Source organism: Dipodomys spectabilis, unplaced genomic scaffold (genome assembly GCF_019054845.1).
Source record: "Dipodomys spectabilis isolate Male_0828 unplaced genomic scaffold, ASM1905484v1 ptg000079l, whole genome shotgun sequence".
In the NCBI taxonomy this organism is placed as follows: domain Eukaryota; kingdom Metazoa; phylum Chordata; class Mammalia; order Rodentia; family Heteromyidae; genus Dipodomys; species Dipodomys spectabilis.
The window spans coordinates 190310-256909 of record NW_024870756.1 but is presented as its reverse complement, the minus strand read 5'-3'; the positions used below and the strand labels follow the sequence as shown (position 1 = coordinate 256909).

Here is a 66600-nt window from a genome sequence, read left to right as displayed (position 1 = left end):
TCCGTTTCTCATCATTGAGATGGCCTGGGTTTGACTGACTTGACTGAGTGTTGGCTGCACTTGGTTCACCCTTGAAAACTCCTGAAAGATCTCATGTAGGTTTAAAATGAATTTTATTTGCTGTCTTTATCCAGGAATGTGAATTTTTGTTTAGAGATTGGGGTTTCGTGTGGTGTGGTGTGTGTGTGTGTGATACTGAACTCAGGACTTTATGCTTTTGCTCTACCACTAGAGCACCAGGGTCAGCCATGAAACCTGGTTTGGGACTCAGCCCTGTCACCAGCAGGGTGGGGGTTCTGGTGTGAAGTGGGAAAAGGTCCTGAGGAAGAAGGATGGGCCATTGCAACACCAGCTGGAATGGTACTGGGAAGGAATGGAGGAGGGAAGCTGGAAGGATCCTGGGAGGGAACAAGGCGGGTGGTCATGCCTGTCTAGTTCTCATCAGGAGCAAGAGTGGTACATTTGCTGAACGAGGCTCATGAATCTATGGAAGGCTACAATCTTACACTTGTTCATTAGCAAATGTGGATTTGGGGGCTAAGCAGAACATAACTTAGAAGAGTAGTCCCTGAATTGTGCAGTTGATATTCATCATTGTAATAAAATTGTCTAGCTGAAAAGATCTATGTTGATAAACTAACAGAAAATGCCTTGATTTCATGGTAATTTCAAATTAACAAGTCTGCATTTTTTATTGTGCAGAACAGCTACATTTTTTCATCATGTTGGGCCTTTTTTCTAAGAAGGATGAGGTTTCATTATGGAAAACTCTGGACACTGAAAGAAGGACTTCTGCAAGTACAGGATAGTTTTGTGCATGCTAAAGCCAGTTGGTGTGTTTTGTGCTGGTGTATATGTGTGTGTGTGTGTGTGTGTGTGTGTGTGTGTGTGTGTGTGTGTGTGTGTGTGCATCCATTGTCTATGGGTATAGATTGATTCTCTTAGGTTATCTGAGCCAATGATGGAAATGTAAGGTTTTTTTCTATTAATCCTGTGGACTAAGATCACCATTTGGGAAAGGATGGGGATTTTCAGTACAAGGTCACATGTCTGGCTGAACTATTCTAAGACTTATTTGGAATGGGCATGGGCAATGGGCTCACAGCAAGCACTCAGCAAGAATCGGTTATAACTAAGTGGTTGAGGGGAGCACTGTGTCACTTAGGAGCTGCATTCAGCTGCATGAAGCAAAGTCCTAGAAACAGCAGTGCTATCAGCTCATGTAATAGAGACAATGATGTGCATGGCCTGTCATTATGGGGTAGCTCTCCACAATTCAGCCTCTTCATGCCTTCTCTACTTCTGCAAGTTCCCTTCTTAGGTCAAGGTAGCTGCTGGAACACTGGCCACTGAGTCACTCAGCAGGGTGGAAGAGGTGTGCAGGAAAAGGGCAGAGAGCTGCATGCCTTCCACACAGTAGTATTTCAGGGTGTCCCCCCACATTTCTACTCACAGTTCAGTGAAGTGTCCATACTTAGTTCAAAACAAGGGCATGAAATATCACCGGCGAGGTATAGCATCAGTCTGAAACAATATAAGGATTCTCCTACCAACCAACTTGGGAGAATGGATGGTATGTGGTCATTAGAAGTCTCTGTCTGGGGGCTGGGAAGGTGGCTCAGCGGTAGAGCGCTTGCCTTGCATGCGTGAGGCCCTGGATTCGATTCCTCAGCACCATATAAGCAAAAAGAAAAAAGCTGGAAGTGGCACTGTGGCTCAAGTGGTAGAGCGCTTGCCGTGAGCTGAAGAGCTGAGGGACAGTTCCCAGGCCCAGAGTTCAGGCCCCATGACTGGACCCCCCCGCCCCCCCAAAAATAAGTCTCTGTCTGCACATTGTAACTCTTTGAGGAGAGACAAGATGGAAACTTCCATCAAAATGTTAAATGTTCAGTGGTCCATGTCTATAACTCCATTTATTAAGAGGCAGAGGCTGAGAGGCTCTCATTTCAAAGTCAGTCTGGGAAAAAAAGTTAACAAAACCTCATCTGAACAAAAGCAATCAGCTACGATAGTGTGTATCTTTTAATCCCAGTTACATGGGATGGCTAGCTAGAAGGATTGCAGTCTGAAAATAGACTTGGGCAGGGGAGATTCTATTTGAAAAATAAACTGAAAGAAAATAAGGCCAGGAGCATGATTCAAGTGGTAGAGCACTTGCCTACCAAGAACATGGCCCTGATTCAAATATATGTATGTTTATTAAAGCACATCATTGTTTATAGTATAAAAATCAGAAACAACCTGTCTACCAAATTGTTTTCAATAAACTATGCTACCACAAAACACTATTTTGCCATGAAAGAAGAACAAGTCACTGTAGATTTTTGAAAGGCAGTATGATGGATTATTGAAAACGTTGCAAAATAGTATATATACTATGATCCCATTATTAGAATTTTACTATACATACCTCTGGTTTTTGCATCCAAATTTTTGCAGATAGAAGAATGAGCCCATTACCTTTGAAAGAGCTCCAAGGAAGCCTGAAAAAAAATTCATAGCTAATGACTATGAACCAAATCCCTGGTCCAAATAATTGAAGTGAATCTGTGGTCAGAGAAAGTGGTAGCATTCTGGTTTTTAGGAGAGTTCTATCTCTAACCAAGTTTGCACCAAAGTGTTAGATGGGCCAATCATATGTAAGGGTCTTTAGAACGTCTAATAGCAACATTGGGGTGGAAAGGGATTTAGTTCTGTGCCTGGCCAAAAGTGAGGAATATACTTGGAAGTAATACTCCATTAGAATGGCATCAAATCCAGATTATAACATGTGTTTCCACTCACTGAGCTCTGAAAAGAAACAAAGGAAACTTTCCAATGATGACTAAAAAAATAAAAATATAAACCTGCATAGTGAGCTACAGCTAGAACCAAGCAAAGTAAATGAACTACAGAGCTTGGAGAACAAATGTGTAGCCTGTCCACTACAAATGCAGGGACTGGAAGGTAAACTCAGCCTGCTGTAGGTTCTGGGCTCTCATTAAGGAGACTGAAGCTATCTTCAGGCACATGGTAGCTCATGTGCCTTCAAGAATAAATGCATAAATCCCTTTGGAAGATGTAATTAATTTAGGCTTTTTTTACAAGAGGACTGCAGATTGGATAAAATCAAGTGAAAGATCATAAATTTGAAAAATTAGCAAGCTGGGCGTCAGTGGCTCACGGCTATAATCCTAACTACTCAGGAGGCTGAGATCTGAGGATCGTGGTTCAAAGCCAGCGTGGGCAGGAAAGCCCGTGAGACTCTTATCTCCAATAAATCACCAGAAAACTGGAAGTGGCGCTCTAGTGGCAGAGCACTAGCCTTGAGCTGAAGAGCTGAGGGACAGTGCCCAGGCCCAGAGTTCAGGCCCCACCACCGACCCCCCCCCCCCAAAAAAAATATTATCAAACATATGTCAAGTGCTGGTAGCTCATGCCTATAATCTTAGCTACTCAGCAGACTCAAATATCTGAAGATCACGTTCAAAGCCAGCCAAGACAGGAAAGTCTGTAAGACTTGTATCTCCAATAAATGATAAAAAAAAAAAAAAAGCCAGGAGTTCAGCTGTAGCTCAAGTGGTAGAGCACTAGCCTTACACACAAAGGCTAGCTTAGGGACAGCATACAGGCCCTGAAAACAAGGCCCAGGACTGGACAATAAAACAAAAAAGGTATGGAGAAATTGTTGCTATGGTTACTTTTACTTTTGGATTTTCCCACTGTGGTCACTGTGGGTACTTGAGGTTGTTGATTATTACCTGTCAGGGTGTAATACACTCCCCGGTGCCCCTCATTCCCTTTCATCCTTATCTTTTCCCCTCCACTCTCTTATAAGCAGCCTCACAAATATAACCATGCTACTATCTAGTACACTTAAAAGCACACATAGAGACATTAGAAGTGATCCTAGGCACGAAAGGGCAGAATCTTCCTTGCTTTGGGGCCTAGAATGTTTGGATGATTCCCTTTGATCCTCCACAAAATTCAGCAAAGTGGCTGTGCTCTGTCCTTAGGGCTCCAGTCAGGATGCTTAACTTCGATGAGGTAAAACCATGACCTCTCTCGAAGGAGGACTGGGATGTTGATGGAGTCTGAATGGATTGTGAAAATGCCCTCTCTGAGGCTGGGCTTCCAGAGGAGCAGTGAACACATTGCTGCCCAGGGGCTGCTGATAACTCTGCACGATTCCTAGCAGCAGGAGTCTTGAGCTGAAAGTGTCTGTTTTCATTGCCTCCTTGAGACAGAAGAAAAATAAGTACCAAGTCAATTCTTTCCCACTTCCTTTTTAAAACTCTGATACAGTGCAGGCTGAGAGGCCGTGTCAGGCTCCAGAACAATGTGTTTTGCAACATGTGTTGGATTGCTTCCTTGTGTTCTCTGAAACTGTGATTGATTTCCTTGACTGGAAACAGGAATGGAAGAAAAGGCTCATATGTAGCTGCTTTTACTCTCTCCAGCTCCTAGTAAATACAACCAGTTGTGTACTGTCTCATGTGGGGGCTTTCGGCCTTCGACCATTCCTCGGGCTTTTGTCTCGCCTGGCTTCTGTCATTGGATCATGTAATGACTTATTTGCGCCCACATAAAAAGATATATTGAAGTTCTAACCCACTGAACATATTGTGACATATTTGCAAATATAATTATTACAGAGGGAAAAAAGTTAAAATTAGGCCATTAGGCTGAGCCCTAATTCAATAGGACTAGTGTTTTTATACAAAGAGGGAATGTGGACAGAGAGAAGGACATGCACTTGGGAGCATAATATGAAATCAGGGAGAAGGAAGACGTGTGAAGATGGAGGACTGGGGTGCTGTGTGTACAGCCAAGGAATGTCTGAGGCTCCCTCTTGGGAGACTGGAGACAGGCACCAGCAACTCCCCTGGTAACAGTCTCACTCAATACTTTGATTTTTGGACTTTGAGCTTCTAGTGCCATGAGACAATAAAGGTCTATGAAGCCATACGGTCTGTGGTATTTGTGATGGAAACTCTAACAAATGGTCTCCTATTGGCAGATATTTAGACCTTCTGCACATCTTGGCTATGTTGTAAACAAGTGGGTAAGTTGGACCTGATGTGGTAATTCAGTCATCACAATGACAACAGAGATAATGATGATAAAACAACTAATGAACACTTCCTGAGCACTTGCAAATACTACTGTGCTAAGGGATTTTGCATTAACTATCTCTTACTCAGGATTCCCTAGAGAAACAGAACCAATAGAATCAATCTTCTCTACATATTCTACATTAGAATCCAAGGTGTCTGTATATAAATGCTTAGGTTTATCATGAGCTAAACACAATGTAGTCAGCATCTTAGATTGAATCTAAATGTGAGGTGAAAGATTGGAGTCCCTAGAAATAGAGCCTGAGACAAAGATTTGAGTACATACTGTTTATTTAGGGAATATTCTCTAGAAAAGAAAATAAAAAGTCTAATGAGAGGCAGGGATGTGGGACCAGGAAGGGGAAAGAGCGAGCAAGGATGCTGGTTTAATTCAAGCTTAGCCTTGGTTTGTCCATAGCTGGTCAATCCTAAAGCAGTGCTGTTGGATGGAGCTTCCTGCCATGGCGGAACTGTTCTATATAATTAATTCTGCTCACTAGAGCTGCTGCCAACTACCTATGGTCACGGAGCACTTGAACTATGGCTAGAGTGACTGAGGGACTGAAAGTTTTTGAAATGGTGTTTCCTGTGTTACCCAGGTTATTCTTGAACCTCTCAGCTCAAGAGATGCTCCTGCCTTAGACTCTGGACTATAGAAGTGCAAGACCTTGCTTGTCTCAGGCACTAGATTTTTGATTTCAGTATACTTACACTTATACTTATTTGTTGTTGTTGGTCATGGGGCTTGAACTTAGGGCCTGGGCACAGTCCTTGAGTTTTTTTTTTGTTTTTTTGTTTTTTGTTTTACACAAGGCTCGTGCTGTACCACTTTGAGCTACAGCTCTACTTCTGGTTTTCTGGTGGTTAACTGGAGAAAAGAGTCTCACACGGACTTTCCTGTGCTGGCTGGCTTTAAACTGGGATCCTTAGATCTCAACCTCCTGAGTAACTAGGATTATAGGCGTGAGACCCCCAGTGCCCAGCTTATAGTTAAATTTAAATGGCAACTTATGAATAATGACTACCATATGGGCAGTGTAATTCTGGTTTTGTTTTTTTTTTTTGGTCGGTTGTGGGACTTGAACTCTGGGCTTGGGCACTGTCCCTGCGCTCTTCAGCTCAAGGCGAGCACTCTACCACTTGAGCCACAGTGCCTGGGCAGTGTAATTCTGGACTCTAACTTTCAAGACAGAATTGAGTTAAGGAGCCTGTATTTTTTGTGTTCTCTTTGGCTGTGGGCTGCCTACCCTTGGTGAGACTGTGAAGAGGGATGTGATTTCCCAGACAAGGAGAACGGAATCAGCCTTCACACACCTGGACTGGGGAATAGGGATGGTTTGCAACACAGATCCCACATCTTGAATATCCTCCTGATATCTACCAGCCCTACCTCATAGATATTGCAAGAACTAATTATACTCTAGAATGACAGGATGGCAACAGCTGGCTGTGCACTTCAAATGCCAGAAGAACCCTCCTAACCCCAGAGTTGTTCTCTCCTCCCCCATCCCATTCTCATAGCAATTTCTCCATGGATTTTCTGGTTCCAAGAGGAGAGTTGGGATGCTTTACATAAGCATGAATAGGGATGCAGAGGGATTTTTTCTAGTGGGCTTCTTATTATTAGGTTTCTGGCTGCAGAGAAGAAATCCATTTGAGTCTGTAATATGTATTCCCAACTTTGAGATGGTAAGCCCCATAGCTCTGAAAGAATTCAATAAACAAAAACACTTTTGCCCCATTTATGTTGAAGCATGATAGATTTGGAGCTATAAATGAGGAAACCTGAGTTCATGTTTTATTTATAGCTATTACACTTGATTTACAGGGTTGAGAAACACATTTGGCCTAATTTATGCAGAAATTAGCTTTGGTAAAGATTACTTTTGAATTTATCACCCCTTCCTAAAGTATATCATCTCTACTCACAATCTCAGCTTGCGTGCAGAGACAATAGTGATTTAAAAAATAAAACAGAAAAGAAAATATTCCAATGGGAAATACTTAAAATGAGGATAACATGATGCTTTTTAAAATTAGTATAGCATTGGAGTTCACTGGTATAGCCAGATTTTAAAATTATCTATTAGTGCTTCTCATCGAGTTTGAACACTTGAAAGAGAGTTCTATGTGAAAATATGCAAAACAAGAAAATTATACAAAAGGGGTCAGATACAGTGACTCACAACTATAATCCCAACATTCAGCAGGCTGAGACAGGAGAAGGAGGCCATTCTGGGATATACATTGAGACTTTGTCTCAAAAGACAACAGCAAGAAAAATCCCAAATAAACAAAAGCCAACACACAAATGAGAAAATCAAAGCCAAAAAAAAACCCATGAAGAAACTTGACCTTGAAATGTCAGATTATTTAGTCAGTGTTACATTACTGTTATGGTTTAGGTATGAGGTGTTTCCACCTAGAAAGGTTTATGTGTTGAAGGATTCATCCACAGCTCGTGGATACATAGGTGATTGGATGATGAGGAAGATGAGTTAATCAATGAATTATTCCACTGATTGATCCATAATGTGATGGAATTATTGAGAAATGATAGAAACTTTTGGAGGTGAGGCCTAGTGGAGAAACTAGATTGAGGAAATAGTTCTTGAGAACTATATCTTGTTGCAGGCCTCTTTCTGTCTCTCTCTGCACTTTAGCCGCGATAAAGCAAATAGCCTCTGTCACGTGTTCCCACAGTCACGGTGTTTGAGCCTTGTCTCAGTCCCAAAGCCATAGAGTAGGCCAAACATGGCCAAACTAAATATTTCCTTCTTGTCAGTTTTTTTTCCTCAAGCATTTGTCACAGTGACATGAAACTAACACAGTTAGCCAAATCACACCTTAATAAAAAATAAAACGTGTGTGTGTGTGTGTGTGTGTGTGTGTGTGTGTGTGTGTGTGTGTGTTTATTGAGAAAGGAAAAGTGTAGGACAGAGAAACAGCTGTGTTTATAAAATAAATCCAAAGACTGTCCATGCACCGGTGGCTCTGGCTGGTCTACTCAGAAGATCTGAAGATCACAGTTGGAAGCCAGCCCAGGCAGGAAAATCCATGAGACTCTTACTGCCAATTGACCACCAAAAAGCTGGAAGTAGAACTATGGCTCAAGTGGTAGAGTGGTAGAGTGTCAGACTTGAATGTAAAGTTCTTAGTTCAGTACAGGAGCCTGCGCGCGCATGCACACGCACCCCCCCACACACTCACACACACCCACACACACTGACACATACACACACATCCAAAGACTCGGCATGGTGGCTCACTCTTATAATCCTGGCTTCATAAAGAGGTTGTGACCAGAAGGACTCAGATTGGCTCAGGAGATTCCATCTCAACAGAAAAGGCTGGGTATGGTGGCACACAACTGTCATCCCACCTATGAAGGAAGCATTAATAGGAAAACTTTAATCTAGCCTGACCTGTGCAAAAAAGCAAGATTCTATCTCAAAAATAACCAGAGAAAACTGGGTGCTGATGGCTTATGCTTATAATCTTTTCTATCCAGGAGGCTGAGATGTAGAAGATAGACTGGTTTAAAGTCAAACCAGTCAGAAAAACTATCTCCAAAATAATCAGCAAAAAGCCATGCTGAACTGGGTGCCAGTGAATCAAGTAACTGATTACTCAGGAGATCTGAGGATCATGTTTTGAAGACAACGCTGGCAGAAAAGTTCATGAGACGCTTATCTTCAATTAGCCACAAAAAAAACTGGGAGTAAAACTGTGGCAGAAGTGGTAGAGCATTAGCCTTGAGCAAAACTCCCCCAGGGATAGACCCCAGGCCCTGAGTACAAGCCCCAGACCAAGATGCACACACAAAAAGCCAGACTGGAGGCATGACTCAAGTGATAGAGCACCTGCTTAGCAAGCTGCAAGTACAGTTCAAAATAGCAGTACTAGTAAAATAATAATCAAAAATTGTATGATGAAAACTGACTTAATCAATGAGTTCTTCCACTGATAGATCCATAATTTGATGGAGTTACTGGGAGGTGATCGGAACTTTCAGAGGGACTAGTCGAGGAAGCATTTTTTTGGAGGAAGTATTAAAGAGCAAAAAGTGCTAAAGGCATGGCTCAAATGGTAGAATGACTACCTGCCTAGCAAGCAAGGGACACGGAGTCCCACTCCTAGTAGCTTCGAAGCAAGAACAACAACAAACACAAAAGGGAAGAAATATAGTTCTAAGCCTCTTGACAACCTAGGAAAAGGGGGAATAATAGATCTCATGCCCAATACAAGAAAGTGTATGTCATCTTGCCAAGAGAGGCTAGTTTCGTGTAGCTTATATTCTTTATTTTTTTAAATTAAATTTAATTTTTTTGCCAGTTGTGGGGCTTGAACTCTGGGCTTAGTTGCTGTCCCTGCACTCTTCAGCTCAAGGCGAACGCTCTACTGCTTAAGCCATAGTGCCACTTCCAGTTTTCTAGTGGTTTATTGGAGATCAGTCTCATGGACTTTTCTGACTGGGCTGGCTTTGAACCATGTTCCTCAGATCTCAACTTCCTGAGTAGCTAGGATTATAGGCGTGAGCCACCAGGTCCCGGCTTATTCTTTACTTTTTTTTTTTTTTTTCCAAAAGCAAACTTTCTTCATTAAAAATAAAATAGCCTAGTAGATGATGTGTTTTCCCTTTTTCTTTTTTTTTTTTTTTGCTGGTTATGGAGCTTGAACTCTGGGCCTGGGCACTGTCCCTCAGCTCTTCAGCTCAAGGCTACCTACTACTCTATCACTTGAGCCATAGCGCCACTTCCAGCTTTTTGTGCTTATGTGGTGCTGAGGAATGGAACCCAGGTCCTCATGCATGCAAGGCAAGCGCTCTGCCCCTGAGCCACCCTCCCAGCCCCTCCCTTTTTGTTCTTAACCCTCAGTTTTCCTTTGCCTCACACACAGTCCCTTTCACTCCTTGGAATCACCTATGTGGCCCTGGCTGACACTATGTGAGCTCTTGTCCTGGTTGTTCTGCCTGCCTCGGTAAGGCCTGGGTCATATGCCTATGGCAGGTGACACTCTCGTTATACTAAGGGCTCCGTGGTTGTCTTTTCCTGGCACCTATCTCTGTGCTCACCCAGGAGTCAACTGTCAACCGGAATGTCGGGCTTCTCTGGTATGAGATATGTATGTCTTGGGAAGGAAGCTATTTGGGGAAAGGGCATGTGGGATTCAGATGGTATTAGGACTGTAATGTGTGTGTGTGTGTGTGTGTGTGTGTGTGTGTGTGTGTGTGTGTGTGTGTGTGTGTGTGTTAGCTCTGGGGCTTAAACTCAGGGCCTGGGTGTTGTCACTTAAGTTTTCCTTCCTTCCTTCCTTCCTTCCTTCCTTCCTTTCCTTCTTTCTTTTTTTGCACAAGATTAGCACTTTATATACCACTTGAGCCATAGTTCCATATCTGGCTTTTTGCTAGTTAATTGGAGATAAGAGACTCACAAACTTTCCTGCCCAGGCTGGCTTTGAACTGTGATCCTCACATTTCAGACTCTTGAGTAACTAGGATAACAGGCATGAGCCACCAGAGTTTGGCTTGTCAGTTTTTAAAGGAGAGAATTGCAGGGGCATTCTTCCTGGTAAGTGTTTTCCTGAGAATATGCAAGACCTTTCAGGTTAAGTGGTTATTCTGTGGATTTTCTGGCCCAATGAGAGGCTCTGGTTTGTTTCTAGGTCAGGTGCCCAACAGTAGCATGATTTAGTTCTGAAAGGGAGAACAAATCCTGCTCTTCACCAGCATTCCTCAAAGAGCAATGTGGCCAGTTAGGCAAGTGTACAAACCTCTACTGGGAACTTTTTTTTGTATATTTTTTATTGTAAAAATACTGTACAGAGAAGTTACAGTTACACGAGCAAGGTAATGAGTACATTTCCTATGGGGTATTGTTGCCTCCTCCTTTGTTTTTCCCCTACCATCCCTTCCCTCCCACCTCCACAACTACTCTCCCCACTCCCACCCCCCCACCACTGAAGTTGTAAAGTTTGTTTTCAACATAGTGTCTTGTACATCTTATTGTTACAATGGGTCAACCTGTATTCCTATTTAAGCATTTTGCTTTTTCCCTTCCCCTCCCTAAATTAGAGAAGTGTATATACAAGATGCAGGGTACCAACACCAAATAGAGTGAAAACGGGTTATACCATAGGGGAGGAACATACAAAGAAACAACAACAACAACAAAAATCCACATGGTACATTATAAATACATTAGAAACAATAGCAAGAAAGAAAAAGATATTTGTGTCTCTATCTTGTGGTTCATTTCGTTTAACATCATCTTATTGGTCATAGCTTTTGACCTTTTCTGCTTGTCCTACACATGTACTAGTTATTGCAAATAAGGGAAACCATGGGACCTATGTTTCTTTGGGCCTGGCTTACTTCACTTAATATAATCTACTGGGAACTTTTCTGCCACTGAGAAGGGAATTACCAGCCCTTGAAAGCTATTGCAGATAAATAAGAAGAGTATAAAGTTATTGGACATGGAGTTTTGAAGGATCCTGCTAAAAAATATGTGGCAAATGTAGTTTTTGAGGCACCATTTCTGGAGATTAAGATTTGAAATTGTGTTGCTTTATCTCATGCTGTCTTTTCATGGGCTTTTTCTCTGGCCTGGCTCTGCTTCTTTTTTCCTTCCTTTCTTCCTCAAGTGTGTATATGAAGATTTGCAATGCTTCATGTTTGAAGCCTTGAGATGAACTGAGTGAATTCAATATGACCCACAGAGTCACTGGCTTCCCATGCACTTATCTTGCTGTGAAGAGAAAAGCATGTGTGGGAAAAAAAAATCTATTGCTCCTGAAGGAACAAATCTGTCTCAAATATAACTGCTCATTTTAATGTGTCCTTGTGTCTTACCAGAGTATATGGCTGAAGAAGTTGGTCATACAGTGTGGGGGTCACAGCCACCAGGACATCCCAGCCACTGAGACAACTGCTCTGGCGATGCCAACTCCCTAGGTCTCTGTTCTAAGATTCTTTGAGCTGCCCACAAGGCTTGAGTTCCTAGAACCTTAGCAGCTTAAACAAACCCAGAAAGAACTCCACTCATCTTATTTTCTGTTGGGTGCATGATGGAGCCGTGTGGATCCTATTCCTGTGTCTTCCAGTATGTGAGACCAGAGGGAAAGGTAGATTTCCTTCCCAGCTCAAAGCTATTTGTATTGCCAGAGAAGAAGCAGGAAGGCTGCTGCCAGCCTCGATCTTTCTAGAGAAGTTCTGCTTTTGCGATTCTTATGGTCTATGAGAAGTCTCTTGTCAGTATTAGGGATCTTGTTCAAAAGGTGGCAAGAGCAGGATGGGGCTAGGGAAGAGGTTGGAAAAGAGAAAGAAAGGGAGGTAGGAAAATAGTCTTTGCTGCTTCTGGTCTCCATGGTTTCTATTGCAGAATAGGTTACTGAGAAGAACTGCCACCTGGAATCACAGTGGAGATTGTTTATTTCTGTTTAGTCCACCTTCAGTCCTAGGCAGGGATGAATTGGAGCAGGAAGGAGAATGGCAGGGTATGTAGTTAGGAGCATGACCCAGAGCCTCAAGCTTGTGGCAACAACCTTGTATTGGTTGAGGTACAGCCAGAGGATTTCAGATGGAAGCAGGTTTAAGAAGGGAAAAGTAGATTCAACCAAAGGAAGGACTAGGGCAAACTTTGTCTGTTCCACTGTTTTGCTTAGGTCAGTCTTGAATCCTGGGAAGGAACTCTTAAAAAATGAATTAAATATCTGACCAAAGTGAAGGAACAAAAATGTTGATGCCTTAGGTCAATTCTTAGCAAAATTTCAGGCAGTTTAAGCAAGTAAAGAGACCACCACTCAGGTCAACCTGCAAGGATTGTGACAGTTACATCCAATTCTATCCTACTTTGCTTTCCCAGTTTGTTTTTTGTCACTCACTCAATAATACCATGATTCTGTCCTCTTCTCAAGACTCCATGTCTCTATGCCCTTGTGCTGAAGATATTCTCATGGTTAAGCAAAAGTCTTTTTCTCCCCACTGTCTAGAAAATTCTACCCATTCTAATCTTCTGTGTCAATTGCCTTTGTAATGATTTTTCTTAGTCTCCAGATGGAATTAATCTTTGTCTTCTCTGAACTTTTTTTTTTTTTTCCAGTCATGAGGCTTGAACTCTGTGCCTGGGTGCTGTCCCTCAGCTTTTCAGCTCAAGGCTAGTGCTCTACCACTTTAGCCACAGCGCCACTTCTGGTTTTCTGGTGGTTTACTGGAGATAAGAGTCTCATGGACTTTCCTGCCCAGGCTGGCCTTGAACTACAACCCTCAGATCTCAGCTTCCTTAGTAGCTAGGATTACAGGCATGGGCCACCGGCACCTGGCTTCTCTGAACTTTTTTTAATGGACTTTAAGAAAGAAACTGCTAAATATTTTTCCTATTCATTATAGGCAAAATGGTTTTCCCAGATTCTAGGATTTAAAAAATTAAGATCACAGAGGAAGTTGAACAGCTGAATTATTTAATAGAACCTATAAGAGCCTTAACTTCTGAGATGGAAGAAAATATAGAGGATACTGATAAGTTTTGAGATAAAGTTCATTTGAGAAAATGAAGTTAGAGGGTAACTAATGCAATGAAAACTTCGTGTTTACAGTTTGAGAAGGGGGTAATAGTTATAAGGCATCTCTGAATTGTGAAGGCTACTGCTATAAATAGCCAAGCAGTCTATTGTGACAGCAGATATTAGGCAGGAATAAACCTTACAGAGGCCAGGGGTTTGATCTTAGCAAGTCTAGACATGTTAATGTGATTGCCATTACTCTAATCAGATGACCAAGAAAACACTCTACAAAGCAAAGAATCTCATGGAGCTGTTATTTAAAAGATGATAAAAAGCTGCTTCCCATCTCTGTTGAGAACATCATGATGAGAAATGTGGGTAGTTGGGTAGATGAGAGATGTTGGCTGGGCCAGTGGCTCTCATCCAGGAATGGTTTGGCAATGTCCAGGCCACTATGGTAACCATAAACTCTGGATATACTCATGGCATCTAGTAGATAGATGTTAAACATCCTACAATCTACAAATCAGCCCCTACAACCATCACAAAGAACTATCTGGCCCCAAATGCCAGTAGAGCTGAGACCAAGAAAGTTTGGGTTAGATGCAAGGAAAATATTTCTGAATCAGGTATAAGTTAAATACAACACTCACTAATCAGTATAAATAATAGTGAAAACCTCAAAGTTGATGCAAAAACAATCCACAATGAAGGATTTATCAAACACTTTCAAGAGGTTGCAGCGGCTCAAGCCTATCATCACTACTTGGAAGGAAGAGATCATAGAACTGTGGTTTGAGGCCAGCATGGACACAAACGTTTGAAAGACTCCATCTCACTCAATGGCTGTGTGTACCAGGTGCCTCTTATCCCTACCGGCAATAGTAAGAACAGCTGTATATGTCAGTCCAATCTAGATCAGAAATAAAGCAAAACCCTACCTTGAAAATAATCAACATACAAAAAATACTGGAGGCATGGCTCAAATGGTAGAGGACTTGTCTTACAAACATGAGGCATAGTTCAGTCCCCAGTACTATAAAAGTTTCAATGAAGACATGATTCAACAAAAATAGGAACACAATAAGAGATGTCCAAATATTACTTACATGGATTACTGAAGTTTTACATGCCACCTTCAAATTCTGTAGCCAAAACAGATGCCTAAGCCATCTTGTTCCAGTTCCATCCATTGAATCATCAAGGGTCTAGAACCATTTTAGTTGAAATGTGATTTGACTTTATTATTACTACACTAGAGGGAGTCAAGTCTGCTGAGGATACATTAGAAAGTCTAGCTCTAGAATTTTAGATTTTAGTGACTACATTAAAAGCAACCCTCTTGAAATCTGCACAGAAGTTCCCTGATGTAGGGTTTTAATCACTGTGACTTACAGCTGGGCCTTTTATCCAAGATCATCTTCCTTATGAAAGGTGTGAGTTACACCCCCAGGTAATGTGCAGCATTAACTCTGGTCTTTAGCAACACTCTTCTACTGCAACTTTACCCTTCCAGAAAAAATAATCATGGTATGACTTTTCCATTTTATTGAGCAAGGAAACCACTATGCCCTCCCATCTTGTCTCTTTCTAATTCCAAGTCAGTTTTAAAAACTGATTTAGCATTCTTTTCTAGGATCCAGTGATGCTGAGAATATTTTATGTTACTTTTCCCGTTTTCCCCCACAATGCTATACATAGAATTGGTGTGTGTGTGTGTGTGTGTGTGTGTGTGTGTGTGTGTGTAAATATTTTTTCTAATGGTTTGGGGAAATACTATGTTCATATGAAATTACTAAGTTTTGGACACGTGTTATGGAGAATTTATAATGCTGGCTCTTTTAGAAATGCCAGGTTAAAATTTCAAGGATAGCCTGGGAAGGACAAGACAAAACAACAACAACTCAGTAGTATTACTAATCAGAAGAAGTGTGATCATGGATTCCTATCAGAATACTTACTCTGATTTTTAAAAATTCTGATTTAAGCCATCTAGATGGCCTTCCATTAGTTTCCCTGGCTTCTGCCCCCGGGTGGCTAGCCTGTTGTAGTACTTGCATTTAGCAAGGGTGCTTGTGTGTAAAGTAACTGGATATAGGACACTCCACTTCCCATACCCTGTCATTTAATCTAACTGACATATGTGCAATTTCTTTTGATCTATGCTATCTTGATCTCAGTGCAAATCTCAACTTCCTATCTGTTATGTTAAAAAAATGCTTTAATCACAGAGGGGTGACATGGTGGGTTGAATTATAGGGTTGAATGATTGGATTTAGTAATTTTTCTTCTACGTTGTTAAAAACAAAGAAACAACAAACTTAGACTTCTTCTAAGCCACTTAAGTCACTGATAGTTTGATGAGACATTTTGTGTATCTGTATCTGGAAAGGAAATAAAAAGCAAAGAAATAGGAATTTAGGGGACTAAGTAGTAGATGGGTAGATTAAGAATAATTCTAATTTAATTTAAATTAATAAAGCTAGACATATCCAAACATTCTTTCATCTTCTATTTTTTGGTATAGAGGTGAGTGAAAGTTCATATAAGCCTATTTATTGCTTAAACAAAAATTAGGACTTTCTGAGCTACCTGTACAAGGCCACCATTACTTTGTGGCCAAAAATCCAAGTCCACCAGAAGAGGGCAGTGTAGAACACTGAGAGGAAAGGGTCGTGCCCTGGTAGAGAAGCCCTGCATCTTAAATATTATGCACTGGACAAAGGATATACCATAGACTTTGTTAACTATCTGTGGCTATGTTTTCCTTTTCACTTTTCTAATGGTGATGAAAATGCTCAAAAGTTTAAAAGGTCTCTTGAAACATACTTTATATGTGAATATTAGGCTGTGGGTTACCTCCTCTCCCTCCTTTCCCCTCCTCCTCCCCTTCTCTCACTCCCACCCAAGAAAACAAACTATATCCCCTAGAGAACTTCAATCAGGTCTTCAGAAAGATGCAATGGAGAATTTGAGATAAATGTTGTGGATCCCCTAAACACAACACATGCTATATACCTCTTTTGTAAAATCTTATAGTATGTATGTTGAAAGTTTTTTGTTTTTTTTTTTTTGGGGGGGGGGTCCGGTCATGGGGCCTGAACTCTGGGCCTGGGCGCTGTCCCTCAGCTCTTCGGCTCAAGGCTAGCGCTCTATCACTTGAGCCAAAGCGCCACTTCTGGCTTTTTTCTTTTTGCTTATGTGGTGCTGAGGAATTGAACCCAGGGCCTCAGGCATGCAAGGCAAGCGCTCTACCACTGAGCCACTTCCCAGCCCTGGTTGAAAGTTTTGTGAAGAAGTAGTTATGTATCTATGACAGATCACAGGATCACAGGATCACCTACTCTGAGAGGACACCGTATCCCGGGGGTACTTGGATTGGTCCTTCTGGGTGTAGACACAATCTGTGTAGTTAGTTATTCAATTACTCTGGGTTTCACACAAATGCCATCTCCTTTGGTAAGGAGAGAAGAATCTTCACCAGGGGACCTCATGTCTCAGCATCCACAAGTGGTAAATTTATTAGGGTGATGGACTTAGAACTGAGAATCCTGCATGCCATTAAGGGACTAAAACACCTCTGAATTCTTACAGATGTTGTTTTTGATTTTTGAGACAGGACCTTAGTATGGAACCCAGCCTAGACCCAAATGTGTAGTCTTCCTTCCTGCCTATGCCTCTCACAAACCATTTTTTGAATTTTTATTTGAAAATGCTAAAAACAGAAGGGGTTATGATTACGTAAGTCAGGACAAGAGTACATTTCCTTTTGAACAATGTCACCCTGTCCCTCACTCTCTCATGGTTTTTCCCACCCGCAAGTTGTATAGTTCATGTTCCACACAGTGTCCAGTGAGTATCACTGCTGCATTTATTCACCCTTTGTCCCTCCATTTCTGTGCCTCCCCTTATCCTCCCAAAGACATATAGGCAAACAAGACAAAAGCAAAAGAAAACAAAAAAAACCTCTTGTTTCCATTTCTTGGAGTTCACAAATAATTTTTTCCTAGCACTAGGGATTGAACACAGGACCTCATGCATCCTTGGCAAGCACTGTACCTGAGCCACACCTCCATCACTGAATCATTTATTTTTAATGAGCACACTCTCTGCTTGGAGTAACTGTGTGGCACAGAACAAAAATGTAAAAGTTCTGTATCATGTCATCATTCTTGCACGATGGAATATTAAAAGGTTATTTAATTTTTATTTTTTTGTACCAAGACCTGAACTCAGAGCCTCTTGAGGGGTTCTACCATTTGAGCTATGCCTCTACTCTTGCTTTTACTATTTTATTTCAAATAAGGTCTCATGTTTTTGCCTTGTAGGCCTTTAATCATGATTCTCCTACTTCCATCTCCCTATTAGCTGGGATTACAGTATGATCTAGATTATTTTTTGTTTGTTTGTTTTCTTTTGCTACTCAAGAGGCTGATACCTGAGGATTTTAGTTTGAAGCCAGCCAAGGCAAGGAAGTGGATGCTACTCTTACCTCCAATTAGTCCACAGGACAGGTCTGCCCTGTCAGTAAAATGGCTACAGAGCCTTCAAAGGGCAGTGGCGTGTGCCTTTAAAACTATCCCTGCTTGGAGGTATTGGGGTCAAGCCCACATACTACAGCCAAAGGTTTCCATATATTCTTTAACTTGGTAGGATGAGCAAGAGGAATGAGGGAACAAGTTTGGAAAAAGATTTTCCAATTCCTTTGGCCTCACCAAGCCTGCTCAGGGGAAAATCCCCAAACAAAACAAATCATTAAACACTCATGACTAGAACAAGAAGAACTTCTCCTTTTGAGGCCTGTTTTATGGATCCATTAACACCTAGAGAGGCAAGTACTTCCTGTCATCCTCCCAGCTCATTGTCTGGGCAAGCTAGAAACATGTCATAATGACCTCAGAAAATACACCCAATTAGTCTCTTATTCCTTAATTAACATCTTGTAAAGTTAACAATATGATAATGATTCAATCAATCTAGAAAGGAATTGGTTCTTTTGGGAGCAGGGAGTGGAGCTTCTTCTAGAGGATTGAGAAATAATTTAGCTAGAAACTCTTCTGGGCAGCATCTTTAATCTTCTGAAAGGAGAAAACTTGGGCTTCTAATCTCTGCAACTAAGAGGGGAATGTTCTGTTGTTTAAAGCCTTCCAATCTATGGTATTCTGTTATAGCACTCTGAGCAGACTAATGCAATAATATTTAGATGGTCTACTTATAGGGGTTTGGCTTACAGCTTTTTGACTTTATATTAGTTTTCTCTGGACATAACCCCCTAAGTCAAGTAACATCCATACATTCACTTCTTAGGAGCCTGACGTGTTCAGCTAAGTAGGTCACCTGCTGATGGTGACTTGGACCTTGAGAGCTTGTTTGGAGGTTCTAGTAGGGAAGCGCAGCTACTCAGATACCCTTGACCGAAGACCAGTCCTCCTCTATCAGGGATGGTCATCCTCTTTGACCCAGCGTGCAGGTTCAAGAGGGACACACATGGAGCAGTGAGGGAAGAAGGAGACACCCGCCCAGCCAGCCATATCAGCCAAATCAACCCTGGTGATCAATGGGGTGACAGATGTTGCAGCCAGATTGCCCTCACATCCCTGATGGTGACTTGAATCACTCACAGATCTAGACCGGGAACATGGCTCCTTTCAGTATTCCTCTCATTCTCATCCTCAGTCTGGGACAATAGGCTAGCCCTGCCTATCTTTCTCATGGAGAAGGCAGTGCACCACACAGCAAATCCAGATTTTTAAAGATTCTTATATCATATTCCATTGTTAGCCATTGGCCATGGCAATTTAAATAACCAAAGTTATGCATGATGTGGTAAAGGCAGTAAGAAGCCAGTTGCCAGTGGGAGGCTGAGATCTGAGGATCAAGGTTCAAAACAAGCCTGGGCAAGAAAGTTTGTGAGACTCTTTTCTTCAATTAACCAGCAAAAAGCTGTGGCTCAAATGGTAGAGACCTAGCCTTGAGCAAAAAAAGCTCAGGGACAGAATTCAGACCCCAGGACAGGTACACCCCCCCCCCACACACACAAGGCAGTTAGAGAGAAATGAAAACTTTTGCTGAACTATCTATTTGTTTGAAATATTTAGTTTCTTATATTACGAACAGTGATGAAAATTCATTAGGACTTAGCCTAATAAGGAATATGTAAGAAAATATTTTCAAATCCTCAAATTCACAAAATCACCTAGTTACAGAATAAAATTTAGGGAAATATTACTGAGACAAGCAATCCTAAATTCTAGCCTTTTAATGTCTTATAAACATAAACAGTATAAAAGCCATACTGGTGGGAGTTGAGAAAAGGTTAATCTGTGGTGTGAAAATCTGCACAAGAAACATACAACTTTCTCGAAAGAATTAAAGACTAACTCTGAACATGACCATTTGGTTGTAAAATCACCATAAGCAGTAAACAATTTTTGTACTGTCTAGAATTATCAGAAGATTTTTTTTCCTGGTATATGTAAACCGTGTCTTTTATCTAAATCAACCTGGAATTATAAATTACATTGTTAAATTTATCCAGAAATTCTGCTTGCTTGCTAAGACTTACAACTTAATTAACTATAACATTTGATTTCTCCGTTTTCACTGCTACTAGATTTCTTTTGGGACTCGGTTCATTCATAAAACCCTTAAGTTTATATGTTATCAGGTTATAAAACACCTGTGCTGTTTAGAGAACAGAAACCCAGTATGAAAGAATGCTAGTTAGTCAGCCAGGCACACTTACCAACTAAGTGGTTTTGAAAATTAGTTTAGCTATTGTATCTTAGCAACATTACATATCAATATAGCACAGGACATTTGTTTGCAATAATTAATAACTCAAAATTATATTCCACTATATCAAGGACTTCCTGAATATTTCCAACCTGGTGAGGTTAGAATAAAAACGTCATCTGTGAGCTCCTAGCAACATGCAGTAGCTAAAGATCAGCTAATTGTGTCAAAACACATGACATTCTTACTATACTTACAGTTTTCAGTAGCCTCCCACATTCCTTTTCTCATTTTTCTTTAAAATAATTCTCCTGAAAAGAAACAATAGTTTCTCATTTTCCTCATAATTAGTAGGTCCGGACTCTTGATTTTTTTACAGATTTAGGATAATTGTACTTACTCACACCCACTCACAGACTGCTCAGTTGAAGAGATATAATCTCTCATTCTCTGAATCTAAGTTCTTTCTATTTTTGTGCTCTAGAGCTTCTGTCCAGAAAACTCAAGATAATCTTGATGTGAGAATGGCAGACTTGGAATCATAGTATAGAACTTCATGCAATTCATAGGAAGTGGTCATTCTCAGTAATAAATGATGGGTAATTGTATTATGTCTATAAACACTGATTTTTGATGCATACAATTACTCTTTGAAATAACTGATTTTAGGTAGATTTTCAAATGCTGTCTTTATTCAATATTTGATGTTAGTCATTTGGGACAATAAAGTACACTGCAATAAAGGTGAGGGAAGAAATGTAACTGTAGAGTTTTTAGAATGATTTCTGAGCTGGAAATCTACCTTAAAAGAGTTCTATGCCACAAAAAAAGTACAAAAACGAACAGGCTCATTTATGGGAATAATTTACACAAGCAACAGAAATGGCAACTGTATCCATTGTTTCTCCTAACCTTTAGGGTTTAAAATAGACAAATCTTACCATTAAGCATTCTTCCATAGGATGTTATAGAATATTAGTTATCTCCTTTGAACTTGTTTGCTGCTAAACTATCATTTTTTGGAACTCTGGAGAAAACAAATGAGGTGGAGTGGATAGCTGATTATTTTCTGAACAAGCAAGTCATGACCCTCATGCAATTTCTATCCCTCAATTCCTGCCTTCCTGAGAGAAGCTGGTTCTACGCTGTCCCTCTCTTTCAAGGCTGGAAGTTAGGCAAGGACTAAACAGCTTTCACTTGTTTATTTACTCTTAATGTCCAATCAGAGAATTCAGGGTAGAGATGATTCAGCCACTTTAGTCTCAGCAATTAAGAAATAAAATTAATTAATGAGAAAAAGCTTCCAACTGGGTCACATAGACCAGTTTAGACTTATCTTTGAATTCATGTTATATTTAGATGAAAGTTGTCATTAGTTTTTTTTTTTTTCTGCTGGTCATGGGGCTTGAACTCAGGGCCTGGGCACTGTTCCTGAGCTCCCTTTGCTCAAGACTAATGCTCTACCATTTTGAGCCACAGCACTACTTCTGGTTTTCTGGTTGTTAATTGGAGAGTCTCATGGACTTTTCTGCCTCAGCTGGCTTTGAACTGCAATTCTCAGATCTCAGTCTCCTGAGAAAGTAGAAATACAGGTACAAGCCACCAGTGCTTGGCTGCTTAGGATTCTTAATGTTAGTGTGGTTTTCTTTTTTTAATCAAAACTGCAGGAGGATATTAGTGGTGGCAGTGGGAAAGTCATATTTTGAATACATAGATTCTAACTACAGTAAAAGTTTCATCCCAAGGCAGGCGCTTGTGGCTCACACTTGTAATTTTAGCTACTGAGGAGACTGAGATCTGAGGATCACGGTTCAAAGCCAGACTGGGGAGTAAAGTCTGTGAGACTCTTATCTCCAATAAACCACCAGAAAACTGGAAGTGGTGCTGTGGCCCAAGTGAGCTGAAGAGCTGAGGGACAGTACCTACGCCCAGAGTTGAAGCCCCATGAAAAAAAAAAAAAGTTTTGCCCCAAGTCTTCAAGGCCATAAACAAGACCAGAGTCAGGTATGAACGCTAGCTAGGTAATCAATCGCATATCATCAAAAGCCTTTCACTCCTGTGAACTCCCAATTCCTCATGCTTTCTTTTTGGTATTTCAAGTTTATAGACAAATAGAATACTACAATAGTTTCTCTCATACAAGATTCTCAGATTATGAGCCAAACAACAGGATGTATTTCATATCTCCACGTATTATTATTACAATTACTTGGGAATAATTGTAGATTACTTTAAAAATATTCATGTGATAGTTATTCAACATATAATCTATGTTCAACGTTCACCAGTTACTCCAACAATATTTATAGATTTTTACTAATTTGGGATTCCATCCAAATCACACACTGCCTTTAGCTGTCATGTAAGCCAGGCCTGATGGTATGGACCTGCTATAGCTAGCTAGATGGAAGGCAAAGAGGATCATGGACCAAGTCTGGGAAAAACCCAAGAGCCCACAGGAAAAATAACTAAGGCAAAAAGCATTGAGGTAGCAAGTGTGAGGCCCTGATTTTGAATTCTAGTACCATCAAAAATATATCTTTTATAATCCTCTGCTATTTCCTGTGGATCCAATTCAGGTGAGACATATTTTAGCAAGAATAATTTGTATGTGACGTGGTTTTTAAGAAATTTTAGGTATTATGTGATTTTTTTTTTGAAGTGTTTTGGTAGGGATTCAGTAAATGAATTGCTACTTCATGCATAACTTTTATGTTATGGCAATAAAAAGTTACAAAGGTTAAACAATGAGATTTACACAACATGTACAATTTTTATTTTTTGGTCAGTTGTGGGGCTTTGAACTCAGGATCCGGGTGCTGTCCCTGAGCCTTTTTGTGCTCAAGGCTAGCCTGCTACAATTTGAGCCACAGCACCACTTTTTCTGAGTGGTTTATTGGAGACAAGAGTCTCATGGGACTTCCCTGCTCAGGTTGGCTTCCAACGGCCACCCTCAGATCACAGCCTCCTGAATAGCTAGGATTACAGGTCTAAGCCACTGGCACTTAGGTGATTGTATTAAGTGAAATGCAATTTTACTTACATTGAAACTGCAATTTAAAAATAGAAAGTAGGGCTGGGAAGGTGCCTCAGTGGTAGAGCGCTTGCCTTGCATGCCTGAGGCCCTGGGTTCGATTCCTCAGCATCACATAAACAGAAAAAGCCAGAAGTGGCGCTGTGGCTCAAATGGTAGAGCGCTAGCCTTGAGCTGAAGAGCTGAGGGACAGCGCCCAGAGTTCAAGCCCCACTACCGACAGAACAAATAAAAAAACAAAAAGAAACGCGCAATATGTGTTTGGGATGGATGTGTAAGATCCACCTAGAGGGCTCCCAAGCTCCCCGCACTTCGCGGGGCAGAGCGAAGCCAGCACACGCCTTTCCCCGGAGACTGAACCGCCGCGGAGGGGCGGGGCTAGAGGCGTGAGGTTATCAGCGAGCGACGGGCGCGCCGAGACCAAGACGGCGTACGTCTTCGACGACGGTGTGCTCGCGTCATCAGCGCGCGTCCGCCCGCTTCCGGAAGGCAGCGGTCCGAGGCTCTGAGGTAGCGTTCAAAGCTGGATTGCTTGCGTTCCCACCCAAGTCGGTGCTTTCCTTTCCTGAGGTTTCCCTTCAGTCCAGACCAGGAGGAGGCGTGTGGGATGCTGCGTTACCGCTGTGTCGGGGTGGCCGGCGGCCTGCGTTCCTGGCGTGGCCTGGCCCGCCCCGCCCCGTCCTTTCTTCTTTGCTCCCTAGCTTGCTTAGACAGAGGCCCGCGCGGAGTGTGCGGGGAGCTGGTGGTTCTGTCAGAGCGGTTTCGAGGGAGTGGGTTCATCGGAACGTTCCGTTGGAATCCGCGGTTTTTCTTTAAGGTCCTGGAATGTTTAGTGTGACTCGGCTTTTCACCAGAAAACAGCCTTCCTGTTTTCGTTTATTGTTCACCACCACCCTAGATACTTTTTTTTTTTTACTTTGGAGAGGAGATAAATGTAATTAAGGTCCTCGTACTGTGGTAGGTGATTTTGCTTTGGTTGCTCTGTCTCCTAAATCTCCTTAATCACATTTGGCGTTTATCTTCCTCGTGGCGATGGGGAACCATTGCAGGATTTTAAGCACAGGAGTATTACGCCTAAGCTATTTATACAGCACGATTATATTTTGTAATGTCCTACGGTTAAGAGTGGTGAAACATTGGGCAAAAGGAGACTTTCAAAGGCTTTTGAAAATACAGTCCATTATAATGGAGCTAAGATTGGGTGAGGAGATTAGGGAGGCCCAGTTGCCAGGACTGATTGGATTTGGGACCCTTGGGAGGAATTAGGAGTGATAATAAATTTCTGAGTAGACTGACAGCATGTAGTAGAGGATGAGGGGGTAGCCGATGACTTCAGTTCCCTATGGGATGCTTTACACTCTTCCTTTTCTAGTTTAGGAAATTGGACCTCTACAGTCAGTGAGAAGAGGGACAGGGCAGTGACAATTTCTTGTAGAAACACTTGCTATGTCCCTACTCCTTGTACCTTAGACTCAGCCGGACCTTACTGAGGGATGAAGAGATGCAAGTTTTGTGTGTGAGTGTGTGTGCGCATGCTCTGCCTCTATCCATTTCTGCAGTTGATGCATAAAGAAGAGGAGGTGGAGGATGAGGAGGACTTTTAGAACCTGGGAGGAGAATAAAGAGAAGAGTTGGAACAGTCTTCTCTTTCTTGTCTTTGAAAAGTATAGCTTTAGGCAAAGTTGCACATGCGCGTGTGAGTGTGTGCGTATATACGTGTATATACGCGCGTGTGCGCAGTTGTGGGGCGTGAACTCACGGTTTGGACGCCATCCTTGAGCTTGTTTTGCTCAAATCTAGGCCCTGATACTTGAGCCACAGCCTCACTTCCGGCTTTTTTGATAGTTTATTGGAGTTATTATTAATAGGCGAGTTAGATGTGTGAGTGGTACATATTACTTATTGAAGTATTTGCTGTTGCTGCTGATTCCATAGTGTCATTGCTTGGTCCTAAGGGCATAGGAGCAAAGGGAATGGAAGAAGTTTCTGCACTTTTGTTTTAGAAGAGACAAATATTCAGGGACTGCCTATATAAAATGTTAGTGGAAGTAATTTGGATTGGGAGGAGTCTTTGATAATGGAAAAGTCTTTATCTTTGAGTCTGTATTGCCTTTATTATTATTATTTTTAATCTAGGAGCAAAGCAAGTGATTTAGTTAAAGTTCAAGGAGGGCAAATATTCATCCTGCCTTGCTGTCAGTATTTGCCCCGTTCCATTTTTTTAATATATATTTTTTATTGTAAAAATACTGTACAGAGGGTTACAGTTACATGAGTAAGGTAATGAGTACATTTCTATCGAGCGTTGTTACCTCCTCTGTTTTTCCTCTGCCATCCCTTCCCTCCCCACCTCCCCAACCCCCCCTCCTCACAGAAGTTGTAAAGTTCGTTTTCAACATAGTATCTTGTACATCTCATTGTTACAGTGTGTCAACCTGTATCCTATTTTAAGCATTTTGTTAGTTCCCTTTCCCTCCCCAAATTAGAAAAATGTATATACAAGATACATGTCCTGTTCCATTTTAACAATAAATAATTCCTTGTATATTAGAACGTGGGATGGGGAATAGTTGCAAAAAAAATTCCTATCTTGCTCTGGAGAGGGAAATACTTTTTTTTTGTTGTTGTTCTTACTTTTGTCTTTTTTTTTGCTGGTCCTGGGCTTGAACTCTGGGCCTAGGCACTTTTCCTGCACTTCTTTTTACTCAAAGCTAGTGCTTTACCACTTGAGCCACAGTACCACTCCTCGCTTTTTCTGAGTAGTTTATTGGAAGTAAGAATCTTGTGGACTTTCCTACCTGAGCTGGCTTTGAACTGCGATCCTGAAATCTCTACCTCCTAAGTAGCTAGGATTACTGGTGTGAGCCACTGACACCCAGCTGAAAATACTTTTTTAATAAGGAAATTGGATGAAAACATTCACATTTAAATAAAAACCTTTTGTGATTTGAAAAAATACTTTCAGTATGAAAAAATTCATTCAGTTGAATGTCATACACTTTATGAAAATATGCATCTATTTGAACTTAATGATTGTTAATTTTTTATTACAAATTTAATACATGCCTTTGAAATAAAATTTAAATGACAAAGAGTATGTTTTGTTTCCTAATCCTTGCCTTTTCCTAGCAGAGAAACAAAACAGTCGTTTCATTTTCATGAGCATCCAATGAGCAGCAGGCATAAAATCATGCAGTTCAATTGTGGAATTCCAATACTTTAAATCATGCATACATACGTACAAACAATATGTTTAAAAAATAAATGTAACCTTATTTCAAATCGTCAATGCTTCCTCCAGAATAAATTTAGCAATTTAGTTCCTACAACCTCGACACAGTTTCTGTAAAAGCATAAACAATTTGAGAATTTTTTAACTGCCTCCTTCCAGATACTTTTCTACATATATGCATACAATAGTTCCAAAGATGTGGGTATTGTAATTCATTTAGCACTTTCCTATGCATGAATATTTAGATTGTTTCTAAGCATTAAAAAATATTTATTGACTGCCAATGTTTGTGAACCAAAACCCCACAAATTCCTGCTTTTATGTAGTTAACTTTCTTAGGTAATAAGCGAACAAAATAACACAATTTTATCAGATGCTATTGAGTGGTGGTAAGGTGGGGACAGGGAGAGGAAAAATTTGCATTTAAAATAGCGTGGGCAGGCAATGTTCTCTAGGAGGTGACAACTGAGCTGAGATCTGGCGAAAGTGACATAATGAGCTCCTTAATCTCATTGGTTAGGAAAGAAGAAACGAAGAGAACATTCTAGGGAAAGGAGGAGAAACACGAAGGCCCTAAGGTAGGCACAGTTCCTGATGGCTGAGGAAAGAGCAGCGAGGCTGCCGTGGCGTGAGTGAGATAAGCAAGAGGAAAGCTGGGGCGGGGGTGGAGGTGGGGGCTGTAGATGAACTTACGGGAGTGACATGAAGTTAGGGAATATTGTGTTGGGCTGTTTCAGGCCACTGTGAGGATCTTGTGTTTTACTCTTAAGGGTGGTGGCAAGCCCTTGAAAGTTTCCCAACAGAGATATTGTTTGATCTGATTTGCATCTTTGAATGGTCATTCTGCTTGTTTGATGAGAGACTATCAGATTGGAGGTTGAGTAAGATATGATGGTGTTTTGGAGCTGTATGGTATCAGAAAAGGTAGTAGGAAAGGGTTAATATATAAAGATAAAACAGCCAAGGAGTGCAGTGAAATTGCATCTAAACAGTTAGAAAATTGGGCCTGAGTAATTGGAAATCAGCCATGAAATGAAATGGAGAAGTCTACAGTATGGAAAATTAGGAATTTGGCTTTGGGCAGGTTATTTATTTATTTATTTAGTTGGTTGTGGGGGTCTGAACTCTGGGCCCTCAGCTCTTCATCTCAAGGCTAGCACTCTATCACTTGAGGCACCGTGCCACTTCTGGCTTTTTCTGTTTATGTGGTGCTGAGGAATCGAACCCAGGGCTTCATGCATGCAAGGCTAGCACTCTACCACTGAGCTACCTTCCCAGCCCTAGGCAGGTTATATTTGAGATTTTATTAGATATTCAGACAGATATGGAGGAAGCAGTTGGAAATGTAAATGGTAGAGTTCAATGAGGTCAAGGATAGAGAAGTAAACCTGGAAGTCATCAGGTTGTAATGTACATTAAAGCCATGGATTCATCTAGGTGTAACATAAAGGAGAAAAGGTAGCTGTGGGCAGCTAACTTTTAGACCCTTTAAAATTAAGAGGCTGAGCATAGGAGAAGGATGAGAAAAAGACCAGTGAGACAGAAGAGTAACTAAGAAAATGTGATGTCCTAGGTATCAAAAGGAAGGAGTCAATGCTGTAGAGAACTGGGACTTGGTCATTGAATTTAACAGTGTGGCAGTTTTGAATGAAAAAGATGGGACCTGTTTGTAGATATGAGGGGAATTAGAGATTGTTAGTATTCCCCCCTCCCTCCAGGAGCTTTTACTGAAAAGATAGGAAATGGGGCTTTAGGCTGGAGAATATGTTAGTCAGCTTTCACTTGCTGTGACACATCCCTACTATAGTCATTTTTGGAGGAGGGCAAATTTATTTTGACTCACACTTTATTCCATGGTTGATTGGCCTGGTTGCTTTTGGGTCGGTAGTTAGGCAGAACTCATGGTGGAAAGTGTATGGTGGAGCACAGCTGCCTATCTCATGGTGGCTGAGAAACCAGCCAACAGAAGAGGAGCGGAAGTTCCTTTCAAGAGCATGTTCCTACTGAGCTAACTTCCTCCCACTGGCTTTATTTCTTAAAGGTTGTACTGCCTTTGGGCCTTTGAGGGAGATTTACGATCCAGGTGGTTTGGATCTTAAGTCCGTGGTTGCTCATGCTTATAGTGGTAGCTATTAAGGAGGCAGAGATTGGGAGGATCATGGTTTGAAGCTAGCCTCCACAAAAGGTTCTCCAGGACTCCATCTCAAAAAAAGCTGATCATGTTAATGTGCACCAGCTACACAGGGAGGACTAAATTAGGAGGGTTGCAGTGTACTAGGCAAGAAAAAACAAGATCCTACATGAAAAATAAAGCCAAAAGGCCTGGAGATTAAAAAAAAAAAGCCAAAAAGCAGGATAGAGTGTCTACTTACTAAGCAAAAAGTCTTAAGTTCAAACCTTAGTACTGCCAATAACCCAAACAAAGACCCAAAAACCATCACAGAAGGAGGCAAAGCCCTTTCTGTCTTTTATGTCTTAGATGAAGAATTAAAATGTTTTTAGCTTTGGATAATGAGCTAGTAAGAGGAAAAATGAATTGAGAATGTGTGTGGGGATTCAGAGAACAATTTGAGCAGTCCATTTTAATGCATTTATATTCATATGTACAAAGTTTTTTTTTTTTTTTTTTTTGGTTGGTCGTGGGGGATGACCTCTGGGCCTGGGCACTGTCCCTCAGCTCTTCAGCTCAAGGCTAGTACTCCACCACTTGAGACATAGTGGTATTTCTGACCTTTTCTGTTTATGTTGTGCTGAGGAATAAAACCCAGGGCCTCACGCATGCGTGGCAAGCACTCTACTACTGAGCCACCTTCCCAGCCCTGAACAAAGATTTTTGTAGACTAGGCTCCTCAAAATAATTTCCTGAGTCAAAGGTATGTACATTAAAAACTCTATGCCAATATATATGTATATGTATATATATATATATATATATATATTTTTTTTTTTTTTTTTCCTATCAGTTGAGGGGCTTGAACTCTGGGCGTGGGTGCTGTGCTGAGCTCTTCAGCCTAAGTCTAGCACTTTACTTCTTGAACCATAGCATCACTTCTGGCTTTTTCTGCTTATGTGGTACTGAGGATTCGAACCCCGGGCTTCATATATGCTAGGCAAGCACTCTACCACTGAGCCACATTCCCAGCCCACCAATTTATAGTCTACCTGTAGTGTATAGTCTTGATAACATTGAACATTCCTAATCTTTAAAATCATTGCAGCTGGGAATGTGGCTTACATGAGGCCCGGGGTTTGGTTCCTTGGTACCACATAAACAAAAAAATAAAATAATTAAAAAATAAAATTAGGGGCTGGGAATGTGGCTTAGTGGTAGAGTGCTTGCCTAGCTTGCATGAAGCCCTGGATTCGATTCCTCAGTACTACATAAACAAAAAAGCCAGAAGTGGCACTGTGGCTTAAGCAGTAGAGTGCTAGCCTTGAAGAAAAAGAAGCTCAGGGACAATGCCCAGGCCTTGGCATTGAGTTCAAGCCCCAGGACTGGCAAAATAAAATAAAATTATTGCTAACCTAGTAGGTGATGTTATTGTTATTTTAACTTGTTTTACTGCTTTATTTTCTCTCCTCACCACTTTTTCTCTCTAGATTGTTCTCTCTCTTTCCCTGATTGTTCTCTCCCTTTCCCTCCCTCCCCCTCCCCTTTTCCCCCTCCCCCTCTCCCCCTCCCCTCCCCCTTCTCCTTCCCCCTCTTCCTCTCCCTCTCCCTGTCCCTGTCCCTGTCCCTCCCCGCCCCCCCCTTGCTCTGTGTGTGTGTGTTTGGCTAGCACTGGGATTGGGATTGGAACTCAGGGCCTTGTGCTTGCTTGACTGGTGTTCTACCCCTTTGGAGTTAAGTCTTATGGACTTTTCTGCCTGGGCCTTGAATTGCAGTCATCTGTATTTCAACCTTGTGAGCAGCAATGATTACAGACATCTGTCACTGGCACTAACATTTTTAAACAATTAAATGTCATAGGAAGTATGTATGTATGTATTTGCTTATTTATTTTTGCAGTACTTAGGATTGAATCTAGGGCCTTGTGTTTGCTAGGCAAGTGCTGTACCACTTGAATTATGTGTCAATTTCTTTTGTTTTTGTGGTAGCATCTTGCTTTGTCTGGGCTACCCTTGAACTTGTGGTTATTCTCTCCCTTCCACCTTCCAACTAGTTGGGATTACAGACATGTATTGTTATGTCTGATCATAACTGATAGTTTCTTAGAGGTCTAGAAGAAATGACTTATATACTATTATAGTAGAGCCCTGGAGCCTTTTGGAGTATAGGTCTTTTGGTCTTTTGTCTGCTTTGTATTTGTTTTCTTATGATTAATGGTCTAGATACATTTGTGTGTGTGTAAGTATGTGTATGTGTGTGTGCTCTTTTTTTTTTTTTTAAATCAGTTTAGTCTTACCTGCTCTTACAGAATTTCTTGGGCTGGGAAGGTGGCTTAGTGGTAGAGTGCTTGTCTAGCATGCATGAAGCCCTGGGTTTGATTCCTCAGTAACATATAAACAGAAAAAGCTGGAAGTGGCACTGTGACTCAAGTGGTAGTGGTACTAGCTTTGAGCAAAAGAAGCTCAGGGACAGTGCCCAGGCCCTGAGTTCAAGCCCCAGGACTGGCAAACAAACAAAAAAACAAAAAACCCAAACAACAAAAAAAAAGAAAAAGAAAAAGAAAAAGAATTTCTCAGATCTGCTAATGGGAATGTGTCCTTGGTTTCTAACATTTTTTCCCCATGTCATTTTGGAGTGATTAGGTGAGGTATAAGAAGCAAATACATATTTTCAATAGTCACAGTTCTTTTCTTGTGTGGTTTTCTGTCCTGTTTTTAATTACTGGTTGAACAGTAGGTAGATAGTAGTAGATAGTAGTTTTACATCTCAGGTCGTGATAGTCAGATGGACTTAACTTTTTTTTTTTTTCCTTAAATGATCCCAGATGTCTCAGTGGAATACACTGGATGATACTTCATGACTAAATATTCAAAGTATTTCTAAACCCTAAAAGACATACATAGCATTTAGAACTATAAGGGACTTTACAGATCATTAGTCCATGTATCTGATTTTATGGATTAAGAATTTGAAGCCCAAAGAGATTCACTGACAGTGATTAGGCAAAATAGCAAGCCTAAGTCATTGCTTCCATTCTGCTCTGCCAATTGCTACTGATATACCATGTTATTGCCATTCTCTTTAGCCATGTAATGAAGGAGGTATTTCAGCTAATGGAAAATTATTCTAATCTAAATTCAAATTACATCTGAAATTTGGTTTTAGACATTTTAGTTAATACATATGGATTTTGCTTTTGTTCACATAAATATTAGGTGTAAGTGTGAACTTAAGAAGAGGCTTTGTGTGAGGGTATGTGCTCTACTGTAAATGAAAACCATAAAGTTATTGTTTCTAGTTTTTCTTTTTTCTGCTTGTAGGCTTTATATGATTTACAGACTGAATCTCTTATTAAAATTTTAAAGAAGCTTAAAGTTTGTAAATGCAAACATATATAGCTTTAAAATAATTGTAATAAATGATCAAGATCTCCATACCTACGATACCTAATTATCTCATTTTTAAATTTAATATAGCATTCAGTTAGATCAACACCTGAATGTGAAAAGCACTTGATATTTTTTTTTCAGCAGGCATTATGGCATGTATTTATTAAACTTTGGGTTTTTTTTGGTTATTAACTTCAATAGGAAGTTTTTACAATATACATTTTTGATATCAGATTTGTTATCATGTTTCCAGTGTTTTATAAGTATTGAAGGTTTGATATGTGTAGCATTAATATATTTAGGTGGATTCCTTCAAGAATGGGAAGTTAGGATGTAATTACTTTAGAATTGTATTTTAAGATTTGTTGAATTATCTTCACATTTTAATTCTTCTGGAAGTGGTTTTTTCTTTTCTTTTTTATGTGCCATTCCTGGAGTTTGAACTCCATGCCTAAGCATTGTCCTTTAGCTTTTTAATTCAAGGCTAGCATTCTAGCATTTGAAGCACAGCTTCACCTCTGGCTTTTCCTGCCTGGTTGGCTTTGAGCTATGATTCTTTCAGCCTCCTGAGTAGGATTATAGGCATGAGCCATAGTGCTTGGCTATCTTTTAGTGCCTTTTTTTTTTTTTTTTGGGTCTGGCCGTGGGGCCTGAACTCTGGGCCTGGGTGCTGTCCCTCAGCTCTTCAGCTCAAGGCTAGAGCTCTACCACTTGAGCCACAGCACCACTTCCGGCTTTTTTCTTTTTTCTTATGTGGTGCTGAGGAATCGAACCCAGGGCCTCCGGCATGCAAGGCAAGCACTCTACCACTGAGCCACCTTCCCAGCCCCTCTTTTAGTGCTTTTGAAGTAAATTACTTTTCTTTCCCTTCCCCTCCTCTCTTCTCCCCTCCCCTCTTCCCCTTCTTCCTTCCCCTCCCCTCCTCTCATCTCCCCCTCCTCTACCTTCTCCCCTCTTCCCTTTTCCTCTACCCTTTCCTTCCTCCACCCTTTCCATTACTCCTCATCTCCCTTCTCCTTTCTCTTTTCTCCTTTTTCTTTTTCTTTCTTTCTTTCCCTCTTTCCCTCCCTCTTTCCTTCCTTCCCTCTTTCCCTCCCTCCTTTCCTTCCTTCCTCCCTCTCCTTCCTCCCTCTCCTTCCTCCCTTCCTTACTTCCTTCCTTGCTTCCTCCCTTCCTTGCTTCCTTCCTTGCTTCCTTGCTTCCTTGCTTCCTTCCTTCCTTCCTTCCTTCCTTCCTCCCTTCCTTCCTTCCTTCCTTCCTTCCTCCCTTCCTCCCTCCCTTCCTCCCTTCCTCCCTCCCTTACTTCCTCTCTGTCTCCCTTCCTCCCTCTCCCTCCGCCCCCTCCCTCCCCCCTCTCTCTCCCTCTTTAACTCAAGGCCTAGCACTTGTGAGATGTGTGTTCTGCTGCTTGAGCCATGCCCTTAGCCCTCTTTTGCTTTAGTTATTTTTATTTTAGTTTTAGCTTTTTCCTATTGTTATCCCTGTATAGCAGTCTTCTACCTAAACCTCCCATGTAGCTTGAATTATAGATGTATAACCATCACATCTAATTTGAGACTGAGGTCTTTAGAACTTTTTCCTTGACTGGACTCAGAGTATATGGTTCTTCACCTCATGGATGGTTGGGATTACGGAGGTATGACACATGCTCTGTCCAAATTTTGCCTTTTGTTTTAAACTAAAGAACTCCAAGTTTTAAGAATTTATTTATCTATATATTTATGTATTTTGCAGTTGATCATAATGGCAGGTGAAGAAATTAATGAAGACTATCCAGTAGAAATTCATGAGTATTTATCAACATTTGAAAACTCCATTGGTGCTGTAGATGAGATGTTGAAAACCATGATGTCTGTTTCTAGAAATGAGTTGTTACAGAAGGTATGTTAAGATGTGATTCTTAGGCTATGTACTAGTGGCTTATGCCTGTAATTCTAGCTACTCAGGAGGCTGAAATCTGAGGATTGCCCTTTGAAGCCCACTGGGGTAGGAAAGTCTGTGAGAGTTTACAGTTACCTCCCACTCTTACCCTATGAAGAAAAGCCAGAGTGGAACTATGCCTTGACTGGTAGAGCAATAACTTTGAGTAAAAAGTTGAAGCCCCTGTATTAGCACCAAGAAGGAAAAAAAAAGAAGGAAAAAAATGTAATTCCTAAAAATGAATTTCATAAAATAAAGTTGTTTTATGAAATGTGGAAGAAACAGTGGTTTGTAATAGAGGCTTTTTCCCTTTTCCAATTTTATAACTATTTGGGGAAAAGATAAAAACAAAACTTTAGCCTTTAGAAAATACTTTCTAATTGCCTTTTAATTTTGACTTGGTTTTTGAAAAACAAAGAACATTCTTGACAGATTTTATTTTTGACCTTTTAAATATTACAAGGATTTTATCAGGGTTTCTGGAAACTCTATAGGATAAAAACTGAATTGATTTTGACAGTCTAAAACAAATCTCATTATGTTTCTTCTGTCTTTGGTATTGTCTAAGCATTTAGCCCACTACTTGTACATAAATGCATCATGTACATGTTTATATTGAAAAATTACTTTTGACATAAAGCCCAGATCATAACTCCTTCAATTAAGATAATTCAGAAGAATTTTTTTGGATTGTATACATTCTTTGTTTAACTAAAGGTGATACCCTGAAATGAAAATGTGTTAGCAAAAATCATTGTTTAAGACAACTGGAAATTATTTCCACATCATTTAGTTATTTCATTATAGGAAGAAAAAAATTCTGAAATATATTTGTGCTTAATGTTCCAAGTTTGTGTTCACATTTTTTTTTTTTCATTAGTTGGACCCACTCGAACAAGCAAAAGTGGATTTAGTTTCTGCGTACACATTAAATTCAATGTTTTGGGGTACGTATATTACTTTGGAGATAACTAGAAAATTATGTATCGTGTTAAAGTTGATTTGTTTTTTCCATTCTAGCAACTAATATGCATTTATACGTAATGGCAGTTTTAATAGTTGGATACTTTTATTTTAGAATACTAAATTTAATATTACATAGAAATTGGTTAATTTAAAATTTCCTTAACTATGCAACTTTCTTTTTTATAAGTAATTTTTTTAAGATAGAAACACTCCTATTTATATATATATCCCATCTTATCCCATGAAATCTTTCTCTTACAGTTTATTTGGCAACCCAAGGAGTTAATCCTAAAGAACATCCAGTGAAACAAGAATTGGTGAGATTTCAGTTAATTTATTTTTATATATGTTTTCGTTATAGTGTTCTTCAAGTTTCAGTCATATTCTATTATCATCTAGTTACTGAGAAAAAAGTTAGATTTGAAATTATGATGATGAGCCAGATCTGATCATGTTTTTGCATTTTCTTTCTCTTACCTTTCTCAGAGAATTGGTGTTTAAATCTCTGGATGGGAAAATGTTACAATTCTAGTAATTATTTATAACTTTTATATTATTTTTTCCTATAAATTCTTAAAATCCTGCTCATCTCCAAGGCTACATATTTTTTCTTTAACTTTTACACAATTTTTAAAAGTATATTCTACTTGATTTACTAGCAAAGACGGGAAAGTTTCTCCCCCACCTTTTCAATTCCCCCATTAATTCATTTTCTCAGCAGTAAAGAATCCAGTTCAGCAACAAAGCTAAAAGCTTTTTTGGCACCAGCTGAATGTGTACTGTCCAGTAATTCTGCATTAGACATATTTACAACCTGTAGTAAATCTTCCAGGTTTGTCTTTGTATTCCATTTAGATGTATAAGTACAGTATATAAAGTCTGATATCTTAGGGTTTTTTGCTGACTTCAAATATTAAATCAAATCATTCAATATGAAGGGACAAATTAGAAATCAAACTTATGGTTCCCTTCTTAACTTGGCGTTATGAATACAAATATTAATAAATTTATTCTTTGTGTTTATAAAATACAAAGTAGATATAATATACACTTGACACTATGTTATTGCCAAGTCTTACATAGTTGATATGTATGTTGCTTAAAACAGTAAAGCATTGATTATTTTTTAAAAATGTAATTTGTTATTAGGGAGTTGTACAGAGAGGTTATAATTCCATAAGTCAGGTAATGAGTAATGTCATACCTTCCTTTGCTTTTCCCCAGTTTCTCCCTCCTGTCCCTGCCCACAAGTTGAATAGTTCATTTTTTACATAGTATATATTGAATGCCATGACTGCACTTGTTCACTCTTCCTCTCTCCATATCTCTGCCCGCCAATTGCCACCCCTTAAAAGACAAGAAGGAAAAACACACAACAAAAATCAGCACCGACAATAATGACTAAACAAGATCTGTTGTTTCATTCTTTTAAATGTATAGACTAAGATATTTTCTTCTTTTAAAGTTCTTGAGAAGAAAATAATTTATTTTAAACATTTGCTTTAAATATTTTTAAAGCAAAATCAGAAAGCAAGATGATATGCAGAATTCAGCTTGATCAATAATACTGGCTTTAACCCCTTAGGTTGTATCAGTTGCTTTTAGCTTTCTAATATGGATCTTACATTTATAAAATTCTTTATTCTCCTTCGACACTAAATTATATTACTCAATACTGTCTTTGTAAAAGGATAAGATCATTTGTCTTTTCTCTGATAAGCCACTTTATAGAGGAGTACATTAATATTCCCAAGAAGGGATAGCAAATAAAAAGCATTCTAAAATCTATTCCCCTTTTCTGACCTGTGGCAGACATTAGTAACTGATCACATAATTAGTGTACTATAAGAAACTTATTTGTTATATACATCACTAATGAGGAAAGACATGAAAAAGTCACTTTGTTTATAACAATATCCAAGTGCCTGTTATAAGCCAGGCATTATTTCCAAATGAGACAATTTCTTGGTGAACAGAGATGAAGTGGATGATACCACATTAGATGGAATGGAGAAAGACGATAAACACAATAAAATAAGCAGTAAATATATATGCATATATATAATGTATTATAATTACCTTATGGGAAAAAAAGAAAAAGAAGAGCCAGGGTATGGGAGATTGATATGTGGATAGGACTGAAATTTTAAATGGTCTGGGCCTCACTGACAAGGTTAGCTGATGAGAATATTAGAAGAGGAAGTAACTGGGAAGATATTTGAGGATGATGTTCCTGTGCAGAGGAATGAATGAACAGGTACACTGCATGTGTGTATGTGTGTGCGTGAATGTATGTTGTGTGTGTGTGTGTGTGTGTGTGTGTACTACAGCTTTTGCACTCTGATCTGTAGTTAGTGTAGGGTTTTAAGCAGAGTTGCTGGCTTTGTATAATTAAAAGAATTAAAGGTTCCTCATTTTTCTGTGTCTGTTTATGCAACTGTTTTGATTATTTAAATGAAACTTGCTTTTAAGCAGTGATCAATCATTTACTCTGCTATTTTATGGCTCTCATCAACTTTATTTCTTCATTTGAAGTATGAGATAGCCATTTATGCTGATTAATGGTCTTAGAAAATTCAAAGTGGTCTAGCACCGTATTATGTTTCTCACCTTGTAAAGTCTGATTAAAACTGTATATTTTATTAGAAAATTTCATGCCCTTATCAATCAAAATTATTAAATTGAATAAAAGATCCTGTAGATGGTAACATAAAAGACTAGCTAACTAAATATGGCTTTAGGTGTTTTCTGTTCAGAATTGACAAAAAAACCAAAATTTGTAGGTTGCAAAGTATATGAGACATCAGACTTTAGATATAAAATAGTTAACATGTAGCTTTAGGCTAATGGTAATTTTAATAAAAGTATAACCACAATTAAACAATTCAGTGTTTATCTTTGTAGTGATGTTTTACTGTGATGTCTGTCTCTGTCTTTCCCTTAAGACTGAACTCCAGAAAAGCACAGCGCATGTTTATCCTGTTCATTACAGACCTGTGCACTTAATGGACAATAAATATATAGCTGTTGAATTTCACTGTGGTATGGTATAATAAAACTCAGTAAAGGTGAACAGCTCAGTAAATCCATTACCTTTCTATTTTTATCTCTAAGGAAAGAATCCGAGTATACATGAACCGAGTCAAAGAAATATCAGACAAGAAAAAGTCTGCCAAGCTTGACAGAGGTGCAGCTTCAAGATTTGTAAAAAATGCCCTCTGGGAACCAAAATCTAAAAAAGTATCGAAAGTTGCTAATAAAGGAAAAAGCAAAAATTAATTTTTGTTTTTATTGTATGTATATTCAAAAAGTACATCAGTTTTAGTGTTTTCACAAGAGAAATGATAATGTGGTTTAAATGTGTTCCTTTTATAATTCATGTAAATTTATACTTTGAATTTATACTTTATAATGCTGAATTCATTTTTCCCTGAGAAAGATTGTTGTCTTTATTGATTTTCCTGTAGGATATCATGAAGTTTTAACATTGTGAGACATAGCTTACCACTTCTTTCAGTGAGACACTTGTTTCCTTATCTACGTAAATCTTGGACTTACTATACTATCAGTAACTGAAACTTAAGTTAAATGTTCATTGTAAACATTTGTATTTTAAATGAAATATGCTCTTTGTACGTAGAAGATATAAGAATGTCTCTTACTATTATGTGATTTGAAGAAAGAATAAAGTGACCTAAATGTGCCCTTTTTTTCTGTGTATTTAACTCATCACGCCTTCATAATTTTAGGAATTGCTTTCTTCATATTCAGAGTATGAAATTGAAGCTTTAAGGTTGTGCTTTAGTTCTTGGCATGTTGCTTTGAAGTCCAATTTAAAATAAAATATTTTCATTAGCTTCAGAAGGTTGTATGTTTGTTTTTAAATTTTTTAATTGTTATTATAACTGTGATGTGCAGAGATGTTACATTTACATAAGTCAGGTACAGTGTGCATTTCTTTCTGAACAATGTCACTCCTTTTCCCCCCTCTCGTCCAGGGTTTCATGTTTTGATCCAGTACTGCATAATAGAGATTGTAGGTGTCATGTAACTGACTTCTGTTTTTCTTGAATAAATATATCCTTCAAATTAGGAAGATAGAGCTTAGAAGTCATATTGAGTGGAGAGAAAAATTAATGAATTTTTTTCTTCAGTTCAGTTGGCCTCAAGTTTTCTTAATTTTATTTTATTTTTATTATTACAAAGGTGATATAGAGAGAGGTTAAAGTTACATAAGTCAGGTAATGAGTACATTACTTTTTGTACCGTGTTACCCCTTCCCTTGCTCTCTCCCAATTTTTCCCTCCTGTCCTCACCCACAGTTGTAAAGTTTGTTTTCAACACAGTGTCCAGTGAGTACCACTGCTGCATTTGTTCACTTGTTTGGCCTCACTTTTATAGCTTTTTTTTATTACATATTTTTAAGGCTATAAAAAGACTTACATGTGTTTTGGGAGAACTTTCTCTAAAGTAATAATACCACTTAAGCAGTGGAGAAATTGAAAGGAGGTTACATCGTATTTATATTTTGATTTTTTTCTGAAATACTTGTTACAGAGAATTCCACATGTTGAACCTTTTTTTTTCTAATGTGTAAGTCCATGAATTTTAATTATATGTGCTTAATGCTTCCAGTTCGAGTCCACATCATTATTTATAGTTATGCCAAGTACAGTAAGGTATTTTAATTTTTGAAAAAGAGTTGTTAAAATTTTCTGTGTGATTAATTCCCCATAAGTAGCCTTGAATAAATTGATTTCTTGATTTACGTTAGTAGATATTGGAATCGGTCTTAAAATGTAATGGATTTTGTAAAGCCTGTTGAACTTTTCTGTGATAACATGGAAAAGAAGTTACTGATAGATTGAGAAATTCACATTTGGCTCTGATGTCGGTTTTTGAAGTGGAAAAACATTTATGAACATTTAGTTGTTTCTCTCCTTTTTCTCCTTTTTTGTTTTGGTACTAGGGTTTGAATTCAGGGCTTTGTACTTGTTTGGCAGGCACTTGTAATACTTGAGCCACACTGCCATCCTGTTTCCTACTTGCCCCTCAGATTTTTAATATTTTAAAAAATAACTAGCTGAGTGAGTACTGTGCCTTATACCTACAATCCTAGCTACTCAGGAGGCTGAGATCTGAGGATCATGGTTTGAAGCCAGCCTGGGCAGGAAAGGTCCATGGGACTTGTCTCTAGTTAATCAGTAAAAAGCCAGAAGTAGAGCTTTGGCTCAAGTGGTAGAGTGCTAAATTTGAGCAACAAAGCTAAGGGTCAGCACCCAAGCCCTGAGTCCAAGTCCTAGTACCAGCACACACACACACACAAGATAAAAGTAACTTCATAAGAAAAATGTTTTGTGATTATTACAAAGAAAGTTTTACCTTACATTTCTATAGTTTTAAATTTGATGAAAAGCTTGAATGAGAAATATATAATCTCAGAAGATCATTAGTTTTCATTCTATTAAATTGGAAAGTTATAAAAAACTAAATCAGTTTATTTTAGAAATAAAAAGTAGTTTGAGTGTATTAACTGCCATTTGAAGTGCTTCTTAGGACATAACAGGAACTGGTTGGTATTAATGCATTGGTTTATTTGTTGTTTGCTTATTGTGTACTAGATGCTAGATTTTAAAGATGAAAACCTTTATTTTTTATAAAGTTTTATGAAAAAAGTTCTTAATTTCCATTTAGTGTTTCAGAGTTACTGGAAAATGTATAACATCATGCCCACTAACCTTAGTCAGAACTGTAAAGGCTGATGGGTTGATTTATTTGATTACAGTGTGGTTATTGTTAACATAATTTGTTTCAAATTGTGTTTGACAGTCTGTGCTAAATTTAGATGTGAATTACATCTTTTATTAATCTCTTTGGAAATTGGCAAATTAGAGAAGTTGCAGCTATAGATGTTTATAATGTTAGAATGATAGATTATTAATCAGATGCTAAATAATTAGATCATCTCTCAATTATTTTAGGTAAAAATTTCTTGTTTATAGTTGCAGACTAAGAATGATTTTAGCCAAGTAGAAAATGTTCCAAGAAATGTTGGAGATAGAATTATGGTGTACATTTCTGGAATTAGGAAGGCATGTCAAGTTGATGTGTGTGTGTGTTGGCCCTAGGGCTTGAACTCAGGGCCTGAACTTTTGTGCTCAAGACTAGCATTCTACCACTTGAGCCACAGTTCCACTTCTAGCTTTTTTGGTGGTTACTTGGTGAGAAGAATATCACAACTTTTCTGACCAGGCTGGCTTCGAACTTTGATCCTTGGATCTCACTCTCATGCTGATGGGTTTTTAAGAAACCTTGCAGATCTAAAAAATCTTGTACTTGGCTATGAAAAAGGACTGGTACTTATTTCTAAATAAGGCTTTAAAATAACTATACATAAAATGTTAAAAATGGGCAATAATGAACATAGACACTTATTTCCTAAATAAGTCATTGGAGAGAAAGATTCTTTGGGAATCCGTTTTTAGTTAAACTATTTTATAAGATAAATTACCAAAATCTGACTTTACAAAGTACCATTAACAAGAAGATTTGAATAGTGATATTGCCCATTTAATACCTGAGTTTGGTATTTAAAAGGGAAAAAAAGCACTGATGGGTTAATTCCCTTTTTTCAGAGCAAGTTAGGAACTTGTTCAGATAAATTCCCTGGCTCTCTTACTGAGTCATATTGGCAGCACCCTATCTATTTTTTTGTATTTTGTTCTAAAATTTCCATTTTAGAAGTATAAACTATGTATTGTTGATTTTATAAGCATTTCATAGTTACTAAAAATTATGGATGAAGGAAATTATATAGGACTACAAAATAGTGTAAAACCGCTATTAGCAGGGCTTTAAAGAAAAACACTTTGGTCTCATATTTGTTTTTTATTTTTCTGTTGAAAGTGAGCATTCATAGACTTTTTGAAAAATTTCCTTTTCCCTCTCCTCCCCTCTCTTCCCCTCTCCTCCCCTCCCCTCCCCTCTCCTCCCTCTCCTCTCCTCCCCTCTCCCCTCCTCTCTTCCCCTCTCCTCCTCTGTCCTCTCCTCACATCCCCTCCCTACTGCTCCCTTCCCTTCCCCTCCTCTTCTCCTTTACCCTTTCTTCTTTCCAATGCCATACTGGGGCTTGAACTCAGGGCTTCAAAGCCTTTGCTTGGCATTTTTGTTCAAAGCTGGCACTCTACCACTTGAGCCATGCTTTTTACTGGTTGATTAGAAATAAGAGTCCCTGGGATTTGTCTGTCAAGGCTGGCTTTGAACCTTGGTCATCAGAATTAAGCCTCTGGGGGGGGGGGGGGGTATGGGAGGGCAGGGATGGTAAGGGGAAACAAACGAGGAGACAACAATGCTTGATAAGAAATCACTCATTACCTTGCTCATGTAACCCCTCTGTACGATATTTTCACAATAAAAAAACATTAATATATATAAAAAAGAATTAAGCCTCTTGCCTCCTGGGTAGCTATGATTACAAGTGTGAGCTGCTGGCATCTGGCTCTAAAGTGCTTTTTTTTTTTTTTATTGTGAGAATACTGTACAGAGGAGTTACAATTACATGGGCAACAAAGTGCTTATTTTATGGCTTGTGTGAGTACATGTGCATGTGCCTGCATGCATGTGAGTACACACTTGCTGGGCCTCAGACATGCTAGGCCAATGCTCTCCCAGTGAGCTACAATCCAAGCTATGGCATAATTTTTAAAAATATAGCCCCAAAAGCAAAGCTCTCCAGAAAGGGGGCAGCTATGGTAACAGCATGTGGCAAACTGAGGCTTAATTTTTAACTCCATTCTCTTCCCCACAAGACTGAAACTCAACTAGCTCTGGTTCTTAAATGGTAAAAAGATGATAGTATATTTTCCTTGCCTCCTTTCCCAAATAAACCTTGAAGGTTAACACATGTATCATGGCAGAATCACTGCATGCATCATGACAATTTCACAAAGTGATATATTCCAGATAGTATACAAGAGTTGATGGAGGAAAAATAAGCTTTTATAAATGAAACATTTAAGAGACTTTTTTATTATTTGCTTTTCAGTGTAGTGTTGCCTTTAAGGTGCACCATTTCAGTCTGGCAGCTACAATAAATGACTAAAGGAAATTGAAGATGATAATTCAACATTTCAAGATGCTGCTGCTGAGATGAGTGTAGACCATCCGGGGCTTGGATTTAAAGTTTATAGTCATACAATATTTTAAAGCCGAGTGCCCTGGAACTCATATATATTCATATGATTTGAATGAGGTGATTAGGAGAAATAGAAAAGAATACTTTCACTTCCTTATATATCTAGATACTATCTACTGAGATGATAACATTGAAAAAAGTGTTATGGCACAAAGAATAGAAGCTTGTTATGCATAATTTGTTACGGAGTACAGTTCAGCTTGGACCTTTACTGGTAATTAAAGTTAAAAAATATTGTGCCCAGGAACCAGCCTTGACTTTGTGTTCTAGCAGGAACTTGTCTGTAAGAACCCAAGTGGTACACCTGGCTGGGGTGGTTTCATTTGGTGACCTTTCATCTCTCAACCTATTTCTTGATTTAAAGTGAAGTCATTTGCTACCTTATTTCTGATTTCTATTCTTCTCTTGGAAAAGAAACCATTATTACACTATATGTGTAATATATATACACATACACATATTTTAGATACTGGTTTTTGACATTTGTGACTTTCAACATTTGTGATTTTGACGATTTGTTAGTAGCTTTTAGAAGTTCACAGCTTATATTGTAGTTTGTAATTTTGTCAGAACACAGTGTTATTTCCTGCCAAATGCTATAGGAGAAGATATCACTTAGCTAATGATTTAGTCTAGCTAACCCCTCAGCATCCTTGGATTTTTCTTTATGAAGTAGATTCATTCTTATGTTCATTTATTTCTTCAGTAAACAAAACACTGAGCTGCTGTATGCCAGGTTCTGTTTTAGGCCCAAAATATCTCAACAGTAAATCAAAGTTGGTGGTGGTGGTTGGGAGACATAAACCTTCCCCTCTTCTTGTTGCATTACTGAGCTACATCCCTAGACCCCAGACTTTATCTGAAAAAGAGCTGCTGTGGGTTGAATTTGTGTGCCTCTCAAATTCATATACATAAAGCCCTAAACCTCAGTACCTCGTCATGTCATCTTATTTAGACATGAGGTCAATTGCAGATGTAATTAGTGAAGATGAAGTCCTTTAGGATGAGTCTTAATTCAGTAGGAAATGTGCTACTGTAAAGGGAGAAATTTGGACATGCCCATAGGGAGAAAACTATGTGAAAATGTAGGCAGAGTGTGAGTTGATGCTCGTGTATGTTGAGAAGCTGGAGAGATTGCCAGCAAAGCATAGGTTGCTATGTGGGAGCTTGGGAAAGATCACCCTCAGAAGGATCCAGCTCTGCCTATGCTGTGGGACACAGGACATTTTTTGTTATGTAAACCACCTACTATGTGGCTTGTCCTTGAACAGCCCTGTGCAACAGGCTACCAGCTGAGGGGAATCTATGAAAAACATGAATAACTTGGGTCTGAACGTATGCAAAAGAAACTGATGCTTGATGAAGATAACAGCTCTGAAAAAATCTGAAACTTATGTAGAATTATTTGGGAATATGTTTGAATTTGAGAAAAGATCTCAGGACTTAGAATTTGAGATAACAAGAGTCTGAACACTTACATTGATGGCTCAGTACTTTTATTGAAACTGAAATATTTAGGCCTTTCTAATAGATATTGTCAATTATGATTGACTATGTTATCTTTTAAACTTTGTTATCTTGGCTGGAAGAAACTCATTTTCTTGAAGGAAAGAAAACTATCAGGTTTCTACCGAGAGGAAGTTTTCACCAGCCTATTATCTTGTATCATGTGGTTTTTCCCTAATTTAATACAGCAGTTGGTTCAAATAATGAAAATAAATACCTAAAACATCTTACACAAATTGTGGGTAATTTGTACTCTTGGATGAACACATACCAACTTTAAAAGTTCCATATGGGATTCATCTGGACAGTGATGTTTTAAAATATCCCTTTTCTTTCCTGTAAATTTTTTCAAAAATTGTTTTACTGTAATAAACATTAATAGTACAAGGGGGTTACATTATTCTAATTCCATGGATTGTGCAATGTACTTTGAGCAAGTTCACTCTATTATACTTCCATATCCTACTTCTTCCTTCCCTCTTTTCAAATGATGTCTGGTAGGTTTTCATTATGCCCTCTTTATACAGGTCTTGGAAACAAACTTCTATCTTCAGTGTTCTTTCCCTTCTCCCTTACCCCACCAATTACTCTCCCTTTTACAATCATGTCCTATTATAATCACCATCATTATTATTTCACAGACAGATAGGTGAAAATGTGATATTTGGCTTTTGGAGGTTGACTTATGCTCACTATGATCTCCAGTTCCATTCATTTTCCTGCAAATTACAATATGGCTGAGAAATATCCTGTGGTATGTATGTGGCTTCTTTATCCATTCATCAGTTGCTGGGTACCTTGGCTGATACCACACCTTGGTTACTGTGAACAGAGCTACAATTAATGTGGGCATTTCTTCTGTATATTGATTTACATTCTTTTGAGTATATGCTCAACAGTGGTGTGGCAAGGTTATAAGGTAGTTTTCTTTCCTTTTCTTTTTGAGAAACCTACATACTGGCTTCCATTGAGGTTGTACTAATTTACACTCATACCAAACAGTGTATGAAGGTTCCTTTTCTTTTCCGGAATCCTTGCTAGCTTTTGTAGTTTTCTTGATAATTGCCATTCTGTCTAGGGGGAGATGGAATCTTGGTGTCGTTTTGGTTTTCTTAGTCTGTATAATGTGCTATTACATTTTGTTTCTTTAAATTTTAGAAGAGAGAATTTAGAGGTGAGCTTTTGGAAGTGACGCTGTGGCTCAAGTGGTAGAGCATTCGCCTTGAGCTGATAAAACTCAGGGACAGTGCTCAGCTCCAGATTTCAAGCTCCATGACCAATTAAAAAAAAAAGAAAAATAGAGGTGAGCTCTTACTCTTAATAATCTGAGCCCAGTATTATTTATCTAATTGTTTATTTATCTATTTATTTTCTCTAAATGTTTTTGTTTGCAGCTTTTGTTTCAGCTTTCAGCATTTACAAAAAAAATGCAAATGAAGTGGACCTTGAGCATGTAAAACCACAGCTACCATTGATAGCAGGAGAGCATTTTCATATGGTGGAAAAGCCAGAAGCCATGCAAAACTGATGGGTCAATAATGCTTGTATTCATGCATGACATTCTTGCTACCATCCCATCACTGAAGAGATTTATTGTCTATATTTCAAAGCCTAATTTGTATATACTGAGAGTTATATAGTGGTCATACTGAATCTTTGAACACATTCTGTTGCTGGTCAGTATGACTTTTTCTGCATTTCTCTCTATATGTGTTTTTTTATTTTTTAAATTGTAAAGCTCTATGCTCTCACTTCACCTCTGTTCATGCTTCTAAATCATCTGTGATTTCTGGTCACTACCTTCCCAACTGGAATATATGTTGCTATCACTGGGTGTCTTGGACTAGCCTCCCAGCCTGAAAAACTCGAATTTAACTTAGGCTACTCTTCAACTCCTCCTAAATTTGATAGAAGAATAAAAAATAATAACACAGCTATTGACTTTACAACTTCAGACCACAAGTCTCCTTAAAGCATTATTGACCCATCAATTTTGTATAGCTTCTGGATTTTATTCTAGCTAATTTTTTTTATAAGGGAAAGTTAGTTTATGGAAATGTACTTGTAATGTGTTGCTCACCACAGCCCAACTTGTTTATAAATGTGAAAGATTTATAATCTGTTATATCATTCACCATGGGAAGTTATAGATGTCAGAGACAAAGTGAAATGTAAAATCTTCTTAGAATTTGTCCTAACAGCAATGGAAAAATAAAGGGTTTAAGGAATTGGAAATGCTACATTATGGACTGCTTCGCAATGTATGGAAACATTTCCCTCTCAGTATCGGAGGTTGGACCCAGGGTCTTTGAGCAAGCTAAGCAACGGCTATTACTTTTCCCAGGCTGGCCTAAGACTGGCCATGATCCTCCTGCGTCTGCTCCCAAGGAACTGGAATTACAGGCATATACCAGTATGCACAGTCTGGAAATATGACAAATAACCATTTTATGATGGAGTTTTGTTTTTTAAAATTACATGTGTTTTCCTTTTATGTAATTATAAATTGCTAAACTCCATTGGTAAACACAGTGACCTGCATTGTAGTTATCAAATAGAGTAGTTTCACAGTTCAAAATATCTTCTGCATTGTCTGTAATGCTTCTTTCCTCAGTACCCACTGGCAGCTGCTGATTTATATATATATATATATATATATAAGTGTATACACACATATATATAATATTTATATATATATAAATGTATATATACACACACACACACACACATATATTTGTGATACTGGGTTTGAGTTCAGGGCCTTGAACTTGCTAGGCAAATGCTCTACCTCTTGAGTCATGTCCCCATCCCTTTTTACTTAGGTTATTTTCTTTCATATAGAATCTTACAGTTTTGATCAGAATTGGCCTCCAACTATGATCCTCTGACCTCTGCCTCCAAGTAATTGTGCTACCATATTGGGCTTGGTTTTGAGATAGAATCTTGCTAACTATTTACCTGGCCTGGCCTTGAACTGCAGTCCTTCTGATTGCTACCTCCTGATTATTTGAGATTACAGGTTTGAACCGTGGTGCTCAGCTCTGATCTTTTCACTGGCTGTACTTTTGCCTTTCCCAGAAGGAGATAATTCACTGAAGTTTCCTCCATATCTTTTCATTATCGGAGAGCTTCCTGGCTTGTCAGTCATGAACCAATGTGTGAAGGCATATGCGTTTGTGGCAGCTAGATTCAGCTGTGACCCAAACTACCAGCCTATTGTTTCTTGCTCATGGGTAGAGTAAGTTAGGTGCAGTTAGATCTTGTCTAAGAATACTTTCTTGATGAGACTAGGGTGCAAGTGCATTCTATAACCTCCACATTACTCTTTTTTTTTTTTTTGCCAATTATGAGGCTTGAACTCAGGGCCTGGGCACTGTCCCTGAGCCTCTTTTGCTTAAGGCTAGCACCCTACCACTTGAGCCACACCACTTCTAGCCTTTTCTGTTTATGTGGTACTGAGGAATGGAACCCAGGGCTTCATGCATGCTAGGCAAGCACTCTACCACTAAGCCACCTTCCCAGCCCTGCTCACTCTTTTCTTCATCCTAAACTTTCTGAACATAAAACTGTACATAGAAGTTTTTGAAGGAGAAGACTTGTATTAGTCAGGGATATGCTTCTCTGATTGGAGACACTTGCTCTGAATTTGGAAACATTTGCTGACTCCAGTTGTGTGTGTGTGTGTGTGTGTGTTGTCAGTGTTAACTTGCACAACAACTTTCAGCCTTAATTTGGAGCCATATGACATTTCAGATGTAGTACTCTTGTCAACAAGAAAATCATCTGGAATTGACATTTTCATTCTGTCTGATAGTTGGTCCTCCAGCTCAGACTATCTTAAACCTATTCAAAGAATAGGGTCTTGCTATGTATCTCCAGCTGGCCTCAAACTCACGATGTAGTCCATACTTCTATACTAGCTGTGACTTTACAATCGAATAAAAGGCATATGCCACGAGGCCTGGCTAGGGATATACTAAATGCTATATACTATACTAACCTGGTATGTCACACCTGGCTATATCCCTCAGAGTAATTGCTCAAAGTAGTTCTGATTCTCTTTCCTTGGGCATGGCAAATGGGCTGTTTACAAGAAGGAAGATAGAGGTCCCTCCACCAGGAGATAATGGACATGGAAACAATTTTCCTCCTGCCTGTTTTCCATTCATATTCACAGAAAATAGCCTTGCCGTGTGCTTCCTCCTACTTGTCATCATGAGCCTTCTGATGAAACAGTTAATAAAACTGTAGTTGTGGGATACAGTGTTTATCAAGTACTTGCTATCTGTTGAAACCCAACTAGCCTCAGACTAGGAAGTAGAAATTTGGGGGTTCCTACTCCTGTTTGAACCCACAATCTAGGGGAAATTTTCCTTCGGTCTTTATACAACAAGAAAAGACATTTTAAATGAAAACATTTTAAATTTATTGCTTTAAGCAATTTGGGCTTTCTTTTTCCCTTCCTCCCTTCTTCCCTTCCTCCTTTCCTCCCTTCCTCCCTTCCTCCCTCCCTCCCTCCCTTCCTTCCTTCCTTCCTTCCTACATCTTTCTCTATTTCTTTTTCTTTTTTGCCAGTCCTGGGGCTTGAACTTGGGGCCTGGGTACTGTCCCTGAGCCTTCTTGTGTTCAAGGCTAGTGTTCTACCACTTGAGCTTTTTCTGAGTAGTTTATTGGAGATAAGAGTCTCACAGACTATCCTGCCCCAGTTGGCTTTGAACTGTGACCTTCAGATCTCAGCCTCCTGGGTAGCTAGGATTACAGGTGTGAGCCACTGGCCTCTGGTGCCCACTCATATTCTCTCCCTCTCTTTCTTCTTTCTTCTGTCTCTTCTTTCTCCTTCCTTCCTTCCTTCCTTCCTTCCTTCCCTCCTTCCTTCCTTCCTTCCTTCCTTCCTTCCTTCCTTCCTTCCTTCCTTCCTTCCTTCCTTCCTTCCCTTTCTCTCTCTCTCTTTCTTAATTTTTTTTTTGCATTGAGCTTTCTTAATGGTGGAAATGTCTTTTTCTTTTTTCCTTTTTAAAATTTAAATTTTAATGTAAAGGTAATATACAGAGGAGTTAAATATTTACATAGGTCAGGTAATGAGTACATCTCTCTCTCTATTTTTTTGGTCAGTCGTGGGGCTTGAACTCTGGGCCTGGGCACTGTCCCTGGGCTCTTCAGCTCAAGGTGAGCATTCTACCGCTTGAGTCACAGCTCCACTTCCGAGTACATTTATTTTTGAACAGTATCCTTTCCTCATTTTCTCCAGATCTCCCCCCACCTACATAAACTTCATTTCCAACATGGTGTTGGGTGAGTATCACTGCTGAATTGGTTCACCCTTTGTCCTTCCATTTCTGTGATTTCCTTTCCCATCCCCAAAGATGTGAAGAACCACTATGATGAGAACTTTAAAACCTGAAAAAGAAAATTAAAGCAGATTTAAGGAAGTGGAAAAACCTCCCATGCTCCTGTATTGGGAGGATTAACAACATGAAAATGGCAATACTACTCAAAGCTATCTACAAATTCAATGCAGTGCCCATCAAAATCCAAACAACATTCTTTGATGATATAGAAGAAGCAATTAAAAAATTCATAGGGAATAATAAAAGACTCCAAATAGCAAAAACAATTCTTAACAGGAAGAACAGTGCTGGAGGAATACCAATACTTCAAACTCTATTACAAAGCCATAGTAACAAAAACAGCGTGGACAGCTTGGTACAGGCACAAGAATAGATGTGAGCTCCAATGGACATGTGTTTTATCATGCAGATACTCTTACTGTTTTGTCTGCTTTTTTTTTTTTTTTTAAAATTTGCCTGCATTGCACTTTCTGATAGGAACCACTGGGAGGCAGCAAAAGCACATAGAAGATTTTCTTGTTTGCTTTTGTGTACAGTAAAATAAAGTGAAAGCGGTTTGGATTTTTATGGGTGATGGAAAGAGGGGCAAAAATACCGTGATTAAAATTTGACACGCAATTCTAGCAAGTGAGCTCCAAACACACTCCTCTTGTGTAGGGGTTAAGTTCATGTTTTATTATTGCCAAAATCACATTGTAAAGTTCTCTTTTTCCTGTTTCTTTTAGTCACAGAAATATTTCCAAAGATTTCTATGCAATTATTTTTCTATTTATAGTGATGAAGGAATAGAATAACATCAAACCATATACTAGGGAAAGCTTGTTCAGTCAGAATTTGTGAACAGATTTTTGAATGTTCAGGAGCTATGGAGAAAAATCCTTCTTGATAACTGATTATATTATATTTTTAGAGTATTCTTTGAGAAAAATGGAGTTTGGAGATCTTGTTCCAAGAAAAGAATCTGTTTCTCTTTTTCTGTTCTGGGTCTTGTCTTTGTTAGTTGGGTATTTTACTACTTGAGCTATGGCTCAGCCTCTTCAAAGTAATGCTAGTCTTCAAAGAATTGGAGCACTTTATGATATCTCAAACTAAAAATGTTTGTCAAGAGGCAGCAGTAAGATTGATTCTTTTTTTTCGTGGGCAGTGAGTGCTGGAGGGTCATAACTGTAATCTTAGCTACTCAAGAGAGTGAGACATGAGGATCATGGTTCAAAGCTAGCCCCAGTGGACAAATCTGTGAGATCCTTATCTCCAATTAACAAAAAAAATTTAAAAAGCCAGTGAAGGTGTAGGTTAAGTAGTAGAGCACCAGCTTAAAGGGAAAGCTACTGAGTTCAAGCCTCAGTACTGGCAGTGCATGCACTTATACATGTGTGTGTGTAACACACATGTACACATTCACAATTTTCCTTTACTTACACTCAATTTCATTTCTTCACTTCTGGAAAGACATTGAGGATTCTATGAGCCTCATCTGCTCATTTAAGAGCCTTATGCATAGTAAGATCAATCCTACAGTAGAGACAAAAAGTTTTAAGTAGTTGTAGGCTTACTTTAGAAATATTCCACATACATGTCACAGTTTCGGCTGGGTGAGTAGAAAAGAATGTTGGTATCATTATTATCCATTGCATTTGTCCCCCTTTATGGGAAAGATAATGCAGACGTTGGATTAAATTTCAAGCTGTCTCAGAAAGACACATTGCACAGAGAACTGGGAAATATTCTTTTCACTGATTATGTTACAGACAATAATGATTTAACATGGCACGTAAATCAACAAAGTAAATGAGCAAGTGACTGCTCTATTTTAAAAAGGAATCTAGCCACAGAGTTATGTGTGACGTAAGTCCAAGTTGGGACTCAAACAAATGTTTGTTACATGGTGAATGAATTTAAAACAGCAATTTCTCATTCCAAAATGCTAATTCGAAGAGGTTTTAGAAATCAAAGGTTTTTTTGGTCATAAAATACATATTTATTTTAATTTCCTTAAATGATTAAGATGTGGGCACAATAAAATTTGTAAATTCTGTCATTGGATGGGAATGTTGAATTTTACTTAGATAGTCCTTAGAGTAATATATTGTGTCATGTTATAAAAAGGTTTTTTTTTTTTTTTTTGCCAGTTGTTGGGCCGGAACTCTGGGCCTGGGCACTGTTCCTTAGCTCTTCAGCTCAAGGCTAGTGCTCTACCACTTGAGCCACAGTGCCACTTCTGGCTTTTTCTGCTTATGTGATGCTCAGGAATTGAACCCAGGGCTTCATGCATGCAAGGCAAGCACTCTAGCACTGAGCCACCTTCCCAGCCCTATAAAAAAAAGTTTTAAACATTTGCAGCAAGTTTTGAAATTTCTTTAATGAATTAAAGCTATAACTTCAGTGAACAATCTTCTTTTAGGATATGCATTTAGCAAAGTTTGGAACACAGTATTTTGAAGAAAACAAAAGCTGCATATTAGTATTTTGTTATGGCCATTTGTTTAAGTTAATAATATCTAAAAGAAAGTTAATTTTGTCAAATAAGTATCTGATTCCTTTAGCCCAAGTAACTATGGTAGAGGAGCCATTTGGGAAGAATTAGAAAACTTTTTGCTCAGCTAGACCCTCTTATTTAAGTAGTGGAAAAAATGGAAGCAATTATATTGAAATGTCTTCTGCCCTTAATAATGATAGACTTTGACCTTCTTACTGAATTCAATTTAAAAAGTTTAGCCTCAAAGCAACCAACCAACCAACTCTGCCAAAGATCCCAGAAAGCTAACAAGGTAACCAAGAATCCCAGGATCAGAACTGAGACACAGGATAAGACTAAAACAGGTTCTCCTGGGGTTGGGGCTGCTCTACCTCTTTCTCTGGAGATGCTGGCTGAGAAGCCAAGTTGTCATAGAATTGTTTCCCCCATTGGTTGTGGGGCTTGAACACAGGGCCTAGGCACTGTTTCTGAGCTTTTTTTTTTTTTTTCCACTCACAGCTAGCCCTCTTCCACTTTGAGCCACAGTGCCACTTTCAATTTTCTAGTGGTTAATTGGGGATAAGTGTCTCATGCCCATTCCTGCCCCCAGGCTGGCTTCGAACCATGATCCTCAAATCTCAGCCTCCTAGGTAGTTAGGATTACAGGAGTGAGCCATTCATGCTCAGCTTGTCATAAAATATTTTTGTTGTTATTACTTATTTGAGACATAGCTGGCCTTAACCCACAATCCTCCTCCTTCAGCCTCCCATGTGCTGGAATTATAGGCCAATGCCAGTACTATTCTTAGAGAGAGATGCCACATGAAGCTAGGGCAACAGGGATTGGTTTCCAGGGACCATTAAGTTTGGGAGTGGGATCTAGAACCTCCTTTCACCACTAGAGTCCTGCTGTATGGAGGACAGAAGGCAAATGAGAAGTTGGTCCTTGCAGATGATTCCACATACCAGGTAAAAGAAATACAGATCGCTCCTTCAGGAACATGCTATGATCATCGGTGGCCTCACATCATTTCCACAAGGAATGTCACAAATGTGATATAAAAGATACAATAAAAAATGATCCAGAAGAAAAGATGTGGGTGAAAGATAACCACTGCAGCATGATGGGTATCTTGGCAATATCAGACACAGAACTTTCAGTAAATATGCCTTGATGAAGACAGCTAAAACACAAGAATAATTCTGGCAGGTAGAGAAACATATGAAACAGACAAGACAGTCAATCTGAACAAATGTCATGACTGAGAGAGAGGAAGTTCTTGGTTGAGTTTAACTGCAGATTGACACAGCTGAAGAGACCTCTGAGGGATTAAATGCAAAGTTCATGGAGAAACAATAGGATGGCGTGGCTTACAGCTGTAATCCTATCTACTCAGTGGGCTGAGAGATGAAGATCACAATTCAAAGCCATCCTGGTCAGGAATGTTCATGAGATGCTCATCTCCAATTAGCTACCCAAAATCTAGAAGAGGAGCTATGGCTCAAGTGGTAGAGCACTAGTCTTGCGTGAAAAAGCTCAGGGACAGCATCCAGGCCCTAGGACCGACATACAAATCCACAACAAAACACAACAAACAAACAAAAACCCTGCTACATTATGAATAATTGTAGTTCCATTACTTAGGAGATAGAGACTGGGATGGGAGCAAAATTTCAAGAGACACCAATTTTCCAAAACTGATTAAATTCATCAAGCCACAAAGAATGATTACAAGTCCCAAATACAATCAATAGAGCTGGGCATGGTAGTTCATGCTTACAATCCCAGTTAAGAGGATTATGAATTTAAGACTAGCTTGGACAACATAGTGAGAAGACCTCTTTCAAGAAAAAAAAGTCAGAGCCAGTAGCAAATAACAAAATATATCTAACAATACATGATTATTATTTTTCTGAAGTACTTTAAAAATCTAAAACTTTTCTTTAAATTTACCTAAAAGCACACCTTGTATTTTGCTCAATTTCTCTTCATTAAGTTTAGAATAATTTAGAACCTTGGTAAGAAAGATATTACAATGATTCCTAGACCAATGTTGCATTTCTGACTAGAAGAAGGACTTAAATCAGCTCTTCTTACGTTAGTAGTTGTGATTGGAATCAAATGTTGATTTTGTAAGAGTAATATACATTTCTTTACACGTACCAACCATTATCTACATAGACCAGTTCATATTGGGAAATGTATTTCTGCAGATAGAAGGTTGACACCTCCATCTGATTACTTTGCTTTCTGGCACTCTAAATAAACCATGAAGAGGGACTTGAATGCCATGGGAAAATAGATAGTTGGCATATTCATGAACCAGGCATTCTGAGCATTGGGCAAAAATAAGAAAAAATGACTTAATTCATTACTGATTTTTCTGGTAACGATTGGCTTTGGTTAGCCATTCATTTGTAATCATTGGAGGCACCAAGCTGACTCAACATGATGATCTTTAGTTCTATCTATTCTACTGCAAATGAGTAATTTCATTTTTCTTTATAGACATGCAATATTCCATGGAATACATAAACCATATTTTCTTTATCCATTCATCCACAGTTTGGCTATTGTAAACAGAGCTGCAATAAACATGGCTAGGCAGATAGATTTTTTTATATACTGGTTTACAGTCCTTTGAATATATGCTCAAGAGTGCTATGGCAGGGTCATAAAACAGGTTTGCCAGGCACCGATGGCTCACGCCTATAATCCTAGCTACTCAGGAGGCTGAGATCTGAGGATCATGGAAAAGTCTGTGAGACTCTTATCTCCAACAAACCACTAGAGAATTGGAAGTGGTGCTGTGGCTCAAGCAGTAGAGCACTCACCTTGAGCTGAAGAGTGCAGTGACAGTGCCCAAGCCCAGAGTTCAAGCTCCATGACCAACAAAAAACAAACAAACAAAAAACCAAACAGGTTCCATGTTAGCTTTTTTTTTTTTTTTGAGAAATCTCCATACTGATTTCCATAATGGTGGCCCTAGTGTACATCCTACCAGCAGTGGATGAGGGTTCTTTTTCCTTCCACATTCTTACCAGATTTGTTGTTATTTGTTTTCTTGATGATAATGAACTCAGTGCAGTTTTGATTTGCATTTCCTTTATGGCTAAGGATGTTGGATATTTCTTCAGGTATCTGTTAGCCATTTACATTTCTCTCTTACATTTCTTGTTCAATTTGTTCATGTGTAATTTTTTGAACTTTTTGTATACACTGCATATAAATCCTTATCCACTAAGTAGCTGGTGAAAATTTTCTTCCACAGAATCATCTAATTCTTAATTTGGACTTGGGCAATTTACCTGATAGCAGGAGCTGCATGGAATCCTTTCCTTTTCCTTTTCCTTTCGCCTTTCCATCTGGTATTTTTTTAAAAGATATGAATGTTTTCTTCTTGACACCAATGTAATAACTTCTTTTTTTTAAACTTTATTTTATTGTAAAGAGGTGGTTGTACAGAGGTGGTTACAGTTACATGAGTAAGGTAATGAGGACATTTCTTATCGAATGTTGTTACCCCTCCTTTGTTTTTCTCTTACCTTCTTTTCCTCCCCTTCTTCCCCCATTCCTCCCTCTCAGAAGTTGTAAAGTTCATTTCTAATGTAGTGTCTTGTGACTATCATTGTTGCAATGGGTCATCCTGTGTGTAATAACTTCTTTTTTTGGGGGGGGGGGGTCCAGTCATGGGGCCTGAACTCTGGGCCTGGGTGCTGTCCCTCAGCTCTTCATTTCAAGGCTAGCACTCTACCACTTGAGCCACAGCACCACTTCCGGCTTTTTTCTTTTTGCTTATGTGGTGCTGAGGAATCGAACCCAGGGCCTCAGGCATGCAAGGCAAGAGCTCTACCACTGAGTCAACTTCCCAGCCTGTAATAACTTCTTATTGTAAACATTCAATGATGAGAAATATAATTTGGAAAGAGAATGCACCTCCAAATCCCACTGTAACAGATCATTGGTAATGCCCAGTCCTAGCCACTTACAACTTGTCATCTCTAAGCATAGAAGCCCAACATTGAATTACTAATGAGTTGAGTCATTTTTTCTTATTCTTGGTCTAGGAGCTTTGTTGAGGGTCATTCTATTTTCTGGGACAGCTGGAATTGCAAAGGCATTAGTATCAATGTCAACCAATAAGCTGACAATATTAGGGTGCAAACACCTCAGCTTCCTTGCTACTTGTGGTATAAGCTAAGATTATATTTTATATTTTCTCTTGCTTCTTTAGTGGGATTCAGTCGTAATTTTCCATGGGGTAATTTGCTTGATGACACGCCCTCTAATGGTTTCCTTACTTGCTGTCATCCCATGTGTCCATGCCTCCTCTGAGCTTAGCAGAGTTCCTCTTCTTAGCAGAGTTCAGGAACCAATTATGCTTATTCTTGCTTTGGGAGGACCCTGCCTAAGATACCTAACACCCAAAGTTGGTATCATTCTTAAATTCTTTTTTTTTCAGGTAAATGTGAAGAATCAGTGCAGTTATAGAAGCTTGCCTGATACTCTTAGGATGAATGTTTAGCATGAGACTCTGATCTGCCGTTAGGAATGGAGTCTTTAGAAGTAGGGGTTACCATTTGTTTTCTCGGCATCATTTACCAAGAGCTCTTCAGCTTCACCCTATTGAGAACTAAAGCAATTTCCAACTTCACTATGTTAGAAATGAACTTTACAACTTCTTGGGGGTGGGGGGAGAGTGGAGGAAGAAGGGGAGGAAAGGGATGGTAAGAGAAAAACAAAGGAGGGGGTAACAACATTCGATAAGAAATGTACTTATTACCTTACTCATGTAACTGTAACCACCTCTGTACAACATCTTTACAATAAAATAAAGTTAAAAAAAGAAGTTATTACATTGGTGTCAAGAAGAAAACATAACCTTAAAAAATACCAGATGGAAAGGAAAAGAAAAAGGAAAAGGAAAGGATTCCATGCAGCTCCTGGTATCAGGTAAACTGCCCAACTCCAAATTAAGAATTAGATGATTCTGCGGCAGAAAAATTTCACCAGCTATTTAGTGGATAAGGATTTACTTGCTCTGGAGTTGTCTGTTGCTGGTCTGTTGTGCACATTACTTAGAAGCATTGCATGTGTTCACCCACTAGAGGTCAAGAGGCTCTTCAACCCTGTGTTTGATAGTCAATAATAAGCCCAGACACTGCTAGATATCCCCAAGGGAAAAGTTCCCCCGGTTTAGAACCATGAGTTAGATCTCCCACATGTGGGACTTACATTACAAGTGTGTTTAGTGTATTGGGAAATTTTTGATTCTCCAACTGAAAGAAAAAAAAAATATTCCTGGGAGCTACTCAGAATTGAAGTTACCCAGGAACTGACATGGAAGCTACCTCCACCAATTAAATAAGAAGAAAGGGTATTTATTAGTAGAGATTCTTTTTTGTTTTTGGAAATAAGAATGTACTGGTGGGGTATTTTTTGAGAAAAGGTGGCAACAGTAAGTGTCTTGAAATAATTTAGATAAATTACCTCTGAATTTCTTAGTGTGTGGAGTGAATGGAATTCTTCACTAAGAGGGGATTCATAAATTCCTGGGTTGCTCCTGGATGGAACAATCCAAACTGTGTATGTCCAGCAGAGGGCCTTATTCATTTGCCCTCAAGGCTGAGGGTTCTCTCTTGGAAGAGAAGGAATATATCAGTGCCAATAGCAGCTGATTTTTGTGTGGCCTGGTGTCCTTCATGGAAATGGTATTGACCTGGGAGGGGCTGAATGAACCTGCATCCCTACTGGGGCCCAGTGAACAGCAGGACTTCCCCCAGGGGTCACCGCCAGGGTGCAAAGGGTTAAGTAGCATTTGATGTTTCCACCTGTGGGCTTCCAGAAGTTCTGTTCAGTGAGAAACTCAGCCCCGGGTGCTCACAAGCGGCGAGACATTCTTTACTAAAAAGAAAATCAAATTATTTCCTAGGATAACATAAGGGTGGGAACTAGCCAAGTGTTTGACCAAATCTGTTTCCACACCAGGTGTTAGAGATAAGATTGTTCAGAACCTGGGAATATGTTGGGGACAAGGAATTGATTAACCTCTAGTTGATGGCTTATAACTCCCACCTCTCTCACAGCCCAGGCCTCAAATGCTTGCCATTCTCTTTTCATATACTGGGCACATTTTCTATACTTATCTGAGTTATAGTGTGTGTGTGTGTGTGTGTGTGTGTGTGTGTGTGTGTGCACGTGCGCGCGCGCGCGCACTAGGGCTTAAACTCAGGGCTTGGGTGCTGCCCTGAGCTTTTTTCCCTTCAACTGGTATTCTACCACTTGAGCCACACCTCCACTTCTGGCTTTCCCCTGATTAATTGGCAATAAAGAGACTTTGAACTTTTCTGAGAGGGTTGGCTTTGAACCACAATCCTCAGATCTCAGCTTCCAGGGTAGCTAAGATTATACGTGTGAGCCATCAGTGCCTGGCTCTGAGTTGTATTCCTACTCAGGAGATGTCATTTCCACTTTTCAAAGTGACTGTCTCATTTGCTGCATTGAGAACAGCAGTGGCTAGTTCTACCCTCCATCTGCCATGTTGGGAAAATTCTATGTTCTGAATACTCTGTTCTAGTGGGCAGTTCTCATTCTCTTTCTTTCTCTCAAACAGACAGAGCAAGTTTATTTAAAAGCTAACAGAAAAGAGCAAAATAGACTCTCCATAAAAAGGGACCCAGAGTTGGAAGCCCCCAATTATTCTCTCTTATCTCAACACTATTCTTATTCACTCTGAACAGATGGATGCCCTTTACCTATATTTTAAAGGGTGGACTGGTATTTCTTTGCCTTCTGGGAGCCCCTGTGTACAGCCCCTGAGTGAGGCAGACTTCTGAAGGAAGAGCCCCACTGGAAGGCATTTGCAGCTGAGGAAAGGTGTGTGTGTGTGTGTGTGTGTGTGTGTGTGTGTGTGTGTGTGTGTGTGTGTGTGTGTGTGTGTGTAGGGGATGGCTGCTATTGGCAGAGAGGGGGTGCTGCTCTTCGGGATATATCTATGTTTGCATTGACATTTCCTGTTTGCAAAACCTCACAGCTTGATGTGTTGATCCAATAAAATCATCAAGAGAGTGAAATAAAAATAGAAGATTGGCACACAGAAAACTCAGCCTGTCATGTGAAGCATTGCTAGAAGGAAAAAAAATGGTCAAGAAAAGTCCAGCAGGCCAGAAGGCAGTGGCTGCCTTGGTGAGCTTGCCTTGGGGTCTCTAATGACAGGTTTTTATCCCATTATACCTGATTGACACAGAACTTTTTCACAAATTAAGCAGTGCTTAAATATTTTGGACATTTGACTAACTTTTTTGAAGCGGGGTTGTTGAAAGGATTCTATTATGTCAAGCTGGCTTGGAACCCAGGAAATGAGCTGGCGCTCTCCAAAGTTAATAAAGCATCATTTGTCGTAGGATTTGCAGGTGTGACTCAGTTCCTGAATTAAAACATATAATAAAGGTCCAGGGCTCTGAGCCAAGTCTTTTCCAAGACTAATGAGCCTTCTATTACTGGTGTGCCTTGAGCAGTGTGTAATCTATGTGCTATCTACATTTGAAATGCTCTAATTGTGTGAGGATCTAAACTATTTTAACCTCACCTCCAAGTAGGATGTTTCTGCCATTGGGCCAACCACAGGAGAACGCTTTCCTTTGAGTTGGGTGGAGAAGTGATCTTCCTGTTGGAGATAGAGAAACTGTCTCCCTCTCTGTTACCCAATAGAAATGCTTTGGCTTCTAACTTTTGTCTTAGAAAAGGGGGACGTTTTGTTTATTTTATTTATTTACTCATTTGGATGGGCTTGTGGAAGTGGTGGCAGCAACAGCAGCCAGAATGCAGGCTTTTTTACCTAGCTGAAATGAATTCCAAAGGTGACCATACTAATGTATGGAACACAGGGTTTTTCAGACCTCACCCACCGGTCAATAATTTCCTATGATATCTTCAGGAAGCCAAAAAAAGCTGATGTCCCTGGAAAAACAGCTTTCACTTTCATATCCTTTGTCTGGACTTTCTTGGTGCCTGAATTCCTTTGGAATCTTTTAAAATTGGCTTATATTAGTTATAGGGGGCTTGAAATAGTTTTAAAGATGAGAAGTGTTCATACTTCTGGTAAAAGAGTTGCCAGCTTTTTCGTCTGTCCTGGGGCTTGAACTTTGAGCTTGGACACTGTCTCTGGACTCCTTTTGCTCAAGGTTAGAGCTCTACCTCTTGAGTCATAGTGCCACTTCTGGCTCTTTCTGTGATTGGAGACAAGAGTCTCATGGACTTTCCTGTCTGGGCTGGCTTCAAACTGTGAGCCTCTGATCTCAGGCTCCTGAGTAGCTAGGATTATAGGAGTGAGTCACTAGCACCTAGCCCATTTTTAAAAAAATTTATAGACTCTTTAATGTATACAAGTTATAAGGATTTCAAAGAGCTTTTAAGGTGATATAACTATTTATCTATATATTGATATTTATCAATGGATATAAACTAGGAAATCAGCAAACTATGGCCCATGGAATAACCTGTCCAACTATTTATTTATTTATTCAATTCAATTAATTTATTCTCTGCTACTGGGGCTTGAACTCCAATCCTGGGGCACTGTTAGTTGTTTTGTTTTTTTTCTACACAGGTGTGAACCACAGCTCCACATCTGGCTTTTTGTGGTTAATTGAAGGTAAGAATTCACTTTCTTGCCATGATCCTCAGATCTTAGTCTTCTGAGTATCTAGTGTGACAGGTATGAGCCACTGGCACCTGACCCTGACCATTATTTTTTTTTATAAATAAAGCATTATTGGAACACAGCCATGTTTCATTTATTTCCATACTGTTAATGGCTACTTTCATGGCATAATGACAGAGTTGTGTAGTTTATATGGCATCCAAATGTCCAAAATATGTGTCTTTCTTTTGCAGAAATGTTTGCTGATTTTTTTTCTCAGAGTTTGAACTCACAGTTTTGTGGATGCAAGGCTGATGCTCTAGCACTGAAGCCATACTTCACACTTTCAGTCCCATTTTGCTCTGCCGATTTTTGATATAGTGTCTTGCTTTACTCTTCGGATTTTCACTAAGGTGATGATAAGTATTTTCCACTGCACTCAACTTTTTCTGTTGAGAGGGAATCTTGTGACTTTTCCTAGTCTTCCAGATTGATCTGTGATTCTTTTGATTTCTGTCTCTTGAGTAGTCAGTATTATAAGTACGAATCACTGTTACCTGGCTGTTTTTCCAATTCTTAATATAAAAATAAGTTGAAAAAATGCTTAAATATTAATTTTAATTAAAAATATCAGTTATATATAAAACCACTCAACAATAATGGGTTACTTTCTAGGTTTATTATTTGTTGTTTTTAGTTAAAAAAATCTATACTGCCCAAACAAAACAAAAAATAGTGATATTCAGAGAGGCATGGTATTGTATTTTTGAACATGTCTGATGTCTGGCTTAATAAAACAGCTGGATTTTTATATCTGCTTCTTCATGAAATCTGTTGCTCTTTGTTACTTTGGCTGAAATAAATGAAGAAAATGCAGCTTCATACAAGTATATAATTGGAAAGGAGAGGGGAACTTTAAAAGTTTTTTTTTTCAAATATATATAGGCATTTGTCTTTGACACTACAACAAATCTTGACAAGTGGTAATTTCTAGGAGGCTGAATGCAAAAATCTAAAACCATCGCAATGAAAATTTTATATTCTGTAGTATTATATTCATGGATCTAACTTGTTCTTTGAATGATCTCATGCCCATGTAAGATTTAGTAATATCATGCATTAATTATTTTGAAAATATTAGCTCACTGAACTATACATATCTTCCAAATGTTGACATATTTCATTTTGTATCATATTAAAATATCACATTTGTTAACATTGCTATTGAGCTCATTAAGAGTCGTTAAGCTGTCAAACTCATGGTGGTACACACAAGCTTTTTTTTTTTTCCTCCAAAGTCCTTTTTTTCTTTTGCTGGAAAGCTCAAATTTTATAGCTGGGATCCAATACTGTCAGTTGTTTTCCTTGTAGAAATAGGCCCCTTTCATTCATTTTTCACATCTGACAAATAGCCAAGTCTGAATCCCTGTAGTTTGTCAGCCATATAACAGAGGCTAGTTCAATTCCTAAGGCAAACAACCCATACCAGAGACCAAGGCCGCGTTTCAGTCGGCAGTTGGAAGTGCTCTATGTGTACTTCTCATTTAGTCACTTAGTGTATCAATAATATGTACACCCAATGGCCATCATTGAAAGAATTAATATTTTTACTGCTTCATTCAGGCTATTCTATGTACACTGGCTTTTCTTTCCTTGGCAAAGAATCATAAGAACACTAGAACATTTTGATGCTTCTCTCCGGTTCCATGACAGAGCTGAAGAAAAGTAAAGGGGGACAGTTCTGTAGATAAGGATAAGAAATGGCAGTCATATTGGGGGGGGAGGGGGGAGGCTGGGAAGGGATGTGAAGGGTAAACCAAAGGAGGAGGCTGCAATGCTTGGTAAGAAATGTACGCATTATCCTGCCCATGTAATTGTAACCCCTCTGTACAGTATGTTCACAAATAAAATAAAATAAAATTAAAAAAAAAAAAAGAAATGGCAGTCATAACATACAACAGAAAAAAAATAGGTCCATATGGAACTTTTTTTCCCTGAATTGCCCTGGGTTCTTTTTTTTTTTTTTTTTTTGCCAGTCTTGGGGTTTGAACTCTGGGCCTGGGCACTGTCCCTGAGCTGTTTTGCTCAAGGCTAGCCCTCTACCACTTGAGCCACAGTGCCACTTCTGGCTTTTTCTGTTTTTGTGGTACTGAGGAATCCAACCCAGGGCTTCATGCATTCTAGGCAAGCACTCTACCACTAAGCCATATTCCCAGCCTTTTTTTTGGGAGGTGGGGAGGTTGGTCATGGAGCTTGAACTCTGCGCCTGGGGGCTGTCCTCGAGCTCTTCAGCTCAAGGCGAGAGCTCTACCATTTGAGCCACAGCGCCATTTCCAAGGCCCTGGGTTCTCACTCAAAATCCTATGTCAGCAGTGAGATAATGTCTGGTACATGATCAGTCATGACCGATTGGACCCCACTTCTGTATCTGTACCTTGAGATAGGACTGAAAGTAAAGAAGGTGCCCAAAAGACCACGCCGACGAAAAAGTCAGAGGAGAGACAAGATTTATTATTAGCAGGGTTAAGTTCAACCTCTCGGGGGAGAGAAAAGAAAATGGGGCCGTTGGGGCCTGAAGTGGGAGGCGCCGAGATTAGATCTGAGAGTGGCGGGTGGGAGCGTTTCCTTGCACTAACAAAAAGAGCCAGGCTGGAAGGCCCATTCACAAACCATTAAAACCATCAGCACAAAGCCTGCCAAAAGAACATCACCCAGGGGAGGAGATATGGGAACTTCCCTCCCAGATGACTCCTTTAAACTCTTGGTTCCCAGGGACCCTCTCTGGAGAGGGTGTATTCTTGCATTCAATCAACTTGATGCTTTACGAAATTTACTTCTCTACTTAAATACTTTTATGCCTCTTAATGTGTTACCTAGTGGAGAAGGAACAAACTCATGCTCCTAGATGGCATCATAAAGAAATGGTTTTACTGCTTGATCAAGACTTACAAAACTGGCACTTTGGGTGTGTGTGTGTGTGTGTGTGTGTGTGTGTGTGTGTGTGTGTGTGTGTGTGTGTGTGTGTGTGTGTGTGTGTGTGTGTGTGTGTGAATTCTGGGGCTTAAACTCAGGACCTGTGTGCTGTTTGGTGATTAATTGGAGATAAGGATCTCGTGGACTTTCCACTTCAAACCTCGATCTTCTGATCTCATCCTTCTGAGTGGTGGGATTACAGGTGTGAGCTTTTAGCACCAGGCTGAAGCTGGCATTTCTTTACCTTGCACATGTGTGGTAGTGAAATGGTCACTAGAACAATTGGGTGCTTCTTCCTGATCCAGATCAAGGCCCCAATGCCATTACCTCTCATTGCTTTTGTATCATCAGTGTGACTGTCAACACAGTAAAGAAGACAAATAATGGGCTGGCAAGGTGGCTCAATGGTAGAGTGCTTGCCTTGCAGGTATGAGTTCCTGGGTTCAATTCCTCAGCACCACATAAGCAGAAAAAGCCAGAAGTGGTGCTGTGGCTCAAGTGGTAGAGCGTTAGCTTTGAACTGAAGAGCTGAGGGACAGTGCCCAAGCCCAGAGTTCAGGCCCCGTGACCAAAAAAAAAAAAAAAGTCTTACTAGGATTCAGAAAATAATATTGGCTTTGTGGATTCTTGAAAGTTGATCCGTGAATCACATTTTGAGAACTGCTGTGGTAGAGAGAAAGAGAGAGCACACTAAATCAAATTCTACTGTTTCTAGGAGAGGCTGCTGGGTAATGGGTTCCATGACCAAATCATGGCAGAGGGCTTGGGGGAGGAAATGCAATGGGCTGGATTATTATATAATAGGAACTTTCCAGTGCTTATTAGATTTTTAAAGGCTTTAAGAAGTTCTTTAGAAAATAAATTTTATTTTGGAGTTTGAGAAAAAATATATAAATCTTCTCTAGGAAACCATGATGACCCTGTGTGTGTGTGTGTGTGTGTGTGTGTGTGTGTGTGTGTGTGTGTGTGTGTGTGTGTTATAAACAATTTCTAGTATTTCTCTGAAGCCCTGGAAATGGGATGTGAAAAGGGAGGGTCGGGAGGGAGGGAATGAAGAACTGAGACCTTCAGACCCACCCATGGCCTAAGTCCACTCCCAATTTATTTCTCATTCCCTTCTGGACTGTCTTCAAGCTGGTGTGTTTAGTGGTGTGCTGACAGTACCTGCTACAATGCTTAGTCTTGGTCCCTGCAGCAACCTTACGCGTATATAATTCCTTCAGAGTCTCAGAGGAGAAAACAGAGTCACTGACAGCCTAGCCTTGTCCTTGGTCTTAACAATTGGTAATGACAGACCCAAGATTCAAAGCTAGAAGTCCAGACTTTCATCATCATTCTACATATTGCCCTTGGCTGCTAGAAATACCACAGTATCGTGTGTGTCAAGAAAATTCTGGAAATGAACGCACCAGTTTGGAGGTCCCATGTGGTGGTCTAGCGTTTAGTGAAATCATAATCTCTTGCCAGTGTAGTGCTTTGATTTCAAAGCAATTTCTAGGGTAATTTAGATTTTTTTCCTGTCCACAATCATGCTGACTTAAGCAATTTTAATCAAAATCAAACGATCCTACCATCTTTTGTTAATAGCTAAGAAAACAATGGCCAAAGGTGAAAGATTTTTTTTCTTTAAAGAACCACAAGGCACTTCAGTTGGCAGACTAATTGAGAGATGGCTGTTTGGATGGGAAACAATGTAATTTGGATTCTAATTCAGCAAAATTGCATAATTGACAACACATGCTTCCCAGTTACCACAGGAGGGCTGGAGGGTGGCTTTCAAGTCTGGAGATGTACAAGAGGTATGCAAAATGGCAGATGCCTAACTATGGTAGAAAATTTTCTTCTGTTTAGTTTCAAATTCTTGTTGCCAAGCTGGTATCATGGGCTGCTCTGAGAAGTGAACAAACTGATAAAGCATTCTCTTAATATACTATGTTCAATATACTAAACAATTGAAAACACTGGCCTGGGGGTGGGGATGGGGTTCTGGTCTAGACTCACAATGGTTTACAATTAAGGACAGTATCTTTTTCTACCCTAAGGCTTTTGGGAGGTGTTGGGGGGAGTCTTTGTTTTTGCCATGAGTAGATGAAATCAAGGAGAATATGTGTGGGCTACACACACACACACACACACACACACACACACACACACACTCAATGGCCCAGGGATGCTAAATACCTTGCAATGTGCAGCAGTCCTGCCTGCTGGAGGAGAAAGGATAACCCTATGTCAACGACACTGACATAGACTCCAGAAAAGAAGAAACATAATCATCTTTGGCCTTTGAAAAGACTTACACTCATTCCTCCAGAAAACCAAGCACCCAACCAGAAGGGAGCAGAGAATGTACAATGAGGGCGGCTCCGATTGGAGTTGCCCACAACTCTGGTAGTGAGCCTCATGTTAGTGGACTTAATATATAGAGAGAGGTTAGGGGACCAGGTGGAAGCAATATTGCTGAAGAGATAGCTATCTAGGCTGGAGGAAAATTTGGG

General features: G+C 39.3%; 1 protein-coding gene across 3 annotated transcripts; it reads left to right on the top strand.

Annotated features, from left to right (window-relative positions):
* Positions 1 to 23811: 23811 nt before the first annotated feature.
* Positions 23812 to 38687, top strand: C1d (C1D nuclear receptor corepressor). Of its 3 annotated transcripts, XM_042683117.1 has the most exons (6): positions 23838 to 23877; positions 27120 to 27177; positions 33833 to 33979; positions 34899 to 34965; positions 35246 to 35301; positions 38099 to 38687. In XM_042683117.1, the coding sequence occupies exons 3-6, from the start codon at positions 33842 to 33844 to the stop codon at positions 38261 to 38263; spliced, it is 426 nt and encodes a 141-aa protein (XP_042539051.1). In that variant the 5' UTR covers positions 23838 to 23877; positions 27120 to 27177; positions 33833 to 33841; the 3' UTR covers positions 38264 to 38687. The 3 variants fall into 3 exon arrangements, with proteins under 3 accessions (XP_042539052.1, XP_042539051.1, XP_042539050.1); XM_042683118.1 differs by lacking the exon at positions 27120 to 27177 and having other exon boundaries at positions 23812 to 23877; XM_042683116.1 differs by lacking the exons at positions 23838 to 23877; positions 27120 to 27177 and adding an exon at positions 33702 to 33734.
* The last annotated feature ends 27913 nt before the right edge of the window (positions 38688 to 66600 follow it).

Coding starts and splice junctions, on each gene's coding strand:
- C1d (XM_042683116.1), top strand. Junction 33,980..34,898: donor GAAATGAGTTGTTACAGAAG/GTATGTTAAGAT, acceptor TTTTTTCATTAG/TTGGACCCACTCGAACAAGC. Junction 34,966..35,245: donor ATTAAATTCAATGTTTTGGG/GTACGTATATTA, acceptor TTTCTCTTACAG/TTTATTTGGCAACCCAAGGA.